Genomic DNA, 72,089 nt, shown 5'->3' with positions numbered 1-72,089 from the left:
TTGAGTAGAATTACTGTCTTCTCTGAATGTTTGGCAGAATTCCCCAGTGAAGTCATCTGGTATTTTTGTTGTTGTTGTTGGCAGTTTTTTTTTTTTTTTTAAATGACATCTTCAATCTCTTGTTTTGTAATGGTCTGTTTAGATTTTCTACCTCGGCTTGTGTTAGTTTAGGTAGGTAGTGTGTTTCTAGAAGTTTGTCCATTTCAACTAGGTATTCAAATTTGCTGAAGTACAATTTTTCATATTAATGTTATGATCCTCTTTATCTCAGTCGGATCTATTGTAATGTCTCCAGATTTATTTATTTTGGGTATTTGCCTCTTCTCACTTTTTTTTTCTTTTGTCAGTCTAGGCAGTGGTTTCTCTATTTCATTGATCCTTTCAAGAACCAACTTCTCATTTTGTTGATTCTATTCTGTTTCTGTTTATTTCTGTTCTGATCATTTTCTTTCTTCTGGTAGCTTTGGTCTTCTTTTGCTCTTTTCTATTGTTGAAGTTGTTGGGTTAAGTTACTGATTTGGGGCCTTTTTTAATGTAGGCATGTATTGCTATGAATTTCCCTCTTAGTACTGGTTTTGCCGGGTCCCAAAGATTTTGATACTCTGTGTTTCCATTTTCATTTAGTTCTGAGTATTTAATTTCACTTTTGATTTCTTCTGTGATGCAATGGCTTTTCAGTAGTGTTTTAGTTTTCCATTATTTTTTTTTATTTCTCTTGTTGATTCCTATGTTCACACCATTGTGTTTAGAGAGGTGCTTTGTATGATTTCAGCCTTTTTAAATTTGTTAAGACTTGTTCTGAGTCCTAGTATATGGTCTATTCTGGAGAATGATTCATGTGCACTGGAGAAAAATGTGTACTGTTCTGACGATGGGTGGATCATTCTGTTTTATGTTACGTGTCTATTAGGTCAAATTGGATTGTAATTTTATTTAAGTTCTCAGTGTTTTAGATGTTCTGTCTAGAACCGAAAGCGGTGCATTGAAGTCCCCAACTATTGTGGCATTGTCTATTTTTTCTTTCATATTAGTATTTGTTTCATGTATTTTGGAGTATTGATGTTAGGTGCATATATAATTGTTATGTCTTCTTAATGTATTAATCCTTTTACTATGTAATGTCCTTTTTCTCTTACACTAGATTTTGATTTAAAGTCTATTTTATCTGATATGTATGGCCACTCCTGCTCCTTTTTGGTTACTGATTGCACAGAATATTTTTTCCATCCTTTTATTTTCAGTATGTTTATGTCCTTATGTGTAAGGTGTGTTTGTTGAAGCAGCAAAAGGATGGCTCATGTTTTTTGTTTTGTTTTTATCCACTCTATCACTCTCTGCCCTTTACATGGGGAGTTTAGACCATTTACATTTAAAGTTATTACTGAAAACAGATTGTCTACCTCACTCATTTTGCTGTTTGTTTTTTGAGTTTCTTTTTTATTCTCAGTGTGTGTGTGTGTTTGGCTGCTTTCGTGCAATGAGCCTTTTTGATTTCTTCCGTGTATTTTTTCTCGCTGACTTCTTAGTGGTTACTATACTACATTACAGACCTTGCAACTGTGACAACATTTAACAAACAAGTAACACAGAACATTAACATACTAAATCTATTCCTCTTTTACTCCTATCACATTTCTGTTGGTACATCTCCATTAACATCATTGTACATCCTATACCTGACAGGTTTACTTTGTACTTATTTCCTGCACACTTTATGTTGTATTACTTGTGGAATTAAACTATCCAGTTTCCCTGAAAATATTCTGTACTTGGTCTTTACATTTGCCCATGCTGTTGTGGTTTTTAGAGACCTCTCTCTCTCTGTTATTTTGTTTGTGCAGATTCAAGTATTTGTTTAATGTTCTTTCCTTTATATTAATACTAGCAGAGCTGGTCTGGTAAGGGCAAATTCCCAGAACTTCTGTTTATTTGGGGATGTCTTGATTTCCTCCTCATTTTTGAATGACAGCTTTACTGGGTAAAGAATTCTTATCTGGCAACTGTTTTCATTCAATATTTTATGTATGTCACTCCATTGTCCTCTGGCCTCTAGAGTTTCTGGGGAGAAATTTGCACTAATTATTATAAAGAACCCTTGCTATGCTATATTGTTTTTCTCTTGCTGCTTTCAGAATCCTCTCATCTTTGGTTTTTAGGAATTTTATTAGAATGTGACATGGGTAGATGTCTGTATCTCTTCTAACTGGAGTGTTCATGCAGCCTCCTGTATTCAGGTTTGGCTCCCTGTTCATGACTCAGAAATTCTTTATGATTATATCTCAGAAAATTCTATGTATTTATTATTATCGTGGTGCTCTGGAAGCCCAATAATTATTAGATTTCTTCACTGAATTCCACATTTACATGTGGCTTTGTTCACTTTGTCACTTTGTTCTTTTTCCTTGAGACTTAATAACTTCAGTTACTCTGTCCTCTAGTTCACTTATTCTATCTTCTGTCTGTTCGGTTCTATTGTTGAATGTTTGTCTTGCTTTTTGTAATTCAGTTGCTTTATTCTCCAGTTCCAGTAATTCTCTTTGATGTTTTTATTTTTTTATGTTTTCAATTTCCATAGTTTCCTGATCTCCATTAGTTTGTGTGTGTGTGTGTGTACGTGTTTTCTTTAAACATATTTAACACCATTGTCTGGAAGTTTTCTGTTTTTTCCATTAACCTCGTCTCCTTAGAAGAAATTTCCTCTTCATGTTTTTCTTTTGATTGGTCTTTCTTCTCTTGTGACTTTGTGTGCTTTAATTTTTGTTGAACTTGGGACATATTTTTTAATATTTTTAAATTCTATGTTTTCTGATTTTCAAGAGAAAGATTATTGTGAGATTTACTTCTGCTATCTTCTCCTAAGTTCCAATAAAGGGCACTCTTGCCCCTAGGTTTTTTTTCCCCCCCCAGAACTGAATCAGGAGTTCTAAGGCTTTATTGCTGATATTTTCAACTTCTAGTTCATTGCTCCAGTTTTTAGGCATTTTGAAAGGTTTTCTCTGTGTGCTTATTCTGGCCAGTTCTCCACAACGTGGTTGACTTTGTTGATGCGTTAAAGTACCTGGGTCTTCTGAGGATTTCGCTGTATCCCAGACTGCACTCCTCGGGCTGTGTTTCTTCCCTCCCTTATGTAGACTTGGGTACAATTTCCCTCTGTGGTTCTTGCACATGTTGAGCTTTTCCACTGGCTGTGTATGCAGATGGTAGTGGTGTGCTTGACCTTCCAAGGTGCAGGTGGATAGCACCTTATGCCCTTCCCTCATGGGTGACTCTGTACAGGCTCATCCCATGGTGTCCTGTTGTGGGCAGTGTGTAGGATGGGTCCCACAGCAGTTCTTCAGTTTGTCTTAGTTCTGGAGATCATCTGCCTCGGGTCTCAGCAAGATTCAACAGTACTTGCAGTGCTTTGGTCACACTGCACTCTCCCAAGTGCATGGCTTGTGAGCTCCCACAGCCAAGCTGTGCCACCTTAATTAGACTATAGCTTCACTTTAGCTCCCGTCCTCTGTTCTGTTTAGCATGTTGCCATTCCAAAATGGTCACAGTGAGCTGACTCCACCAGATGCCAGCAGGTACAATCTCCTAGCTTCTATGCTGCCCCCACTCTCCCGTTTCTGGACTCACCTTGACATTCCTACACGTCCCCTGCTGTCTGGTGCTTTGAGATCTCAGTTTGTGCTTGTTTTCGTTGTTCAGTGGATTAATTGCAGGGAGATAAATGGGAGCAGCTACCACATTTTTATGCAAACAACCTGTATCTTTTCCATTCGTTCGCTAGCCATGCCCTCACAAGGTATCTTTGTTTAAGTGTGCTATGCTCATTTATTTTTACAGCAACATGTGGAAGAGCACTGGCACGGTGGCACTTGTGAGGGGGCCTCAAAAGGGGGATGGCATGGCCAGCACACAAATACAGAACATATGTGTCATTTGTGTAAAAATGTGGTAATTACTCCACCATCTTGCCCTGCCCCTCTTTTTATGTCTTTAAACACACTTTTTCCTAAGTTAGGGTCATAAGAAAAACCCCATATTATATTCATTTTTTTTTTAATTTTGCCTTTCATATTTAAGTTCTGATTATACCTGGCATTGATTTTTTATGTATAGTGTCATGTAAGAGCCCAATCTTATTACCATATCAAATGGCGCAAAATCTTTAGTCATAACTCTGTCCTCTTCTCACTGATCCTAATGCCCACTCTGACACAAATCAAGTATACATATTTCTGTATGGATCTGCATTTGTGTTCCCATTCTATGCCGCTAGTGTATTTGTCTCTGTGGCCATATCCTTTGTCTAAATTACTGTAATGGTATCACAAGATCATTTCTGATTCAGAAAGTATCCCACCTTGTTTTTTTTTCTTAGTGTCTTGACTATTCTTAGCCATTGGTTCTTCCATATGCTGTTTAACTCAACTACTAAAGATTTAATGTCAAACATGATAGTCTTAATTTCCAGAGTTCTATTTGGTTCTTTTTCAAAATGGCTCAGTTGATTTATTAAATTTCTTATTTTTTTCTCATATTTTAAAGCATTTTTTGTTTCTGTTCTGTAAAGCATATTCAGAGGTGTAGCACCAGATCACGGGGGCCAAAATACTGCCTTACCACAATAAATTTGCCATAATTTATTTGACCACTTACCAACTGTTGAACATCCATGTTGTTTCCAACCATTTGGTATTATACATCATGCTACAAAGATAATCATTCTAGTTTGATGCATTTCATTTCTTTACATTTTTATGATTAACTTCATTTTTGCTTTTAATGTAGGCAGAGAGAAAATAACAACATGTGTAATCAACATCTACAGAAGCTTACTCTGATTCAACATCCCCTTGCCCTGTCTAGGTCATTTTATAGGTCTGTTGCCGTCGAGTCGATTCCAACTCATAGTGACCCTGTAGGACAGAGTGGAACTGCCCCATAGAGTTTCCAAGGAGCGCCCGGCAGATTTTTCTAATAGAAGTAATTTGATGATTTGGTGTTATGATTTTATGCATCACTGGAGAATTTAATAAAAAATAAAACTACATAGGGTTAAAGCATGCTTTTTTCTTTTCTTCTTTTTTTTTTTTTTTAGCAGGGGCACTAGTATCTATTCACTTAAAGCAAGATCTATGTTTATTTTACCTAACCTTATGATTGGAAACCCTGGTGGCATAGTGGTTAAGTCCTGCGGCTGCTAACCAAAGGGTCAGCAGTTCGAATCTGCCAGACACTCCTTGGAAACTCTATGGGGCAGTTCCACTCTGTCCTATAGGGTCACTATGAGTCGGAATCGACTTGATGGCACTGGGTTTTTCTGGGTTAACCTTATGATCTGGAATCCCTGGGTGGTGCAAATGGTTAACATGCTTGGCTGCTAACTGACAGGTGGGGGTTCGAGTCCACCCAGAGGTGCCTCGAAGAAAGGCTTGGTGATCTACTTCCAAAGTAGACATTGCTGAAAACCTCCATGGAGCACAGTTCTACTCTGATGCACATGGGGTCACCATGAGTCAGAATCAACTCTGCAGTAGCTGCCAATTGAACAGTTGGAGGTTTGAGTCCACCCAGAGGCACCCTGGAAGAAAGGCCTGCTGATCTACCTCTGAAAATCAGCCACTGAAAGCCCTACGGAGCACAGTCCTACTCTGACACATATGGGATTGCCGCGAGTCACGGTTGATTTGACAGCAACTTTTTTTTTTCAACGTTATGATTACTTTTCGTAGAATTATGGAATCAGCATTTTTACTGAATTGTTATAAGGCTTAAATGTTAACAAAACAACAGCTACTTTAATGGATTAAGTTCTTAAAATGTAAATGAATTTGGGATATAAAAAAACTTTCAAAAGGCTAACATATTCCAATACACGGTTTCTGAACCTTTTGGGATTTACTGCACTGTACCTCATTAAAATTTTATGTCCTAGTTCATTAAAAGAGAGATTAAAAAAAAAAATAGTGTTTTTGGAAAAAACTTACATGGTAAATTAGGTTCTCATTTAGCAATTTATATGGAGTAACATTGGTTACACTTTTCATAATGTGTCAGCATTCTTATTATTTCTACTCTGGTTGTTGTTTCCATTAATCAGGCTTCCTTATCCCCCTTACCTTCTCATCTTTGGTCTAGGATAAATGTTGACCTCTAGGTCTCATTTAGATGTTTGGAGGAGCACAGTACTCATGGATGATACTTTATGAGCCACTCTGTCTTTTGGCTGATAAGTGATCACTGGGAGTGGTTTGAGTTCCAAGCCTAAAGGGTATCCCTGATTGACAGTCTCAGGGGTTCCTGTAGTCTCTACTGGTCCAGTAAGTCTGATCTTTTTTAGGAATTTGAGTTATGTTCTACATTATTTTCCCATTCTATCCAGGACCTGGTCAGAACAGTCAGTAGTGGTAGCTGGGCACCATCTAGTTCTTCTGGTCTCAAGCTAGTTGAGGTCATGGTTTGTGTAGACTATTAGTCCTATAGGCAAGTTTCTTCTAAGTCTTTGGTCTTTCTCTTTCCCTGCTGCTCCAGACACACAGAGACCAACAGTTGTATTTTAGATGGCTGCTCACAAGCTTTTAAGACCCCAGACGCCACTCACCAAACTAGGATGTAGAACATTATCTTAGTGCATTATGCCAAATGACCAAGATGACCCCCTAGACTATGGTCCTAAGCCTTCTGACCCAGTAAACCGATGCCATGAAGTGTTCGGTTATGTCTAGGAAGTAGCCATAACTGTGTCCCTTACGTGCTTCATTTTATACATGTGAATGGAACTCACGCCAACATTATATATATTTGCCTAAAGAAACACCTATACCTGCACTCCCGTATATTCCTATATGCTTACTTATTCATATATAAGCATAGATATCTACCTATTCAACCACTTACATATTTTTGGTTATCACTGCTGAGAGACAGATTTGAAAGAGCTTTAGAAAGGTGTGTTTTTAAATGTCCTATTTGATATCATATTTTTATAATTTCAAACATTCCAGATAATTCTTAATTTACAGAGAAATATACCTCAGATTTAAAGACCTGTTGCTATCAGATATGAATAGTGCTAGGTATTTGTCATCAACCTGACAACCTTAAGTACTTATATCTTGAATTTTAAACGCAAACAAGAATCCATATAATTTACAAACAAATGCTTAAAATTATTTTTTAAATGCAGTTGACAGACTATGAAGTGAGTAAATGCTTCATGTTACATCATTATAGGAAGTAACAACTGGCTTTTGTGCAAGAGACAAAAGGGAGGGGAAGAACGTATTAAGATCTCAGGACAGCCTTTCCCAGAACTGGCTGGCATTAGCATTCTTTGTTACGGTGTCAGCAGTAGGTAAGAACCTGAGGTGTTAATAACAGGGAAAACTATAGAAACATTCTGAATAAAGATTTAAGGGTGAGAGATAAGACACAGGGGTTCCAGGTTTGGGAATAATTTAAGATGATTTCTTCCTGGAAGAACGACAGTGTCTGTGACAGAAGTGGTAACAAGAATAAGGTAAGTGCCATATTGAACGCTTTGAGTTTGGGCTGATGGTAGACAACTATGTGGTTACGTCCCGTGAACAGATGGAAAGAGGGAACTGAGGTAGAGCTGAATGGTCATGGTTGGAGCTGGGGCTCTAGGAGTTATACATGTAAGAGTGGAAGACTTCACCAGGGATAGAGAAAAATGCAAATTTTGCTTTGGACATAGTTAGAGGAAGACAGTAGGAGACAACAGTGAGGATGAGAACCAAAGACAAACTTTATAAAAGAACAAGAAAAGGCCATTTGGGGGAAGAAGCACTGAAAGTTAGGATGAAGACTATTAGAAACGGGCATCAAATGTCCCACGACACCACTGGACAGAGGCACGTGAGAGAGATTGGGGGTTGAAGGAAGACATATGAGTGGCTAGAAGACCACGTTTGAGAGGCCAGGAATAAAAAGAAGAGGACTGAACTGTAGCCTTACTCAAATATATTCACATAATTAAAGCTACTGTTGTTTTGAGTCTTATTTTGTCATGTACTTTGAGAACCCAGTGAAACATTATTGATGAACTAAGATATATCTGATATGCTGAAAAAAGGAAAAAAATGCTTAAGCATGTGCTCTGTTCCCGTTTCGTTACAAAAAGTATGAAGTATGACTTAACAGTCAGGCTTATAGTAACTTCTTCTTTTATTATTTTGTAGTATTTATTTTAAAAGATAACTTTTTAAGGCAGAAGTGGTGAAATACATTGTGCTTGATCACAGGTACACTAATCGGTCCATGGAATGCCTAGAAACAAACTATACAACTGAGGTGAGAAAATACACACAACTTGTTTTTAAACATTGACATTTGGGCTGTTTACTTAGTAGCTACACTGGCCAGTGGCATAAAACTGAGTTGCAAAGGAACTTATTGATTTGTTTTCATTGTGATATTTTGACGTTCCAAAGTTCTAATAATTCTGAAATGATACGCTACTTATATTTGCATTGATCTGTGTAAAAATATGATTTGGTGATTTTATAGTAAATCCAAACCTTATATTAAACCAACAGCTAACTAGAGGGAGGCAGTATGATGTAACACATGGTCTTGGGCTCCAGGCAGCTGTCCAACACAGCTTTCTAAAATGACAGAAATGTTTTATTTCTCAGAAGTCCAAAACAGCAGCAACTAGGCACATATGGCTACGGAGTGCCTGAAATGCAGCTAGTGCAACTGAGTAACGGAATTTTAAATTTAATTTAATTTAAATTTAAACAGCCACATGTGGTCAGTGGCTACCATACTGGACAGTGCAGGTCCAGAGCCAAACTGTCCGGGCTCCACTCCCTGTTCTGCCACTTATTATAATCCTCTGTGCCTCAGCTTCCCTATACCTAAAATCAGGATAACAAATACCTCAGAGGTAAGGAATAAATAAGTCAGCACGTGCCAAGTACTTAGAACAATGTCTGACACAAAGTCAACACTCGATAGATGTTGGCTTCTATTATTATAGATATCTAGCACTGTCACACAGACTGCTCATTTAACAAATATTTACTGAGCCACTGGGGAGACAGCAGAGAACCAAACCTTCAAATATTTTCGTCTTCATGGAGTGTATGGCCTAGTGGATTGAGATAGATAATTCAGCAACACAATAAGTGAGCAAATTACTGCGAATGTTAGAAAGTGATAAATAAGTACCATATAAAAAGAGAAGAGACAGTCAGGTGTAAAGGATTGGGAATGCGCAGTAGGGTTAGGAAGATGCAATCTTTAAGAACATGACACTTGAGTAAAGACTTGAAGGAGAAGTGAGTCGTCAGGTATCTGGGAACGAGCTCTCCAGGTGGAGGAAGCAGTGCGAAAGCCCAACGTGAGGGAGTGAACCAGAGGTGTCAAAGGAATAGTGAGGAGGCCAGTGCAGCTGAAGCAGGGTCAGGGAGCTGGGGTTATGACCTATTGGAGGGCCAGATCATGTAGGGAAAGGAGGAGCCAATGAAGGGCCTCAACAACTGTCATAATCTGACTTACATTCTAAAATAACCACTCCAGCTGCTATGGCAGCACCAAGTGCAGAAGCAGGGAGGTTAGGTATAAGACTGTTGCAGTAATCCAAGTGGGAGGCTATGGTACACCGGACCAGGTACCACAGTAGAGACAGTGATAAACTCAGCAGGTAAATTGGAAATAGGCTGTAACCAGAGTCAAAGTTTTTAGGCTCAACAACCAGAACACCGAGATTTACATAAATCAAGATGAGGAAGACTGTGGGAGGAGCAGGTCTGAGGGACTGGAAATGAAAAGTTCAGTTTTGGACATATGTTTCATGTGAGCTTTCGGATGTGGAGATACTGAATAGGTACCTATGAATCTGGAGTTCAGGAAAGAGGCAAGGGCGAGCTTATAAATTTGAGTTCCCATTTACTGAGATGGGGAAGATTCGAGGAAAAGGGGCTTTTTAATGTTTGTTTTGTTTGTGGTGGGGTTGGGGAAATGAGTTCAATTTTAGGCAGATTCAGTTTGAGATGCCTATAAGATATCGAATAGGCAGCTGAATATCCTAGATTTTGAGGGAAAGGTCTCCAGCTGGAGATATCAACTTGTGAACTGTCAGCACAGAGACAGTATTTCAAGTATGAAAACTTATTACCAAGGGAGCTAGTAAAGCTAAGAAAAGTGATCCCAGGACTGAGCTCACACCACCCACAAATTTGAAGATGGAGATACAAAGATGAACCAAAAGGAGACTTAACAGGGCAGTTTATGATATAAGGAAAAACCTGGAGTGTGCTATCCTGGAATCCAAGTGAAGAAAGAAAGGGGGCGTTATCAACTATATTAAATGCTGCTGAAAGGTCAATTAAGAAATAAGATAAACACATTTTTCCATTGCATTTAACATATGGAAGTAATGGCGATCTTAGCAAAAACAGTTTTGGTGGGACGCTGTGGACGCTAAAGTGGGTTAAAGAGTGAATGCGGAGAGATGGAGACAGAGAAACGACTCTTTTGTGTTGTAAAAGGGCGTAGAGAAATGGTGGCTGTAACTATAGCATATTTGCCGCTGATGGAAATGGTAAGGGAAAATTGATGACAGAGGAGAGGACAAGAACTGCTTGTTCGTTGGGATTCAGTGGCGGGACTAGCCTTAGGAGTGCAGAGTTCACCTGTAGTAACTGGCAGAGTATACGACTGCAGAAGGTGCTAAGCAGGCAGATGTGGTAGTTGTAACTTATAGAAATTATTCATTTATCCAACAAACAGTTATTGGTCACTCACTCACTTTCTGTGTCAGCCATTGTTCTAGGGATACAATGGTGAATCCTGGGTCTCAGGGAGCTATCGAACCTAGGACTAAGACAGAAACATCAAATACAAGAGTTTTGTAGTAGCTTTAAGGACACGAAAGTGTGGCTGCAGTGGAGGTTTTGGGGAAGTACGATCAAATTTGTGTTTTAAATGTCTGCTTAGAAACCAGCTACTTGCTTACTGCAGAACAAAATGCTGATTATTTCCCCCAGGGATAATTTTGATAAGTAAACAACATTAATATAACATTGTCATGAATATGTAAATTCAATATTTCAACCACTGCCCATAAAATTGAAGACCAAATCAGTCTTCGTAAATTATTACAATAAAGCAATGGATTAAATTAAGGAGTTTAAATCTTCTGAATAGTGTTTTCACTCACAAAATAACCCATATGTTTAATATGGCAGTCTCTTCAGAATTAGTCCTAATAAACCACGAATCCAGAAGAATGAAACTCCAGTGAAAACTTAAGATTGCGGAAGGAAATTAATATTATCTTTATGAGTGGACTTTACTGAGTAATATTTGTCTCATGTTTTTTCCTATCATTTTTGACCTGAGAGGTTCTAGTATGAAAAAAAAAATTATAGATAACATATAACCAGGCTGTTTAACCTTGATCTAATCCAGTTTGTAAATCTGCTCCCACAGATCACTCAGAAGCCATTTCCACCTCTCCAGGGACACGGGGATGATCCTAAAGGGACACTGAAGTATCTCACAGGCTCTAAGAGTGTCCTGGAGTATTCTTCACGTTTCAGAACTCTTTTGAGCATACTAGCTCAGAAATATCTAGGTCTTTGAGGAGACAGGAAATAAACTAAAGACAAATGGCCTCCACTCAAGGTTACTTTGAAAACTCTAATAGGCAACAGAGTAGAAATATGTCAACTACACATTAAAATAAAAAGTTGCACGAGTGATTTTTTTAAGGGGTATGATGAACTATTCTTGTGGCTAAGGACTTTATCTGGGTATTTTTATCAAGGAAATTCATAGTTATATTTTGCAAAAGAATAAGAAAACATTTTAAAATGTCCGAGAATCACTACAAATCATGCCACTACTGACATGTGACACTGACCAAATACTGTGTACATAATACTTAAGATTTTGTAAATTTTCATAATACAGTTTGAATGGAAGAAAAATTATAACTCTTATCTTACTTTCGGAACTCATTTTGGGATAGCATTTCATTGGAGATCAAAATGTAGTGCTGCTGGGAAAATATTTTAGTGACAAAGTTCTAAGTGGCTTCAATCAAAAAAGTATCACAATGTGATATATTAATATATATATATATAGAAAATTATCAATCTGTTATACGGTTTTGAAATTGCCAGGTTAAAGCCTAAAATTATCTAAATGTCAACGTTCTTATAGTCAGTATGAAAAAAACCTCTATACAATTTCTCTAGCTGCCAAATAAATGGATTTCTATAGTCCTAAAATCTTTCTTTACAAATAGTAATACAAAAATCTAAAAATTCACCATATTTCAGCCTTGAGGCCATATATCGGGAAAAAAAATCACATAGATATGGGTAACAGACTTAATTCTTACAATACTGATGAAACCTCATTGTAAGAGCAGAGTTCTGGAGCAGGAAGCATGTAATTCAACCCAATCAACTATGCCTAATGCAGGGCACAGTGGCTGAGCTAAGCGGGACTGCCAGCGGGGGAAATGGGAAGAAGCAGGTGAAACGGAGTGATAGACAAGGAAGGTGATCACTCTCCTCATGGAACTTACAAACTAGGAGTGTATACTTCTCAACTAAAAGATGCTTCCGTCTAAGAAACACATTTAAGTAAAATGTAAAACGGCGGGGGGCGGGGTGTCTTAGTTATCTAGTGCTGCCATAACAGAAATACTACGAAGGAGTGGCTTTAACAAACACATTCATTTTCCCACAGTTTAGGAGGCTAGCAGTCTGAAATCTGGGTGCTGGCTCTAGCATAAGGCTCTCTCTTTCTCTCTTCAGCTTGTTTCTTGGCTCCTTGGGGATCTTCATGTGGTCCGCATCTATCCTCCCCCATCTCTGCTTCCTTGCTTAATCCGGTCTTTTCTATCTCAATACTAATACTATCATATCAACATAACAAAGAAAACCCCTTCCCAAATGAGATTATAACCATAGATCAAGGGTTAGGATTTACAACACATTTTTGGAGGAGGGGTAGGGGGAGACACAATTCAATCCATAACAGGGGGACACTAGTACAATGGGAAAGGCTGGTATAATTGAACTTAATATGGTCCTCTCTTTCCCTCCAAATCTAACATTTGTTGTGTGCTCTGGAAAGGAATATACTTCTTTTAATAAGCTGCATATTCTTTGTGGATATACAATGTAAGCCAAGAAGTACTGCTACTAGGGTTCCAGTTCATACATGCACGGTTTATGCCACACAAAACGTGCTGTGTTCAAACATGTCTCTGCAATCAGTGGATGGCTGCAGACAAGTCCTCTCAGTAATATGATACAAATAAGTGAAGACACTCATTAGGGTGCCTTCTAAAAAAGGATACTTTTTGTGCCATGGGAAAAAAAAATATAATAATAATAATTTTGAGGTCAGGGCTAGTATTAACTTTTTTAACAAATCTTAAGTGGATATCTTCCCAAATCACTGAAGCTTTGTAACAAGTTTATGGGAATGCTACCCCACATAAAACAAGTTTTTAGATGGATCAAGCATTTTAAAGAAGGTCAGGAAGACCTCAAAGATGAACCAAGAGAGGGAAGACTACTCAGAAGGTTATGGTGATGGTTTTTTGGGATTCCAAAGGGGTAATCTTGATAGATTTTCTCAAAGGACACAAGACAGTCACAGCGGCTTATTATGAAGAAGTTTAAAAAAAAAAAAAAAACTGAAAACTGCATTGGTGAGAAAAAGGCCAGGAAAGTTGCACCAAGGAATTTTTTTTTTCCATCACGACAACACACCTGCTCATCCTTCAAGGGTAGCCAGGTCTGTCCTACAAGACTTTCATTGGGAAACCTTACCCCACCCACCCTACAGTCCTGACGTTCGCCCTTCAGACTTCTTTTTGTTCCCAAAACACGAACAACTTTTAAAAGGAACACAATTTGAGTCCCTAGAGGATGCCGAAACTGCTGTTTTGACGTGGTGTAAATCGAAGAGCACAGAATTCTTCGGGGAAGGGTTAGAAAGATGGAAACACAGCTTTCAGAAGTGTACAGACCTAGACGGTGGACATGTCAAGAAACAACAGCTTCACATTTTGACATTTTTGTTTAAGGAAGGTTTCCATGATTTTGTAGCAATACTTTTTGACTTACCCTAGTATACCAAATTTTTATTACCAGAAAATAACATTCCTCGTCTATATCTTGAAAAAATTATATAATTTCCAGCTTCTGGTAACTGTTCTAAGTTAATGTTCATAAAGAATTAACTCTGCTTAATGTAAGGGTGACACCTACCCCTCAGTGCAAGCGGATGAAGATCTATGGAAGCCCCAAGGTAGTCTTAAAGACTACATTTTACCATACCACTTTCCCTAAGTTTCTAGCGCATCTTTTTTTTTTTTTTTTTTTTTAAAGAAATGTGTTTCAGCTTCTTAAGTAGTATACCCTACCAACCAGAGCTGTTTTCCCCAACCTCGTAAACCTTTAAAAATCTCATGCACACAAGGTGACAAATAGATCAATAGAGTCACAACATCCAATTTCAGTATTTTGGGCATTTTTATTTAATAAATAACTTCAGTAAACAGTATTGTAAAAAGTGAACTGTTAAAATTAAAAGGCACTTAAAACAAGAATGTGGCTAGTGTGAGACAAGACAGGCAACGCCACGCTGAGAGGTACACACACGCTGGGCTTGTATGGTGCTAACTGAAAGCACGGCTTGTTTAAGTGAGAGCCGTTGCATAAGCTACAGTACATGTCACATGTTCATTAGAAAGGCAAATGTACAGCTAAAATTTAAAAAAAAAAAAGATACTGATTTAAAAAAAAAAGTCTTACTCCTCCCCCACAACTGCAAACAAACACATTAAAGGATTAAAAGAGGTGATAAGAAGCACCAGGCTTTAAACAAAATAAAAATAAAATAAATTTAACTAAAAAGGCCCCCATTCAGCAAATACTATAAAAATTAAGGCCTTTATGTAAATAATGCTAAATCAAGGGCTTTTTTGCAGAATATTTCCCAGTACTTTTATCCAAGGCTTGAATTTATAGAGAAGGCAGAAAAGTTACCAAAATTATGTAACTCTTAAAATGGCACACAGGTTTTAAAGCTATCCGTTTTTCCTTCCTAACCCTCTGAATTCTTCCCATGGCCTTTGTAGGTCAAATATTTCAAAACAGTTTTATACCTGTAACTCCCAACATACTCAACTTTCAGATATGTCATCAGTTATGTGTGACAGGCAAACAACAAAAATAATAAACTTAAAGCAATTCTAAACTAGCTTGCAGGACATTTACTTTGGATTCTGTATAACTGAAAAAACTCAAGTCCTGACATATCTGTAAAGCTAAAAATCAAATTTAATACTTGATTAATAAAACTCTCAACATGCTGATTCCTTTATCTACTGCCCTTCCAATCACTTTAGCAATATTGCTTAAGCCAATAACAGCTTGATTTCAATAGACCAGGAGGAAAAGGTCAAAAAGGCACAATGTGACCTTTGCTGACAAGGATACCATCCTGTCTTAAGTCTCCTGTCAGTCCCTGGCATTGCTATTAACATTATTTTCAAAATAATAAAAATAAAACAATTATACATATTATACATTTTGAAACCTGCACATGAGTGAAACTATGGCAATATTACCCTAAAGCTACCTTTACTGTGACTGTGAAAGGCTACTTGGCATTCAGTGTTGCGAAATTTGCACAATCAGTGCTCATTTCCCCTCATACTTCGGATTGACAACAGTTGTCACGGCACTCTTATAAATAGGATTTTCACCCTAAAAGAAAGCGAGAAAAATGATCAGTTACTCTACTCCAATCATATTAGTTTGTAAATCACTATGTGAAAGTTACACTGATTATAAGAAGTGGTTTCCATTTCATCTGTTCAAATACCACACTCAATTAAAAAAAGCATTGACAAAAGCTTACACTAAAATGAGAAATGAAGCTTTCCTCTATAAATGTAATGAAAAGGTGCCTGGCAAACTGGAAGTGCGTTATACAGTCTTATACAGTCTTCCCACACCCAGGGGTTGATTTAAGAATGGCCTCCACAGCAGGGAACATGCTGCTGTCCTGCAGTCCCTCCTGTGAAGTACTTCTACTGCCAGGCTTAAGGAAGCAAGAACTCCCCACAGTAACTGCCTGGTTCCCATCCCTCTGTTGCGCACAGAAGGTGCTGGATAATGAACAGAAATCCCTGGCTTCCTTCTCTGTAAGGGACAAGTTCTCCTGGGAGCTCTTCCACAAAAGATGGGCATTCAAACCCACCAGCTGCTCTGCAGGAGAGAGATGTGACAGTCAGCTTCCGTAAAGATTACGGCTTGGAAACCCTACAGGGCAGTTCTGCTCTGTCCTATGGGGTTGCTGTGAGTCGAAATCGACTCAACGGCAATGGGTTTATGGGGTAAGCTTGTCTTCATGTCACCAGGGGTACTGCTCCTGCACTAACAAATCACACTGTGACATCTGCTTGGCGTGTTAAGTAAAATAATTCCCATTCTTACAATACCTTGCTGGTGAGATGTTTTATTTTTATTATAATACTATACTTTTTTTTTTTTTTTAAACTTTAGTAAAGAGTACACAAATCAAGCCCAGTAAATGACTATAAGCTATGAACACGAGAGAGGTCTCAGGATCCAAAAACATACTCCGACAGCAATATTTTAGTAACAGGAAAACAACTACCCAACACCACCATTTCCTTCAAATGTTCCCTTATGCTAAGTGCTACACTTAAATATCAGCTATAGCATTCTTTGTTCTCCTTCTTACCAACTGAAAGCAGGGCCGGAAGCCCAGTGACAAGCATGGCCTTATCACCTTTTACCACAGAAAACTACAGTAAGTTGCAATGTAATAAAATATTTAACTATCAGGGCATTAAGAGATGATTCTGAAACGCTGTTTAGTTTTATATCTCACTATAAAGTCATTTGCAGGTGATTCAAAACAACGTTTATAACTAGAAAGTAATTCTGAAGTTTTATTTACCCTTCACTATAGATTTATTTGAATCTGGCTTTTGTGGCCATAATTTCTGCACTCAAGGTGGATGCAGTTTTGCGGATGACAAACATGAAAATAAAGGTACTCTTAAATTGTAAAAAAATACAATTATGTATATAACATGGGAATGGTATAACAAAAAAGTCACTGACTTTGAGAAGCTTAAGGATGTTTTCACAAGCAAAATTGACTTATAAATTATTGAAAGGTGAATAGGAACATACCCAAAGTCAAGGTATAGGGAAACTTACCTTCAGAGCAAAGTTTACCTTTTTGTATACACAAACACTTGTATTTATTATTTCAAAGTCAATCCAAACAAATAACATGCAAGGTTAGAGGTAAAATTAAGCTCACTATCTGCATTAGGCATCATTTTAAATGGAAGAAAACTAAAATAATTCAGATTAGTTTCCATCATTCACAGTGCAAATTCTCTCACCCCCCCCCCCCCCAAAACACAAAGCTTATTTAAATTAAGAGAACAGGGTGATCCTCTGCAAGGAAGCCCTTTGTGCTCAGGAAGAGGTCATCCTTGTCCACTCTGAACTGCGCTAACAGTGGTGGCTACGGAATCATCCCGAGGCATTATGGAGAGAACACACAACTGTGGGAGCAGAGCCCACGTTTAAGTGTGCGTAACAGCAGAGGAGAGATCAGACCATTTGTCACACCACTTGAAGAGTTTAAGTTGATGATCAGATGTGCTTGATTAAGTGGACCTACACGGTAGTCCTAGGTGCTGAAATTACTGCAGTGTCCGCCCGTTCTTCCCAATCTGTTGCTGACATCATTAATTGACTGGCAAACCTTTGCCAAGATCAGAAAAGTGCTCTACAATCCATGATTTAGCTTTAGTTTCTCGATGCTTGTTAATTTCTACTATTAATTTCTACTTTAATTTTTCTCGGGAAAAATCTCTTGGAATAATCTGTAGCTGTGAATTTACCTGTATTTTACTAATGAATAAAGAAACTTTTACCACACTTTCGCTTCTTGAATTACATAAAATGCTTATTTTGGCTAAAGCAGTCATATTTTAGCCAAAATTTAACAGTATAAACATTAAGTTTTCAATACTAATTATTTATTGCTAATTTCCTTCAAAATGCAATTGAATGTACAGGCAAGAGTGAAAACTTCACCTTTCATCAGGACAAGTAAATCAAAATCAAAATTTTTCTCATATGAGAAAGAATCATATGAAATTGCCAATACTTGGCTGTTTATGAAACGACCTGAAAAAACAAACAAAAATGCCAGCAATTTCACTGGCTAATTAGTTTCCCCCACAAAATGAGTCATAAGTGAGAAAGAAAAGAGTGTGTCAAATCTCAGACTAATATAAAAATGTACCAATCTGCCCATATCTGAATCTGACTACCTTTCCGCCATCAAATTTAACTTCGGTGTTTAAAAAGTCTCAAAATCTGCTCAGAAATAACAGGAAAATCTGACCAGTAATGTTTTTCAAATGTTATCAGTACTTCCTATATCCCTTTCAAAATATTAAACATTCCTTTTATTTAGGCTCTTATTCACTTATCATTTTATAACTACACTCCCAATAAAGTAAGCTTGGCTCTAGTGCCAGGTTCCATGTAATAAACTTACTTCCTCATTATAATGTTTGCCCATAACAGTAATGTTACTCTGACCAAGTTTCAGCAAATGCCAAAAAGCTGTAACTTTCTCTATAAAGAGTAATCTACCTATTCCTAACCGAGCAATAGAAAGTCTCTTAAAGATACATGTTTGCTACCAATACAACGCAGTGGATAAGAACACGGACTCTGGAGCCTGGGCTTGAATCTCAGCCCTCCTACAAACTAGCTATGGGAATCTGGTCAAGCTACCCGAACTTCCTGGGCCCCAGTTCTCTCCTATGTGAACTAGGAATAAAAACAGTTCCTACTATTATCACTATCATGAAGAATAATTAAATACTGGCCCAGTGTTTGGAGCTGTGCCTGAGACACAGTATCATGGATCTTAGCTATTAGCGTAATTATAATCACTACCACCACCATCACTATCTGCACAGTAAGGTGAGAAGTGAGAAAAACTGCATGGTTACAGACTCAATCACATCCAATCAGCTGCCAAAGAAAGGACAAGTTCTGGATCACCAGTCAGGAGAATTTGGTTCTAATCGCCAATTGATTTTTTTTTTTTTATCAGAGTTTTGGTGCTTACATGATTTACATGAAAATACACTGGAATCATTTCACGTCACCCAGGTATTGCATACATTCACCAAAGTAACACCCTAGTTTAAAGAATAGAATAGGCAAGCCTTATTACAACTGTAAAATTATCAACTAGGTTTTTAAAACTGTAAACTGTTTGTAATAGGACTTTTTCCTTTAGTTTTTGCTATCTTAAAAAAAAAGTTCAACCTTAAACTTGAAAATTAGAATAATTCAATAACTAACAAGAAATATGACACAAAGAAAGCTCTTCTGGCTTTTAACTGAATGTCAAGTTACAGTCAAGAACTGCAGGATCCCAAAACCTTTCTAAACCAGTAACAATGATATCGTAGTTGTGTATTAATTATCCAAAATGCTATAGTGGGCTTTATTCCCCTATTTTGCGGTTTGGATTTCATGTTCAATTTTCACTTTTCAACCCTAAAATTTACATTTAGTATAACACGGATAATACCACCTAGAGCATAGCTGACGATTAGAGCTGACAGACTGATTTCACAGACCGTCGTTCCTGTGCCAAAGCAGCTACCCCATACAATAGAAGTTACTAACTCCATGGTTTTCACGGATGTGAAAAACTAAAGCTCATGGAAGAAACGTGACTCCATGCATTCTACTTACTAAGTGCAAGAGCTGGGATGTGGCCCTGGGCCTGTCTGACACCAACACACGCTTTCCTTTCACTACACTACAGCTGTGCTTCCATACCATGTAACTTAATTTAAACCCTGCCTAAAGACTAAAAAAAAAAAAAAAATTTTTTTTTTTTAAAGACTAAAGACTAACTCTAAATTAACACACAATAAGAAAAGCCACAATATTGCCATATAAATAAAGCCACATTTTCAAAAAAATCGTAACAGTGATAAAGGACACACAGTGCGGTAAAAAAGGGTCAAAGTTCACATGCAAAGACAGAAAGTGAAAGAAAATACGAACGGCGACTTAGAGACCAGCTTTACGTCCATAGTTTGGATTCTTGAAATTATTAATAGGACTCTTGTAAATCGGATTTTCTTGCTAAAGTAAAAGAAATAGTTTCTAATGATTTCATCAGAAAGAAAATTGACATTTATAGTGTTTAAGCACTAGAAAAGTGTTTCTACTATTTCTACATTCCTGAAATTCATAATTAAAAACAAAGAAAAAAGCCCAAGCTAACTGTAGTGAAATGCAAATAACTAAAATTCATTTAGGATAGAAAATACTGATGGCTGTCACTACTTTCTGGTATCAAAGGACAGGCACACAAGGGCCAACATTTAGCCACCTACCTTCTGACATTGTATTTCAAAGTATTATTTAAGCCAGCACAAAGTGCTAGCACAAACCTTCAGTCACTTAAGGCTCGTTTTAAAATTTTTATAAAGCTTTATTGAGAAACAATTTATATAGGGTAAAATATACCCTTTTAAAACAGAGTTCTCAAATGAACAAATACTCCCACAATCAAGACTATCCCGGAAAGACCCCTCCTGACCCTCTGGAGTTGACCCTCACCCCACTCCACCTCCTGACAACCACTGGTCTGGTTTCTGCCGCTACAGTTTTGCCTTTTCAAGAATGTCATACAAATGGAATGATACAGTATGTACCCTTTTGAGCCTGGCTGCTTTCCACTTCAGTTCTTCATTAATAATAGAGCTTTCCATTGAGTATCTTGCTACATGGATAATATTATTTAGGGTCCTATTTTACATTAGATGAAAAGGCAGAAGAGCAGATTTAGGACCAAAACTATTAAGGCAATAAAAATACTTGCCACAGTAACCAGAAGATACATTCTTATAATGTGCACAATGTCTTATAATGTGTATAAAACTTACGATATTTTATTTCAATGGGATATATTTATGATCTATTTTTCACTAAACGTAAATTCTCTAAATTTTTGTGGAATACAGTATTTAAAGAGGACTTTAACTTTTTTAATAATCAGTTTTAGAGTTACTGAACAGTTACATTTACTTTATGAATCTTACTTTTTAGATGTTCTACAACTCACCGTGTCCCATTTGGCATTCATTTTCTCCTTTTCAAATTTAGCGAATTCCCTCCTGTCATGAATGATCATTAAAAGCTTCCAAATCAGCAGCAACGCAAGGCCAATAAGAACAATCCCAGCAACAACACCAGCTACGATTGGAATTATGTCTGGACCAGTGGGACACTCTGGAGAGTAAGAAGGGAAGAATGAGCACCAAAACCCAAACCAAACCCACTGCCGACGAGTCGATTCCGACTCATAGCGATCCTATAAGGACAGAGTAGAACTGCCCCATAGAGTTTCCAAGGAGCGCCTGGCAGATTCGAACTGCTGACCCTTTGGTTAGCAGCTGTAGCACTTAACCACTATGCCACCAGGGTTTCCAGAATGAGCACACAAGGGGTTAAATGAGAAAAGTCCGGCCATAACCCAAAGAGATAGGCAATACCTCATAAGAAATCTCCAGGAATAAAAACCCAAGTTACATGAATGCAGACGGTCCCAAAAAATCTATAAAAAACTACTAGAGCAAAAAGTGAGTTTGTAAGTTCCGTAAACAAAAATCAACTATTTCTATATAGAAGAAATTGAAATTTGTATGTATTTCTACACATTGGAAAATGAAATTTAAAAAACAGTAGCTTTTATAATAGCATCAAAAATCATGAAATAATTACGTATAAATCTAACAAGATATGCATGCTAAAAATCACTAAACACTGATGAAAGAAATCAAAGAACTGAGTAAATGGAGAGATATACCATATTTATGGATTAGAAAACTCAGTATCATAAAGATGTCAATTCTCCCCAGCTGGATCCATAAAATCAATGCAATTCCAATCAAAATACTGATTTATGTAGAAACTGACAGGTTAATTCTAAACTCACATGGAAAGGCAAAGGAATTAGAAAAATGTTTCAAAAACACTTTTGAGAAAAAATGAAGTTGGAGTGCTCACATTACCTGATTTCAAGACTTCCTACAAAGCTACAGTAATCAAGACAATGGGGCAGGGGCTAAGGTGGGGCTAAGGGGGACACACATACATAGATCAATGGAACAGGATAAAGTCAGCAATATACCTAACACGTATAAGGTCGCCTGATTCTCAACAAAGGTAGAGAAAGGATAGTCATTTCAAAAAATGACGCCAGAACATCTATAAGGGAAAAAAAAGAACCTCCACCTATACTTTATTCACGTCATGTACAAAGATTAACTCAAAATGGATTACAGGCTTGAATTTAAAATCAAACTATAAGACATCGAGAATAAACCACAGGTGAAAAATGCTTATGATCTTAGGTTAGACAAAGGTTTCTTAGACACAATACTAAAAGCAAAATCCATAACAAAAAAAAATAATAAACTAGACTGTCAAAATTTAAAACTTCTGGTCTTCAAAAGGTACTGTTAAGAAAACGAAAAGACAAGGAGGCACAGAATGACAATATTGGTAGAACATGTATCTGATAATGAAAAACAGTACAGAGACATTAAAAATCAGTTTGGTAGTTTATTATGCAGTTACCATATGCTTACCATATGCCTCCAAATCCCACTCCTAGTATCTACCAGGTGGAATGAAGACGTGTGTTCACATAAAAACCTATATGTAAATGTAGAAAATCCCAAAGAAGCTGAACAAATTCAGTGCTTTTTAAAATAGCCTTTAACAAATGTCTTTCCCAGTATCCAAGTCTAAATCAAGCTCAAATTTTAATATTATGAATAACGACAGAACTCTTATCGAGCACCTACTAAGTACCAGGCATTGTGTTAAGTTTCTTTCCTGGATTATCTCATTTAATCTTTAGATTGTGTACTCAGGATATTGAAAACTTGCTTTCTTTTTCATATAGTTAATTAAATACTATTTTCAAGCTTTGTAAGATAAAATTTTCCCAAATTGAACTTAAATCCAACTGGACACTGTTTCTGGATATGAGGGAACAAGAAAGACATGAAAGAAAACGAAAAGGATATCTGAAATGCTCGGGTTTATACCTGGAGTCTCCACAACATGAACAATGGCCTCATTGTTCCCATTCACTGAGTATGTGAAATAGAACCAGCAGTCGTCCACGTCCTTCTCCTTACAATGGGACAGGGGATCGACCTGGCCCGGCTGGGGTAACTTGTCCCGGTTTTCCACCTTGGTAAGGTTGAAATGTGAACATTCATCTGCACACTTTTCTTTCTTCTCTCCTTTATTGAAGGCTCTGCACTGAACACATTCTCTGTTAAAAAACAAATTATTTGCATGTAAAATAGGCTCGGATTCTTAAATATTTTAAAGTATTTGCTTAAAGATTATTTCATGTGCTAGAGCTAGATCCATATGACCAAAGTGAACCAAGAAGCAGGAAAGAAAATTAAAATAAATGGAGAGGCATACTACATTTCTGGATGAGAAAACTAAGTATAAAGATGCTAGCCTCCAAATGAAATTATAAATTTATTGCAGTTCAAATTAAAATCCCACTAAAGAAACAAGAATAGGTAAAGTTTTTTTTTTTTTTTCCTTTAAACGTGAGTGCCGAAGCCCAAGCCCAGTGCCATTGAGTCCCTACAGGACAGAGCAGAACTGCCCCACAGAGTTTCCAAGGAGCACCTGGAGGATTCGAACTGTCGACCCTTTGGTTAGCAGCTGTAGCACTTAACCACTACGCCACCAGGGTTTAGTAAACTGAAAATAGCCCTATCAGATATCAAACACATAATAAAGTAATAACAATTAAAACAGTATGGTACTAGTACAGAAATAATTCTTCAAAGGCAAAAACCTCCAATTTTGTTTAGTTTGGTCAAAAGATAGTAATTAAGCAATTGGTAATGCTAATTTAACAAAGGTTACAATGTAAATTACATAGCAAATTCAGAACAAAATAATGGTGCTACTCTCATATAATACTTTCGTATCACGTAACACATACTAGCTATTGAGAAAGAATTTTTAAGAGTTGAAGAGTGGGTTTCAGAGGGGCAGGAATTTAGCTACAGTGTAACCTAATAAATACTGCACTGTTCTGGTTTTAGTGGTAATACATATTCAGCTCAGAAGAGAGTAAAAATCAATTATTTAAAAAATGCAGAAATACTTACTTATGTTCAGCACAGACGCCAAGGCAGGTCTGACACATCTCGCACGTTGGCCCCTGAAATTTGGGGTCTGTGCATTTACAGGTGCCACACTCGCAGACCCCTCGTCCGTTGCAGATCTGCCCGTTTTTGGCCATGCACGAAGAAGTATCCAAAGAGCACTCGCAAGCACTGCCAGTGTAGTTGGGGTTGCATTCACACACACGACACTTGCAAACACCATTTCCTGCAATTAAAAGTATCATTTCTCACAAAAATGGCAAAAATATAAAACCACAGCATTGATTTAAAAGTAAAAATAACAACATGGAAGAAAATGTATCTAAGGGATGACTGACCTATAATGCTGCGTTCCCCTTTTCTATTTATTCATCAAGTAAACTCTTAACATTTTTCATATTAGGTGGGATCACATTTTTACTAGAGTTTTCACTCTTTTCTCACCTCCACAAACTTCGCCATTGGATCTGTCACAGTTGAAATTATCACACTCGCAGAATTTGCCAGAATAAATTTCATTTGTATTATCCCTCTTTCTACAGACACACTGTCCACAGACACACTCTCCATTGTTACTACAGATTTCTGAGCTGTTTTCCTTCCTGCAGTGAGCATCCATGTCTTCACTGTTCACTTCATCTGTGCTACATTCACAATGCCTACCAACACGTCCCTCGTTGCACCTAAAGAAACATTCCAAAATTTCACTCACATAAAATAAAAACAATTTAAAAGAATAAGTCATATTGTCAGAAAGACTGGGAAAGGAATACACTCTATGAACAATCTCTTCAAACTACACATATATTACATTCACCCACCACAGGTACAGAAATGTACACGTGCACACAAACATGGCAACCTAGCTCGCATGGAATATATATATGCAAAGGCCTAGAAAAACAAATCTTTCTTCTGCAGAGTAATCACTTTGATCAAGATGAAAATATACTCTAGCAACAGACAGTGAACAGAGCATTTGGGAACACAAGATAATTTTAAACAGTATGTTGTATTCTCAAATGACATGCTAAAACATTTTACTTTAACCTCTTTATACACAGGTAAAGTACACCTAAATTTAGAGCAATGGTTCAATTGTTAATCTGAAAAACTACAATAAACACACCTAAAAAAGTGTATAGAGGTATTTTAGGAACACCTAATGCTTGTGGACACTCACTAGATACACTGGTTCGCTGTATCTCTGGTAAATAAATGAAGAGAAGAAATGCAAAACATTTTCAAGACAGTCTTTTTGGTTAAATGACATTTTATTAAAAGTGGATCTACATGACTCAGAAGTGTATGTATAACATGGAAAATAAAAATAACATTTATTATTTAAGATATTTAACAACTGATGGTGAAATATAGCCATTTATTTTCTTCATAAAAAATAATCCTTCTAAACCTAGTGATTCGGGGCTGACATTTAGATCAAATACTCTTCCTCCTCCTATTCTTTTAAGGAAAGTAGAGTATATTGTTTTATTTTTAATAAAAAGTAAACACAGTGTGGAAATCAAATTTAAAATAACTTGATTAAAGTTTTGTTAGTAGATTCTACATTCTGAAAATAATTAATTTTACAAAGCATATTTAAAAAAAAAATCATTCCAACACAGAAGTACATGAAGTAGAAGGTGAACATCCTTTATTGCTTTCCAATTCCATTTCCCAGATAAAATCTCCTTAATCAGTTTGATACATTTTTCTATAAATGTATTTCATATAAATGTATTTATCTCTAGAAAATTCAGATTGTTATAAGAGGGAACAATCCAAATGTTACCTTAACAGTTTGTTAAATACACTCCTGCATGGCTGTAAAAGCTTTCATTTTTAGAATAAAGAGCAGTCTTCTGAAGAAAAAAAGGAAGAGATGGACTTTCCATAAAGATCACATAAAGAACATCGGACTAATCTTGGGTGAGCAATAGTCGTTGGAATGACTAATTTATGTGCTCCAAATAGACAGATATTCTCTGGATGTACCAAAACAGAGCCTGCCTACGATTTCCAAGCCAGCATACCTGTCTTCCGTCACTCTCTAGCGTTCCCGGCTTACCTGCAAGCGCCACACTCAAACGTCCCGTTTCCTTCATGGCACTGTGGACTTTCAGGGATGCCTTTACTTTGGCATTCGCATTCACAGATGAACTGAAGGATAATCTCTACGTCTTCCGTGAAGCCCTGAGGCTTAATTTTAATGGTTTCAGAATTCTTATTTGGACATTTATTTGAAGTTATGCTAATTTCAAATTGAACCTCAAAAAAAAGAAAGAGATTAACAATTAGGCAGTTTAAATTTACTAAGAAATACTTCAAAAAAAACAGTCATTTTTAAAATGTTTCACAAATTATAAACCAGCATTTTCTTCCTTTAATTCAGAAAATGTTTATACGACATACCTCATCTCCAATGGAAATATTGGAACATTTTCTTCCATTTTCCCCTGTTCCATTCACCCCATTTTTGCAGTAAGATTTATAATTTATTGTTACTCCTTCTGGCAATTTGCTGTTTTCCAAAATGACTTCTGAGGAAAGGGACTAAAAGAAAGACTAATTATACACAGGGAAGTCGAGCTAAATCCTACCGCAGAAAAAAGTGATTGCATAAAGCCAATGCGTAAAATGAGCTGTTAAGTATAATTTAAATATTTTCAAGCCAAATCCAAAATACAGAACCCAAAAAAACAGGCTCTAATTAATAAGGACCAAATCTTAAAATTAATGTACACAATTGAAAAAGTAAGACTATTTCTATTCTGTTTTCTATTAAAAAAAAGAAAGAAAGAAAACCCTGTGGGGCACAGTTCTTCTCTGATACAGACGGAATCGCCCTGAGTCGGAATCGGCTTGACAGCAGCTGGTTTTAGGAAGGAATTAAGCCAAAGTGCTTATTTAGGATATCGGGTCTCACAGGAAAAAGGAGGAGGTTACAGCGGCAATCTATCTTACGTCCACACCCCTGTAAGGATAGGAGTTAGGATAATATTCTGACAAGTGCAAGAAGAACTACGGGAAGACACAGAACAATTATAATGTGAAAAGTCTTTGTAAAAGCCTCTCTCTCTCTGAGTCAGGCCATTCCAAGACATTTTGGCACTCCCATTGCAAAAAGTAAAAAATACCTAAAATTGAACCTGCCAGAGCTGGAAGTGGTGGGGGTGGTGTGTGCAGCACATAATAATTACCATATTACAAAAATGCCTTCAGAATATTGAAAATGAGTATTAACCAGTGTTTAATAAGTATCACCAAAGGTGCTCTGACAAACCCTAGGAGAAACAATTTCTCTTTAATTTCAAGTCAACTTCCACATCTATGGGGAAAAAAAAAAATTAAAAATCTTTTTTAAAATAAATGAGTCATATATATAAATATATGGTGTATGTGTGTACATATATCTCCTTAGAATAGAAAAATCATTAACTGAATATATACCAAGGGGAGAATTGACAAAAAAGCTTTTCTAGCACAATTCATCAAAATAAGCGAGTTTCTAAAAGATACTCGGGGAGAAAAAAGAAGACTGGGGAATCCTCTAAATCTTAAGTTATGTTTCACATTTGCTTTACAAGGAAGCCTATCACTTCATGGCATAAAAACCGTATTTAGAAATTGTCTGCACACGTCTTTAACATATTTTTGTTGTGTTTAGACTATGCAAATAATGATGGCTTTGTAACACTTTTCTAAGTTGTGCATGAACGGCTGTGCTAAACTATGCGTAAAACGAGTTTTACTTTCTTAGACCCAAGTATTCCCAACAGGATATTGTCCAAAACTGATCTTAATTAAGAATGTGCTCACATTATATGCATCTATGATCAGATGAATTACATTGCTCGAATTTGCAGATAATGTTCCTACCGCTGACTTTGGAATCAAATTTTTCAGTTCCTGCAATTAAAAGAGAAAACATGTAAAATACAAATACTATTCATTCACTTATTTAATCAATTAGCATCTACTGAGCACTCGATATTTATTTTTAAATACTCGTTCCCATGTATTTCCTAAATAAGGAGTCAGACCTGAAAAAAACTACTTTTATGTGATTAAAAATTAATATAAGCACAAACCCTTAGCAAGACTGATGAAAAGAAAAAAAGAGAAAAGCAGCAAATAACCAAAATAAGAAATGAAGGAGGAAACACTACAACTGACCCAATAAAGAGAATTACGACAGAATATTACGAACAACTGTATGGCAACTGGATAACCTAGTTGAAACGGACCAATTCTTCCAGGCACAGAACCCACCCAAGCTGACTCAAGAGGGGACAGAAAGTCTCAACAGGCACACAGCGAGTGAGAGACTGATTCGGTGATCAAAAAACCTTCCACCAAAAAGTCCTGGACCAGGTGGCTGCACTGGGGAATTCTAGTGAACATTTAGAGAAGAACTGACATCAATACTGTTTAAATGCTTCCAAAATATAGAGAAGAACACTCCCTAATTCATTCTATGAAGCAAACATAACCCTGATACCGAAAATTGACAAAGATATCACAAGAAAACCATAGGCCGATATCTCTTATGAATACAAACACAAAAATTCTCAACAAAATTGCTAGCAAATAGAGTCCAGGAATGCAGGGATGGCTCAACATTAGAAAAATCAATCAACCGACACAATACACCACATCAACAGAACAAAGGAAAGGAACTGCAAGATCATCTCTATGGGTGCGAGAAAGCATTTGATAAAAGCTAACAGCCTTCCTTGATGAAAACCCTAAAGAAGCAGGAATAGAATGGAAATTCCTCAGTATGATTCAGGGCATATATGAAAAGCCAAAAGCCAATATTATACTTAATGGAAAAATTTCTCCTTGGAATCTGGAATAAGACAAGGGTGCTCACTGTCACTACTTCCATACAACATTGTATTAGTGGTCCTAGCCAGAGCGATAAACTGCCGACCTTCTGGTTAGCAGCCATAGCTCCTAACCACTATGCCACCAGAGTTTCTACATGTTCACCGACCAGAAGACTTACTATTGCTAAGATGTCAGTACTACCCAAAGCAATCGATAGCTTCAATGCAATCTTGATCAAAATTCTAACAGTCTTCCCTACAGAAATAGAAAAACAAATCCTCAATTTCATATGGAATGGCAAGAGGCCCCGACTAGCTAAAGTAATGTTGAAAGAGAAGAAACAAGGTTGGGAGGGCTCACATTTCCTGATTTTAAAACATACTATACAGCTACAGTAATCAAAACAACCTGGTACCAGTATTAACAATAAACACATAAACCAAGCCAAACAAAACCCACTGCCATCAAGTTGATTCTGACTCATAGTGACCCTATAGGATAGAGTAGAGCTGCCCTGTAGGATTTCCAAGGAGCAGTTGGTGCATTCAAACTGCCAACCTTCTGGTTAGCAGCCACAGCTCTTAACCACTGCACCACCAGGACCAAAGGAATAGAACTGAGAGTCCAGAAATAAAACCACACATATATGATCAACTGATTTTTGAGAAGAGTGCTAAATCTATCTGAAGGGTGCTGAGAAAACTGGATTTCCACATGCAGAAAAATGAAACAGGGCCCATGCCTCACACCATACGCAAAAACAAATTCAAAATAGATTAAGGACCTAAATGTGCAAACAAAAACAAAAAATTCTTACAAGAAAATACAGGAGCAACGCTATCAGGCCTAGCTTTTAACAATGGATTATCTAATATAATAGCAAAAGCACAAAGAACAAAAAACAAAATACATAAATTGGACCTCATAAAAACAAAAAACTTTTGTTCATCAAAAGATCTTAGCAAAAAGTAAAAAGACAAGCTACCAACTGAGAGAATATCTTTGGAAACCATACATCCAGTAAGAATCTAATAACCAAAATACATACAAAACTTCAACAACTTAACAACAAAAAGACAACCCAATCCTAAAATGGGCAAAGGACTTGAATAGACATTTTACCAAAGAAGACATTCAAATAGCCACCGAACACATGAAAAGATACTCAAGCATCATTAGTCATCAGAGACATGAAAATCAAAACCACAATGAGATACCATTTCACTTGTACTAGGATGGCTAAGATAATAGAAAGCCACATAAAGAGCAAAATAACAGATGTTGTCGAGAATGTGAGGAAACTGGAACCCTTACCCATTGCTGATGGGAATGCAAAATGGTACAGCCATCTGTAAAGCAATGTGGCAGCTCCTCGATAAACTAAAAACAGAACTACCATATGACCCAGCAATTCCACTCCTAGGAATATACTCAAAAAGCTTGAAAGCAGAGGCTCAAACAGAGACTTGTACATCAATATATTCATTGCGGCACTATTCTCAGTGGTCAAAAAGTGGAAATAAACTAAATGCCCAGTAAGGAATGAATGAATAAACAAAACGTGGTACATACAATGATATACTACTCAGCCAGGAGGAGAAATGATTTCTTGCTACACTCTACAATATGGACGGAGCCTGAAGACATTATGTTGAGTGAAATAAATCAATCACAAAAGGACAAATATTATACAACCTCACTTACATAAAAAGACAAGAAAAGGCAAATGTACAGAGACTAAAGGAGGAGAAAAGTGGGGGGGTTAAAAATGATGGGAAAATCGCACTGATTAAAGCAGATTATTGTAATTGCTGGCAACAAGCTGTACACCAGTAAAAAGCTAAACTGGCAGAAGTTGTGTGATAGATATATTTACAACAATGACAAATAAAAGAGTAGCTGCTGAGGCTGCGTAAGTACAATCAAACACCTCATGGGATCTGGTTCCTTGGTTTGGAGGTTTAGGGTCATGGTTTCATGGGACATCCAGTTAACTGGCCTAATAACATGTTTAGTGGTTCTGTTCTATTTCTTAGTTCGCTGCGTAGCGTCTTGGGTCTTAAAAGCTTGCAAGCAGCCATCCAAGGTACAACAATTGGTCCCTATTCATTTAGAGCAACAGAGGAAGAAGGAGAGTCAGGAACAGGAGGAGGATATGGAATGTGTGGCTAATGGCCTCCTCCCTTGGCATGAGACCAGAGGAATGGGATGGTGCCTGGCTACCATTACTGAACATTTTGATTAAAGATTCCACAGAAAATTCCTGATCAAAAGGTGAAAATGCAAAACAGAATTTCAAATTCCCATGGACTCCAGTCCTTCTGGAGCCATAGAGGGTGGATGAACCCCTGAAAATACTGCCCTGAGATAAAAACCAAGAATGTCCCCTGAAGTCTTCTTAAAACCAAACAATAGTTTAGCTAACTAGCAAGAACTGTCTGCCTTGAGCATTATGCTCTTGTAAGAACTATCTACATGGGATCCAAATGACAAGAGCAACTTGAAAGATTAGATAGGAACCTCAGGGGGCAGTGAGTTTATGTTAACGAGGGAGGAACAACTTAGAAACGGAAGGTGAGGATGGCTGCATAACTCGAGGAATGTCATCAGTGTCACTGAATTGTACATACAGAAGCTGTCGGATTGGTGTATGCTTTGCTTTGTATATTCTCAACAACAAAATAACTAAAATTCAAAAGAAAAAATTAATATAAGCAGCTTTTATAAAATTCAGTTGATCTACCTACTAGCATTTCCCCACATTTCAATTCAGACATATGATATGGCTTCTAATAACTAAACAAAAAAGATCTAGAAACATGTTCCTCTTTTTCTGTCACACATATTTACCTTGTAAACAGGCTGAAATTCTTCAGTCACTGCAAAAATCGTCTGAATGTTATTTTCACTGAGTTTCTGGACCAGGTGAGCAATAGAAGGATAATCCTAAGAAATCAAAGTTTAATCTGTAAATACATTTTCCAATCTATTCAGTTTTTTCGATGCTTTCTGAAGACAATGATTTACATACGTAAGTGGTTTGCTTGTGCAAGGCCGCTCTGAAAAAAGAGCATCAGAGTGAGTAATTGAAGTGAGCAGCCGGTACACGTGGGCTACTGATCAGCTGGTCTGTATTCTCATGTTTGTGTGAAAATTTCCACAATAAAAGGTTTTTAAATAACAAAATTACTCACGTATATTAAATATAAGAACAATAAAACTAAAGAACTGCCAGCAATTAAAGATTGTACTGCCTATCACTTAAGAAACAGATCAAGGTTCACCAAAGTTTGGATTTCTTCAAGAGCTGGAATAACTTGCCAATTTTTATTTTCAATAAAGGCAGAGTCATAAAATAAGATAAAAAGTCTAAGACCAGAGAGATTATTTGTTTAGAAATAATATCAAATTTTCTGCCAAATGGTGTATACAAGTGAGAAGAGACACAGCCTCGGGTTGAGGCACACAGTAAAATGCTGCCCAAGGCAGCGCCTTTCACCCCAGCGGGGCCCTTGTGCAAGTGGAAAGAAGTAGACATAAAGGCACATCTTTAGAAACAGCAGTACTGGCTTTCCTGCACACTGGGTTAGTGCCACACTTGTTAACATAAGAAAACCGGAAACCCTGAAAAACCCACAAGCCAGTTCCACAATACCCTAAAATTCAACATAAACCCATTCCATATGTAAAGAATTAAGTACGTACGTAATAATGGCTCATTGTGTATACATTATTCTCCAGGTGACACTGCCCGTCGTTCGGTAAAACAATGCCACCAAGTTTCCCATCTCCAGCAAAGTGAAACCCGGCATCCGTGGAAAACACCAGCAGCCGTGTAACGTTTCTCCAGCCAATCAATGACTTGGGAAGAAAAAGATATAAATTTTAAAACACTACTCACAATAATTCAACATAAATCCTTCAATCTTCTTACAGGCTACTGTCCCGCTTTTAACCTAATCCTGTGAACGCCAACTTTATCTTCTCTTTTCATGATGTTGATCATCTTGCTGGTAAAAGAACCGAGTCCACTGAATGAAGCTCCTCCATGACACTGTACAACAACTGTATCTTACCTGGTTGTCCATTTCTCTCAGCTCTTTTTTAAAATGGCAACTTTTAAAGATCAATGTGCACCTCCCTCATTAGGCTGTAAGCTACCCACGTGAGCACGGCTGATGTCTGCTGCTACTCACCACTGCACGGCCAGTACTGGGCACCACACTGGTGTCCCAGCCCATTCCTCACCTTTACCTGCCACTGACACCTTGCTCCTCTCCACTCTGCCATCCATCTGTTTTACCCTCCACGCCGTAAGTCTCTTTTATTCAACTCCATAGGAGACCTTCTTTCAATTACGGAAAAATTATTTTCTCCAAGAACTTGCCCTGCTTAATCCCAACTATTGTAACTTACCAGTATGATTTGTTTATTTATTTTACCCTCTACTTTATTCTACAAAGAATTTAAGGTAGCAGTAAAACCCCCGATACCCCTCTTCTCTGTAGTAATTGTGTAGCTGTTTTTGTCTCAATCTGGTCACTACATCTGTCCATACCCAACTCCCTGAAGCCAGGAACGAGGTTTATTAACGCAGGCAATCTTTCAAAAGTGCAATGTCTGTCTTCTGTGCATTTAGAAGACTAGGTAGAGGAACCACTCTCAGGCAGCATAATAAACACAGAAAGGCAGCAGCGATAATGGGTGTTATGGCTTGCTTTGGTCCCACAGGCTGAGTCAGTGAACTGATCTCATCAGTGAGCTGCTAGCAGGATCACAAAGAATGGCTAGAAAGAAAAAGAGGTGTCAACCTAGGTGCTCCCTGGAATACTACTCTTTCTTCAGCTTTAAAAGCAGAGGCAAACCTTAAATTGCAACTACCCTAGGGAAGATAAAGTAATGATGATATAGCAGTCAATATGTGCTGAGTGATTTCTGGTACTTTATCTGGGTCACCGCATTTAAACTCCACAATAGCCCTCTGAGAACATTCCTTGTTACAGATGAGGAAACATTCCTAGAGGGGCTAAGCAAACAGCCTAGCCTCAGTGGAGGATGTGAGTCCACATCTTAACAGTCTAAACTGTTCACTTAACTAGTACCCATACTGATCGGATTATTATCCTGGATATCAGTTAGCATCTTGGCAAAAACCACTTAACAACCCTTAAGAGGCATGTGGAATCAAGGAAGGTCATCTTGGGGTAGGAGTGCCATAAGGGAAAAAAAGTGGGAGGCAACAGGGATGAAAGTAACCGAGTAAAGTTTATTGACCTCACAATATTTTTGGTGTCAGTCTCAGCTATATCATTAAAAAATCATCTCAAAATCCTCAGCTTGTTAATGGGTAATAAAATGCTAATTGCTGGTCCAATACAGATGCATTGGCTACTACTGAAAACTTGCAATCAGAACTATACATATATTGACTTCTCAAAATACATGTTCTCATACAGTTTACAAACTAGGATTTAAAGTTCTTTCATTTGTATCTGACAAGGGTCTAATCTCTAAAAATTTATAGAAAACTTCAACAGTCAACAACAAAACGACCAACAATCCAATTAAAAAATGGGCAAAGAACATGAACAGACACTTCACCAAAGAAGACATTCAGGCAGCCAACAAACACACGAAGAGATGTTCACAACCATTAGCCATTAAAAAAAAAAACAAAGATGCAAATCAAAACGACAATGAGATACCATCTCACCCAGCGATAACAGCACTGACCAAAAAAACAGAGAACAACAAATGCTGGCAAGGTTGTGGGAAGACTGGAACTCTTATACACTGCTGGCAGGACTGTCAAAGAGTACAACCACTATAACAAACTATGGTGCTGCCTCAAAAAGCTAGAAAGAGAAATACCACAAAATCCAGCAATCCCACTCCTACATACAGATCCTAGAGACATAAGAGCTATAACACGAATGGACATATGCGCACCCACGTTCAATGCAGCATTACTCACAATGCGAGAAACATGGAAACAACCCAAATATCTATCAACAGACGAACGGATAAAAAAATTGTGATACATACCTACAATGGAACACTATGCAATAATAAAGAACAATGGTAAATCCACAAAACATCTTACAACGTGGATGAACCTGCAGGACATTATGCTGAATGAAATAAGATAATCACAAAAGGACAGATATTATATGAGAGCACTAATTATAAAAAGTCAAGAACAGGTTTGTACACAGAAAGAAACACTCTTTGATAGTTACCAGGGATGGGAGGGGGGAGAGAGGGAAAATCAATAAATAGTTGTCACTGAGTTGATTTTGACTCAGTGACCTTATAGGATGGAGCAGAACTGCCCCATGGGGTTTCCAAGGAGCGGCTGGTGGATTTGAACTGCTGACCTTTTGGTTAACAGCCACAGCTCTTAACCATTACACCACCAGGGTTTCCAAGATAGAGAGCAAAAAAAAAAAAAAAAAAAAAAACCTGTTGGCATCAAGTTGATTTCAACTCATAATGATTCTGTAAGACAGAGTAGAACTGCCCCATAGAGTTTCCAAGGAGCACGTGGTGGATTTGAACTGCCGACCTTTTGGTTGGCAGCAGTAAGTCTTAACTAGTACACCACCAGGGTTTCCAAAAATAGATAGTAGGCATGTGTTAATTCTGGTGAAGGGAAAGGTAATACACAATACAGAAGAAGTCAGCACAACGTGACCAAGGCAGACACTGAGAGATAAGCAAGGGTAAAGGGCAACTACAATCAATATTATGACATATACAACCCTGCAACAACATTAATAACAAGCAATAATTTGTGAGTGGATACACAGGTAGATATGTATGCTGAACAGGTATGAGAGGTCACACATGCATATATAGGAATGGTTGTGGATGTTTCTACGTACATTATTTATATGTGGTGCAAGTATACTGATATACATAACAGAGCACACAGGGGTGCACAAGTAGAGAAGCATTTTATACATAACCAAACACCTCATGGGACTGAGCTACTGGGCGTGAGGGCTAAGGACCATAGTCTCAAGGGACCAAAACAAAAACCAAACCCATTGCCATCGAGTTGATTCCGACTCATAGTGACCCTATAGAACAGAGTAGAACCGCTGCATAGGGTTTCCACGGAGCAGCTGGTGGATTTGAACTGCCAACCTCTTGGTTAGCAGTCAAGCTCTTAACAACGCACCACCAGGGCTCCATCTCAAGGAACACCTGGGTCAACTGATACAACATGGTTCATAATGTTCTACATCCTAGTTTGACCAATAGCATCTGGGGTCTTAAAAGCTTCTGGACGGCCATCTAAGATACAACTATTGATCTCTTCCCATCAGGAGCAAAGGAGAGTGAAGAAAACCAAAGATACAAGGAAGCAATTAGTCCAAAGGACTAACAGCCCATAACAACCACAGCCTCCTCTAACCTGAGACCAGAAAGACTAGATGGTGCGCAGCTACCGCTACAGATCTCTCTGACCGAGAACACAACAGAAGGCCCTGGTTAGAATGAGTGAAAAATGTAGAACAAAACTCAAATTCTTAAAAAAGGCTAGATTTACTGGTCTGATAAGAGACTGAAAGAACCCCCTGACTATTACCTTAAGACACCCTTCTAACTTGGAACTGAAGCCACTTCTGGAGGCCACCTTTAAGCCAAGTAATAGACTGGCCTACAAAATAAACAGTAACACCCAGGAAAAAATGTGTTCCTTAGAACAAACAATTATAGGCAACCAAAAGGACAGTATTTGCCCAAAAACAAAAATGAGAAGGCAGGGAGGGGCAGGGAAACTGGACAAATGGAAATGGGGAACCCAGGGTGGAAATGGGGAGAGTGCTGACACATTGTAGGGATTGCAACCAATGTCACATAACAATTCGCGTGTGAATTCTTGAATGGAAAACTAATTATCTGGGTAAATTTTCACCTACAACATAATAAAAAGCTTTAAAAAGAAAAAGTTCTTTCATTTTGAATTACTAAGAGACAATGGGAAGTTTTATCCCCTTTTCAAAGGCTAAGAGCCAACAAAAACGAGCAAAAGAAAATGGTCTCTGAGCCACTATTCCACAGAAGCACTTTCCAGCTCCTGGTGATGCCTCAGAGAACATCAGTTTCATCTCTGGTACAAAGCCAGAAAGTTAGGACACCAAGCTGTCCCACTGTTTCAAATGATGACCAGTCTGGCTTTTAAAACTCTGTATAAATGAATTAACCGCCTGGTTTAAACACAGACATAACAATTAAATATGCTTTTATAAAGTCCCTGCAGTTGGAGGAAATTTAATGGATTAAAATCTGTACACCTCTGGGATAATCAAGTTGTTGTTGTTGTTAGGTGTCATCGAGTCGGTTCCAACTCACAGCGACCCTATGCACAACAGAACCAAACACTGCCCAGTCCTGCACCATCCTTACAATTGTTATGCTTGAGCTCATGGTCGCAGCTACTGTGTCAATCCACCTCGTTGAGGGTCTTCCTCTTTTCCGCTGACCCTGTACTTTGCCACACATGATGTCCTTCTCCAGGGACTGATGCCTCCTGACGACATGTCCAAAGTATGTAAGATGCAGTCTCGCCATCCTTGCTTCTAAGGAGCATTCTGGTTGTGCTTCTTCTAAGACAGATTTCTTGGTTCTTTTGGCAGTCCACATTCTTTGCCAACACCACAATTCAAAGGCACTGATTCTTCTTCAGTCTTCCATATTCACTGTCCAGCTTTCACATGCATATGATGCAACTAAAAAATACCATGGTTTGGGTCAGGGGCACCTTAGTCTTCAGGGTGACATCTTTGCTCTTCAACACTTTAAAGAGGTCCTTTGCAGCAGATCTGCCCAATGCAATGTGTCTTTTGATGTCTTGACTGCTACTTCCATGGCTGTTGATTGTGGATCCAAGTAAAATGAAATCCTTGACAACTTCAATCTTTTCTCCGTTTATCATGATGTTGCTCACTGGTCCAGTTGTGAGGATTTTTGCTTTCTTTATGTGGAGGTGCAATCCATACTGAAGGCTGTGGGTCTCTGATCTTCATTAGTAAGTGCTTCAAGTCTTTTTCAGTTTCAGCAATCAAGGTTGTGTCATCTGCATAAAGCAAGTTGTGAACGAGTCTTTCTCCAATCCTGATGCCTTGTTCTTCTTCATATACTACAGGTTCTTGGATTATCTGCAGAGCATACAGATTGAATAGGTATGGCAAAAAGACACAACCCTGACGCACACCTTTCCTGACTTTAAACTACTCAGTATCTCCTTGTTCTGTCTGAACAACTGCCTCTTGATCTATGTAAAGGTTCCTCATGAGCACAATTAAGTGTTCTGGAATTCCCATTCTTCAAAATGTTATCCATAATTTGTTATGATCCACACAGTCGAATGCCTTTGCATAGTCAATAAAACACAGGTAAACATCCTTCTGGTATTCTCTGCTTTCAGCCAGGATCCATCTGACATCAGCAACCATATTGCTGGTTCCACATCCTCTTCTGAAACCTGCCTGAATTTCTGGCAGTTCCCTGTCAATATACTGCTGCAGCTGTTTTTGAATGATCTTCAGCAAAATTTTGCTTGTGTGTGATATTAATGATTGTTCCATAATTTCCGCATTCGGTTGGATCACCTTTCTTGGGAATAGGCATCAATATGGATCTCTTCCAGTCAGTTGACCAGGAAGCTGTCTTCCATATTTCTTGGCATAGATGAGTGAGCACCTCTAGTGCTGCATCCGTTTGTTGAAACATTTCAACTGATATTCCATCAATTCCTGGAGCTTTGTTTTTCGCCAATGACTTCAGAGCAGCTAGGACTTCTTCCTTCAGAGTCATCGGTTCCTGATCATATGCTACCTCTTGAAATGGTTGAAATGTCGACTAATTCTTTTTGGTATAATGACTCTGAGTGTTCCTTCCATCTTCTTTTAATGCTCCCTGCATCGTTTAATATTTTCCCCATAGAATCCTTCACTATTGCAACTCAAGGCTTGAATTTTTTCTTCAGTTCTTTCAGCTTGAGAAACACCGAGCGTGTTCTTGCCTTTTGGTTTTCTATCTCCAGCTCTTTGTACATGTCATTAAAATACGTTACTTTGATTTCTCAAGCCACACTGTGAAATCTTCTGTTCAGTTCTTTTACTTCATCATTTCTTCCTTTTGCTTTAGCTGCTCGATGTTCGTGAGCAAGTTTCAAAGTCTCCTCTTAAACCCATCTTGGTCTTTTCTTTCTTTCCTGTCTTTTCAGTGACCTCTTGCTTTCTTCATAAATGACGTCCTCGATGTTATTCCACAACTCGTCTGGTCTGAGGTCACTAGTGTTCAATGCGTCAAACCTATTCTTGAGATGGTCTCTAAATTCAGGTAGGTATACTCAAGGTCGTACTTTGGCTCTTCTGGACTTGCTCTGATTTTCTTCAGTTTCAACTTGAACTTGCACATAAGCAATTAATGGTCTGTTCCACAGTCGGCGCCCGGCCTTATTCTGACTGATGATATTTAGCTATTCCATCATCTCCACAGATTTAGTGGATTTGATTCCTGTGTGTTACATCTGGCAAGGTCCACGTGTATAGTCGCCGTTTATGCTGGTGAAAGAAGGTATTTGCAATGAAGAAGTCGTTGGTCTTGCAAAATTCTATCATTTGATCTCGCCATTGTTTCTATCACCAACACCATATTTTCCAACTACTGATCGATCCTTCTTTGTTTCCAACTTTCGCGTTCCAATCACCAGTAATTATCAACGCATCCTGATTGCATGTTGGATCAATTTCAGACTGCAGCAGCTGGTAAAAATCTTCTATTTCTTCATATCAAGTAGGATATGATAATTAGTCTTTTTTTTTTTTCCTACTATTTGTTGTTAGCTGCTGTTTGGTTGGCCCAGGCTCATGGCAACCCTATGTGCTATGGGATCAGACTACTGTGACCCACAGTGGTGGCTCAGCGGCAGGATTCTCACCTTCCATGCCAATGCACCTCATGCCCAGCCACTAGCCGTCTGTCGGTGCTGCTGTCCTGCTGATAGATTTCTGCGGAGCTTCCAATCTAAGATGGACTAGGAAGAAAATCTTAAAGATCTACTTCTGAGAAATTAGCCAACAATAACTCTATATTCTCTTTTTTTCTAATAATAGTAAAATTACACTAAGATTCACACACACAATACCTCCTTGTAGAAAATGAATGTACTTACTCCACAAACTGCAACTTGCATGATTGCATCAAAGCCACCCTCTGGAGAATCCAAATTTCCAGATATCCGCTGTTTACCAACAAGTTCATTGAATACTTCCCCTTTATCAGTAAGACTAAGCACATTTTTATAGCTAAAGGGGCTGGTGCAGTTCTGTTCACTTGTGCAAGGGTTCCTGAGTTTAGCCGGTGTTGTACTAATGTAAGGCATTACAGTCTTCTCCACAAACGAGCCAAACCCTGTGAGGGGAAAAATGCGTGTATTTATATAGACATATACAACTTTATACAGACACATATAAATATAAATTTGCAGTTTAAAAAAATCAAGTATGTTACACACGTAAGTCAATCTTTTACTTTCATCTATCCACTTTAAAAATAACTCACATTCCTTTCCTACTATACTAGCTCTCAATAACTGCCTGTTAAACAAATGAGTGAATGAATGTATATTCTGGGATTCTGAGCACTTCAAAAGCACTAACTTAGTAAGAGCTTCTTATTTCCATTGTGCTTTATTCCACTGAATAAAAAAGCATTTTAAACAAGTGAGATTCTGTTTGTTAATGTTCCCACTGAAATAGAACGAATTTTTGAAATGCAGTTTTTGGTCCTCAAAAAGTACGTCAAATTTTTCTAGTAGTCTGTTTTTGAACCTCTGTTGGCCCAGGAATGGAAAAGAAGTCAGAAAAGAGGTTAAGTTAAAGATGCATAAAATGTGGAAAATAAGGTTTGAAAAGAAGATCATATAAAATGAAAGATCGAGCTCTAGAGTGAGATCAGGTTGTACAGGTAGTGTGATCCTGTCAATGAGCAGTGAAATAGAACGCTGTTGCTTAACATGCGTTTATAAAATAAACCAACAAACGCATAAATAAATTCCCAGGAAAACAAGCATGCATTTCATTATCTCTATGGTATAACCTGTCTCAAGTACGACAGTATGACAGATGGAACAAATGACCAGGAGGCAGAATGATTCAAGCTGTGTGACGGAAATATCAACTTCCTCACAGAAAGAAAAGGCTAAACACTGGCCTAGTTACCTCACAAGTATGTTGTGAAGAACCAAGGGGAAAAAACATCAAAAGGTTTTGAGAACTACCAAGCCTTAAACATATGCAAATTATTAATTTTCCCAACATTCCTACCAATTCTGAAGTCTGAAGTAATCCTCTTCATTTCATTCATCAGATCTGTCCCCAGACTTTTCACGTTCTCCAAATCATCCTTCATGGAGTAGGAGAGGTCCATGAGGTAGTAGAGATCAATGGGGTAGTCTTCAGCTCGCTTGAATTTTAATGTAAATGTCTGTGGCTCACCTAATTTAAACAGAGATACCTTGTCAACAATCAAAAACAAATGAGAAAAACCAAATGACTAGATTTACATGGTAAACACAAACACATGTATTGAATGCCATATTTTTAACAAAAAACTGGGAACTCCATTCATAACTCTAATAGGCCCATTCAACTTCATTTAACAAGTACTTGTCATGCTAGACTCTGGGGATACAAGGTGAAAAAGACAGCATCCCCAGTCCACAGCAGGCAGGACAATAAACAATGTGAACACGAGAGAGGAACACAAACAGACTGAACCCCATAAATCAGAGTGGGGGAGAGTGGGGGCAAAGCCGGGTACATATCAGGTACACCTGTAATGTGGAGTCACTTTATGTAAGCAAATTAACATGACATTTTTTTACTTTAGAAAACTGGGCAAAAAGTTCTGGAAACGTATTACAGATACAGAAACAGCTACGAAACTACAGCAACAATTCCAGAGGAAGATGTAGATGTGAACTGAAACAATGAGGAAGGAGAGGAGAGAAAAGACACGGAGATGTTAGGGATAACTCAGGAAGTAACAAGAGAAAGAGAAGTTTTGGGTAGAAAATGACTAAATTTCAACCTGTCGTTTTTCTCTTTACAGATTTCTGGTAGGCAGCTGATAAACAGGTTTGGTGCTTAGGAGCAAAGTCTGTGCTACTGATAAAGATCTGTGAGTCATCAATACAAAAACTGTTTTTAAAGCCATGTAGAAAAACCAACATTAAAATGGACTACAGAAATGAGGGAATAAAAAACGACACACAAAGGAGGCCGGAAAGCAAAGGTGAGATAAGAAGAAAAACTGAAAGTGGTATCATGGAAGCCAAGAGAAAAGCATTTCAAAAAGTTCCGAGAGTCACTTGGTACACCAAGGTTAGGAGAAAAAGACCTTAATAAGGGTCTACTAGATTGGTGGTCCCAAAGTGATGGCAGAGCTTTGCCAGGACAGGTTTAGAAGAATGTGATGGTTAATTTTGCGTGTCAGCTTGGCCAGGTTATGCTGCTCAGTTGTTTGGTCAAACACTCGTCATGGGATTAAATCAGCTGGCCACAAGTAAAGTTGACGGCCCTTATAATGGTGGTGGACTTCATCCAATCAGACGAAGGCCTCAGGAGCAAAACAGGACATCTCCCCAGGGTGTATTCTGCCTCCAGGCTATAAAGAGACATAGTGCCAGAGCTCTTCCACTCTTTACTCTTCCCATCCCCTGACCGATGGATTTTGGAAAAGAAGACTGGAGTAACCTCCAGCCTGCTGCCGCCTGACTATAGGTTTGGGCTGCTAGCCCTCCTACCACCATAATCACATGAGCTAATTCCTTTATATATATATAGGTATACATATAAATATAGATATATCTATCTACCCATACATCTATATGTGTCACTGGTTCTATTTCTCTAGAGAACCCTAAAACAGAGCGAAGCATGACTACACCAGGCTGAAGAATGGATGGGAAGTGATGACATGAAGACAAAGAGAGCACACCATTCTCCTGAGGAGCTGGAACACAAAGAGAAAGGGAGACGGTGGCAAAGGACAGAAAGAATTTTTTTTTTTTCTCTTTTTATAAAGATGAGAGACTGCCACAGATACTTATAAAAACCTTAATATTTTAACAATACTAAGCAAATATAAAGTAGAAGACTTTATTAAAACATTGTCTTCATTTTATATTAAGTGAATATAAAATACCAGAGGATGGACACTTTCAAGTTATTTTTAAAAGTCATTAAATCTAATTAATTACTTTCTGAACCTGTGACAGAATTGATTTTGGACAACTAAAAACCAAATTTGCTGCTGGCAAGTCAATTCCAACTCACAGTGACCTACAGCACCACCAGGGTTCCCTCTGGACATCACCAAAAAAAAAAAAAAAAAAACCATCGCCATGGAGCCGATTCCAGCTCATAGCAACCCTACAGGATACAGAAGAACTGCCCCATAGAGTTTCCAAGGAACAGCTAGTGGATTTGAATGGTCAACCTTTTGGTTAGCAGCCAAGCTCTTAAGCACTGTACCACCAGGGTGCCCTCTGGACATTAGGCAATATTTAATATTATTCCAAACAGACACAACACACATTGTTGTATCTGCAAAAAATGTCTAAAATGTAACCTGCTCGATGTTTTAGGGTGCCAGCACACATATGAAAATGAGAAGAGGCTAACATAAAGTTCGGATGAAAAAACTCAAGGAGAAATGAAAGTATTCATAGGGCTAGACTTCTGTACCTGATCGTAGCTGCAAAACCAACTGCTGTGGCTGGATCTGAGTAATATCTTCTGGCTGGAGCTTCTCTGCTGTTCCTTTGCTACGATTTGTTACATTTTTATTTTTCTTTATATTTTTGGAGCCTCTGGGATTTTCTATGTCATCTGGATGGCAACCCTTCTTTTTTAAGGCTTCTAAATCATCACATCGGGCAGAGGTAGGCATTCCCTCTTGTAAAAACGTCTAAATGACATAAAAAATACAGGTATAAATTAAAAAAGTGTAACGGTCAAAGATTTACATAACCATAATTTCAAAACAGAACAACACCGGGTGCATCTAATGTACCTCATTTCTTGTTATTAAACAAATACCCCAACATCCAAACCATAACGAGTACTCTTGTTTAAAAACAAACAAAATTCTTTCCTAGAAAGTAACAGCATTCCAGGACTGACCTAAGTGTACATTTTAACTGTCCACCTTCTAATTAAAAATATCTATCAAATGAAATTCTCCAGTGAAATCACTTATTCAACATAGTCAATGGCCACTAATTATATGCCCAAATATTAATATTTTTCCCAAAATGTCCCTTTGAAAAATCCTTATAAAGTCTCTCATATTGCACTCTTTATTTACAATATTATGAACAAGCCAATGTGTACGGAAAACACTTTAGCCTGAAAGCACATTACTAATGATGGTATTTTTGAAAGGAAACCAAAAAATGTAATACAGATTTTATTTTAGTAAGTATTCTTCTGGAATAGCATTGCCTATTACCATAAACAAGCATTTTAAGATTTATTTTGAAAAGCAATAGAGCCAAATAATTATAAGGCAAGGGTCGTGAACATATTTCCACAGGGTGATTTAAAAAAAAAAAAGTCTTAATGGTATACAAGTGAATGGATACTTATGGCTTGGAGGCAGAATTTCAGTAATGACAGGAATTCAAAACGTGCTATACTTCAAACTGAGATAAAAGCAAAAATGTTATCAGATGACTCAAAAAGTACCTTCATGAAAACAAAAGCACAGATGTAAAAGACATACGTAAAGGTTTTAAATAAAATGTTATCATGAAATTCGAAGAGTGGGAAAAAAATGACATTAGTATTTATGTGTGTATACATGTATGTCATTTTAAAATATGTAAATATAAATCATAAAAGTATTATCAATAAATTATTATAAGTAGACATTTGACAACTATGTCACATATACCCCTAAAAATTATTTATTTAGTAGGCCAAAAACTTTTTCTAATGTTGACTTGGGGGAAATGGAGGATTGCCATTTATTTGGGATCACATTGTGTTCAGTCAAACATGGTGTTTATTACCTATCAGTTTCACAGTGCTGTATAAAGTAAGTATACTTAAATTAAAAAAAAAATTTTTTTTTAAGGGAAACAAACACTGATAACAGCACATATGAAATCAGAGAAATAAATGGAAAGGAAAACCAAGGGCCAGATGGTTCAAACCCACGCTATCATCAAACCTAAGATACTACACCAAAGGACGCTAGTAAATTACACATTCCCAAATATGTGCCAATACAGGAAACTTTAAGATTATAATCAACACCTAAATAAAATTCCACTAAACATACTCCAAAATAGCATGCAATAATTTAAAAATTATGCCTCAAAGCATCAAAGGCTTAGTTATTTAGAGAATAACAGTGAATAAAATTCAAACCCTACCGTCACTGAGTTTATATTAGGATACAATCGATTCTGTGTTAGTTTACATCAAATATAATTGTGCAAGTTCATTTGTACCTTCCCCCCTCAAAAAAGGAGAAAAATCTATAGCAGTCTAAACCTAAAGGCCTAGTGTTTTACGGGAAGCAGTCCAATAAAAATATAATGCCAACCAAATGGACAAGCCACAGAAGTTAATGTAAAATTTTCTAGTAGTCACACTAAAAAGAAACAAGGGAAATTCATTTTAATAATGGATCTAAAGTATTATCATTTCAACACGTAATCACCTTAACAAAATTTAGTGAGCATTTTTATACTAAGTCTTCGAAATCTGGTATGTATTTGAGCCTTACAACATTCTTAGTGTAGACCATCCACACTTCAAGTGCTCACTAGACACGTGACTGGTGGCTGCCAGGCTCAACACACAGCTCTAGACCACCACAGTCTTTCACACGTTAAAAAAACCCACTGCTGTCGAGTTGACCCCGACTCATGGTGACCCTATAGGACACAGCAGAACTGCCCACAGGGCTTCCAAAGCTGTCATCTTTACGGAAGCCGCCTACCACATCTTTCTCCTGCAGAGTAGCTGGTAGGTTTGAACCACCAACTTCTCAGCAGCTAAGGGCTTAATCACTGTACCACCAGGGCCTTATACTTTACACACAGATAACACTTATTCATTACAGATTGTTTTAAATGAAAATTCCTATCTGCTACGTCCCGAGGACGTACTAAATTACTAGAGAAAACATAGTAAAGACTCAAACAATCTTACTTACTAAATTTGTACACCATCCACAATTTGGCCCTGCTTGTATACATTCTCCACATGATTTTGCATTTGCTTTTAAACATCTATTTTCATCTGTCAGGAAAAGAAATAACAGACACCTTTACTTGAAGCTTCAAGAGAGAAAATAATGAAAAATCAGGATCGCAAGGACAAACAATGCACCATATATGATTATCGAGTATGAAGCCTACAAGCCTAGTTACCAAGCTGATCCAGACCTACTCCCCAGAATGGGTGGGTCAGAGCAACTTTAAAGGGGTGATGATCACTGTCTGGGGACACTGGTAGAATCCTTCTTTCACTCAACACATATTTATTTGAAGCCTTTTTATGTGCCAGACATTATTCCAAGCACTGAGGATACAGCAGTAAAGAAAACTAACAGAAGTCTCTACCCTCGTGGAGCTTACAGTCTAGCAGGGGAGACAGACAAATAAACAAGATAAATAAGACACATTGCATGTTAGAAAGAGATAAATGGTAAGGAGAAAAAACAAAGCAGGGAAAGGGAAGTATGGGGAGGGGCAATCGACTATAAATACGATCGCCAGGGAAGGCCTGATTGAGAAGTTAACATTTGAGTCATGAGCTGAAGGAGGGACAGAATCATACAGATATCTGAGAGATCACCGCTTCAGGCTGAAGAGACACCCAAGGCCAAGGCTCTAAGCAAAAGGATGCCTGGTGCCTCTGAGTGAAAGCAAGGAAAGCCCAGGAGAAAATAAGAAAAGCCCAGGAGAGAATGAGAAATAAGGTGAGAGACCGGGTGGCAGCAGTTGCTGGCGGAGCCAGGCCGTGCAGGACCTTGTATGCCATTTTAAGGACTCTGCGTTTTACTCTGAGTGCGATGGGGCCAGTGTAGGGCTTTCAGAAGGAGCAGCATGATCTGACCTAGGTTTTCCCTGGAATATACTTGGTCAAAGAATGAGACAGGATACTGAAAACACAGCTATGAAACATTTTTTTTTTTTTTTTTTTTACCTGTTTGGCTAAACACATAGCAAATTGAGCTAATCAGTCCAATCCAGAAAATCAGTTGTAAATTCATCTGAAATACAAAATGCACATCGTTAATAAAACAAGATACATTAAATACAAAATGTTTCCAGCCACCCTTCCTGTTGATTTTATAAATATAATCTCTCTCAATACCTTCTTCTCCAGCACCCCTCCACAACCTCATCACCCACCTCCCCCGCCCAGCCCACTACCCTACCTGTTACCTACACAACTAAAATAACTTCCATAATAAGTCTCTGGGCTCCGTTCCTGCCTCTCTCCAGTCAAATATGTTTTAACATTTTTATTAGCCACACTCCGAAAGAATAATAGTGTCAAGTATTCCCTAACACCATAAACGCCATCCAAGGTCTCGTCCCAGATAATCTCTATTATCTCCTGCAGCTCCCAGGGAGCCAGACGGGCATATCCAGACGCCTCAGTCGCTCGTGCCAGCTTGAGTGAACTTTTCAAAAACTCCATCATGTCATCCTCCTGCTTGTAACAACGGGGTTTATCAGTGTTTATAGTGTGCACTACACTATACATATATACACACATATACACACACACACATAGGTACACATATGTGTGTGTGTGTGTGTGTGTGTGTGTATATGGGTCATATATATGGTACAACGTATAGCGTTCAGCAGCGTTAAGACCAACATCCTACACAAGGCCCTGACTCAATTTTTGAATTTGATGGCTTTCTTTAAGAAAAACCAACTTCTGTGCATGGAACTAATTAGTCAAAGATTCGGTTCAAGTCCCTACATTTTCTAGATCCACAAACTAGACCCACGAAAAGTTCCTGAAAGGACCCTGAATGTATCGAGTCCCTTTCAGAATCTCTAAAGAAAAATTAATAAGTCTATATAGTTTTGATTTAGTGATTTACATTTGATTCTGAATATTTGAAAATGGTGTAATCTATAATAGTAATAATCAGAATATTCTATCAAGCGAGAATGCCCAACCATTACGTATACAACTATTTTCTGTGAATTCAAGAGTTCACAATGTCAATAAGCTATGCTTTAGGAGATTTGGTCAGAGACGGCTCTAGCCCCTGGTTGCTGAAACTGTGGCTATCATCTGACTACTGCACTGGGACTAGCAGCCAGCCTGAGAATTTGTCATAAATATCTGTCCCTCCCACAAGAAAAAAACACAAGAAAGAAGCATATATATATATATAGGTATATGTGTATGTGTGGGATAGCAAAGGGTAAAATTTTAGCTTTACTAGTTACCAAAGAAATATAAAACAAAGCAATAAAAGATAAACTGCTGGAAAAAATGTTTTTTTACCCATTAAAACCATCACTGCAGAGAAGGCTGAGAAAAATCAATATGCATGGCTGGCAGCTTTGTAAACATATAATTTGGAGGGAAATAATTCAACAACCTATATCAAAAACTATAAAAAATGTTTCTACCCCATGACTTAGCAATCCAGCTACTGAGGAAATAATTTAAAATACAAAAGATAATTAAAAAACAAAAAACAGGCTTTTTAGACTGGTCGAGACTGGAGGACTCCTTGAGACTACTGCCCAGAGATACTCTTCAAACCCTGAACCGAAACTAACCCCTGAGGTCACCTTGTAGCTAAGCAACAGATTGGCTCAAAAAATAGTGAATATCACCCGTAAGTAATATGCTCCTTTAAAAAACTCACCTGTATGAGACCAAACGGTCAACAACTACTTTAAAACAAAGATGAGAGTGTAAAAGGGCAGGGAAACTAGACTAATGGAAACAGAACCACCAGAATGGAAATATAATGAGAATGTTCACGCACTGTGAAGAATGTAACCAATGTCACTGAACAACGTGTAGAAATTGTTGGATGGGAACCCAAACTGCTGTGTAAACCTTCACAAAAACACAATAAAATACGATTTATAAAAATACAAAAGGAGATATACACATACACCCACAGACACACGAATGTTCAATGTAGTACTATATGGTATATTTACAACAGGCAGAAATGGAAACATCCTATACCCAGTAACAGGGGAACAGCTAAGTGTATCAGCCTGATGAACTATTAGGCAATCATAAAAGTAATAAAACGCAGCATCATTAAAATAATAATTCTGGATGTAAAGTACACATTATGATGACAGCTATGTAAAAACAAAAGTATACAAACATATACTGCAACCACGGAGACCTGAGAATGACAAAGAATTATAAAACAAAAAAAAAAAAAACCAAACCCACTGCCATCCAGTCAATACTAACTCACAGCAACCCTATAGGACAGAGTAGAGCTGCCCCATATAGTGTCCAAGGAGTGGATAGTTGATTCAAACTGTGGACGTTCTGGTTAGCAGCCAAACTCTTAACCACTGTGCCACCAGAGTTTCCTATATACATAAAATGTATACGCAAAGTGTTTTTCTTGTTTTTAATTTTCTTTTTTTCTTCTCTTTGCTTTCTCAATGTAAACAATTATGGCCTGTGTGGTACTCTTTTTTTCTTGGTAAACTTCCCTTAGCAAGAAGAAGTTAACTGAATTCCACCTTAATTTAAAAAGTGAGTATTTCTTTTAAAGGCCTCCGTCTCAGGGGCACAAATACCAGGATGCTAGTTCCACAGCCACAGTCCTTTAAGTTGTGCTTCAGGGCACCCCTGGGGTACTTGCTTTCCTCTGTTAAATGCTGGTTTCCAGGGCACAAGAATGACTCGCATAGTCATCCACTTTGCAATCCTGAGCAGATCAGCCAGTCCTGTTAAGCCACAAGCTGACAATTTTGCTACATTTCAGTGGTGACTCCATCCAAGAGACCAACAAAAGCTGAGTGTCACAAAAGTGAGAAATACCTAGCTATTAACCTTTTAAGGCCTGCCTAAAAGGTTTAAGGTGCAATAAATCCATGTGGACTATAATTCTAGGCAATTCAGATGTTTTCAATTCCAAAGCTCTGACTGAAAGGACTAAAAAGACATGGAACGCTGAGGAAAGGCATCACCGTGATGAATGCAGCATCTGAACAGCTTCCACACAAAGTGAACAGAACAAACATCTGCTCCATGTATGGGCTGATGCATGCTTCTTTAGGATACTATTCAGGCTACTTTAATGAAACTAACCTGCCTTAAAAAACCCTTCACAATGTCATACAATTTAGAGAATTACCACTAAAATAAAGTTTTCAAATACTCTGAAGCTATCTAGCTTTAAAACGTTCCTTTAAATGCCATTGCCCTTTTCCTTCTATAAGCTTTGGCAAGTTGAAGATGGGCTCTGTGAAATGCTCATGCCTCTGGAAGAGCTCCAAACCCGGAAGCAGCAAGAAAAGGCCTTCGTGGTGAAGAACAGCTGAGAGTAACAAGGAAAACAGCTGGGAACAGCTTAAGAGTTCAACTCTCTACTTTGGTCAGCTCACTGGCCAGAAACAGAGAGGCATTGTCATTGGCTGGTGTTGTCTATAAAAGGCCGGACTTTCTCTCAGGGAAATGGAGAAGCCACAGAAGATGGTAATTAGGAACAAAGAAGAACCATGGGACAATGAGGCTTGGAGGACACCACAGAAGTGGCCATGAGGGAAGCAAGCAGCAGACAGCCGGATGGTAAAAAAGAAATGACTAAGACGACAAAACAGCCTCCCCTAACGGATCCTGGTAATCTGCGAAGATACTGAATATTCCTCCTGCACCTGCGTGAGGAAGTGGAAGAAGAAGCAGGCGGTAACAGCCTCCTTATTTCGAAAGCGCCTAAGGAGGCATTTCTGGAAGTGTGGTCTGAGGAATAACTACATCAGATTTACCCGGGAAGAAAGCCCACCTCAGACCTAAAAAATCACAATCCCTGCAGGTGCGGCCTGGAGTCCTGCACTTCTAGCACTCCCGGCAGTTCCTACGCTGAGAAACTATGCCCTAAGGAGTTCCCACAAATGGCACTTCTCAACAACAGCTCATCTTGAGGGGCAAGAGGGAGAGACGCCTTTCCTGCTATTGTCCTAGTCCTATCTTTCCTCTCCTCTTTATAACCAAAGGTCTGGAAATAGTTGCCTACATTGGTTGTCTCCACTTCCTAACCTCCTACTCACTCCTTCACCATCTATAATTGGTGTCCAATCTCTACCATGCATGTGAACCTGCTCTTGCAAATGAACATTTTCCAGGCTTTATCTCAAGCTCTGCATTTATTCACTTCTTCAAAAGTTTCTTGACTGCCTACAATATACTTGGAATACATCCACCCACAGGATTTACACAAGACATTTAATACTATTCATCATTCTTTCTTCACATACTCTATTCCCTTAGGTTCTACCCGTCCCTCCCTCCCCGGCCCCCCATCTCTCTGGAAGTTCTTCCTCAGTCTACTTTGTCAGGTTTTGTGCCAGATCTGGAAACACAAAGATCCCTGCTTCAAGAACTTTCAGTTCAGTTCAAAGACAAACATACAAGTAATTACAATAGGATGTGACAGCTTCCGAGATGAAGGTATGGACAAAGTGCACTGAGGACACCTAAACCTGCTTGGGAGTCTTCAAAGGCTTGATGGAAATGGTGGTGTTTCAACTAGAAGCGAAGAGAAGTAGGACACGCCTGGCAGGAAGCCAAGTGGTGAGAAGCTACTCCAGGCAAAAGGTGTGCATATTCAAAGCCAAGGAATCCTGAGAAGAACTATAGGAACTTCTTTCTAATCTTATTCCTAAACAGGTATGTCTGGGTGCTGCCACCCCAAATCGGAATTCTCTCTCTTGCCTTCTTTTTTTGCAGAAGAAAAAGAGTAGAAAAAAAAAATTTTTTAATATTATTTGTAGTTATACCTGATTGGTGGGATTGTAAATAGGAGTATTTCACCCTGATAATTTTCTAGCATAACAGAGTATTTTAGAATACTAAAAGACTAAAGAATCTTAAAAGTACTTGAATTGAAAATCACAAGAACTGAGATTAGCAGGGAGAGGGGTTAGGTTACAGAGAGCCTTAAATGCCATCCATGCTGAAGAGTTAAGACTTTGAAAAACTTCAGGCAGGGTAATCACATGAATGCATATACAGGGCAGAATACCTACTGGTGTAGAGGAAGGGAACAGGTACAGAACTTACTGCAAAGGTTCAAGTAAGAGGTGACAAGCACCGGAATTCACATACTGGCAATGGACAAGAAGACAAGTATTTAAGAGACAGAAATGTGGGTTACAATAATTTACAAATTAAAATACTATGACAAAATATGTAAAGGCTTGGTTGGACAACCAAAAGGCAAGAACGAAATCGGCATTTTTCAAGTTGAAAAAATTGAAGAGAAAATCCAAGGCTCGAGTTGCAATACTGAGGGAGTCTACAGGTATAAACTGAACGATGCAGGAAGCACCAAAAGAAGATGGAAGGAACACAGAGTCACTGTACCAAAAAGAAATGGTACATATTCAACCATTTCAGGAGGTAGCATATGATCAAGAACCACCGGTCCTGAAGGAAGAAGTTTAAGCTGCACTGACGGCAAGAGCAAAAAACAAAGCTCCAGGAATTGACGGAATACCAGTTGAGATGCTTCAACAAACAAATGCAACACTGGAGGTGCTTAGTTGTCTATGTCAAGAAATCTGAAAGACACCTACCCTGGCCTACGGACTGGAAGAGATTCAAAGAAAGGCAATCAAACGAAATGCAGAAATTATTAGACAATATTATTAACAGCACACGCTAGAAAATTTGGCTGACGATAATTCATAAACAACTGTAGCTGTACACTGACAGGCAACTGGCAAAAGTTCAAGCCAGATTCAGAAGAGGACATGAAAAGAGAGATATCACTGCCGATGTTCAATGGATCTTGGCCGAAAGCAGAGAATATGAGAAAGATGTTTAACTGTGTTTTATTGACTACATGATGACATTCAACTGTGTGGATCATAACAAATTATGGATAACATTGAAAGAATAGGAATTTCAGAACACTTGTGCTCATGCAAAATTTGTACATGGATCAAGAAGCAGTCAAACAGAACAAGGGGATACTGTGTGGTTCAAAATTAGAAAAGGTATGCGGCAGACATGTATCCTTTCATCATACTTATTCTGTGCTCTAGACAAAGAATCCACAAAGCCAAACTATATGAAAAACGGTACAGTTATCAGGGTTGGAGGAAGACTCGTTAACAATCTGCGATATGCGGATGACAAAACTACGCCTGCCAAAAATGAAGACGACTTGAAGCACTTACTGATGAGGATCAAAGACTACATACAGCCTTCAGTACTGAACGTGAAGAAAATGAAAAATTCTCATGAGGGGACCAATAAAGAGCATCATGATCAACGGAGAAGAAACTGAAGTTGTCATGATTTCATGCTACTTGGATCAACAGTCAACATCCATGGAGGTAAAAGTCAAGAAATGAAATGACATATTGCATTGGGCAAATCTGCTGCAAAAAATTTCTTTAAAGTATTAAAAAGCAAAGACGTCACTGTGATGACTGATCTACAGCTAACCCAAGCCGTGGGCTTTTCAATCGCCTTAAATGCATGTGGGTGTCGACAATGAAAACAGAGAAGAAAAATCTGTTTGAGTTGTAGTGTTGGTCAAGAATACGGAACATACCGTGGAATGCCAAAAGAACAAACAAATCAGTCTTAGAAGAAATACAACCAGAATGTTCCTTAGAAGCGAGGTTGGCAAGATTTTGGCTTTGGACACGTCATCAGGAAAAACCAATTGCTAGGAAAAGGATGGCATTTGTGATGAAGCGGAGGGCCAAAAAAAATGAAGGAAACCTCCAATGAGATAGGCCCAGCAGCCACCATAATGGAATCAAACATACCAAAGACCGTGACGATGACACAGGCCCAGGCAGTGTTTTGTTCTGATGTACACAGTCACCGTGAGTCAGAGCTGACTCAACAGCAACCAACAAGGAATGTGGGATCTGATGGTCGCTTTGGATAGGGAGGGTGAGAGAAAGAAAGGAACCTAGACCAACCATCACTGTCAAATAGGGAACACACAGGGAGGAGAGTGATGAGTTTCATTTTAGAAATGTCGAGTATAAAATGTCTGTGTGATATCTAGGGAAGATACCTACTGGGAAGTTAAGACCTATGGGTCTGGATCTCAAGGGACAGGCCACGGTTAGAATTACAGACACGCAGGGAGGTTTTCATTACATAGGTGGTAATGAATTTATGAAAATGGATGAGGTTGTGAGGAAAAGAACATTTTGTAAGAGAAGGCAAGAGAGCTAAGGACAGACTTGAAGAGGTAAAGACACAGGGAAGACAGAATGTAACTGATAAAGCCAGGCCTCCTCAGAGCAAACAGGGAATTGGCATTCAGAGTAAAAGGGAGTGTGCAGCCTGAATAGGAGGTGAGCATCTTTTCCCTAAGGCGGGGGCGTCTGCAAAAACCTTAGAGTCCACGCGTGAGATGCGACAGGATTATAGAACAATGACGACCCCCAGGCAGGTACTGGATCCTTAACAGAGGCACTGCTGTAACACTCACCTCACTTGTAACTATGTTTATTATCTTCCCTGATGGGTTCTAGGCTCCAAGAGGACAAACCTGGCTACAGTACCTAGAAGTTCTTGACACAAAGAAGATGTTCAAAAGTTTTTGCTGAACTATATTAAATTATGTTTTCTCTTACATTATTCAGAACTCCAAAGAAGTTTTCAGAATTAATGTGCAAATGCTCTTTAAGACAGAAGTTACTGTAGATAACTTATCTAGTGATAATTTCAAATTATATTAAGCATATACAAAGCCAACTTAAGGCTAGACATAAAATGCCTTGTGCTCATGGCTCTTGAAGATCAAAAAACCAAAATTAAATTACAAATTAGGTACAAACACAGGCGTTAAAACTCTAACTACTCGCGTATGTGACCAACAACCAGATAATACACGTTTCTTTACATTTCATCATCAACATGAAGGCGCAAATTAAAAAAGAAAAATCTTGCAGAAATGCTCCAATAGTTGAGAGTGCCTCAGGCTCCACTTTGAAATCAGGGCAGGAATCTACTGCTTTGCAGGGCAGGTGCAGGAGGAAGAAAGGGAGGGCAAAGACATGGTGCTAAAAAAAGTAACCAAAAAGAGGAAATTTCAAAGGACTAGTGGTCACGATGGGCAGGTGAGAGAAGAGGAGATGCTGTAAACAAAAGAGTGAAAGGAGTTGGAGACTAAGACCTTCTAGAGTTTAGAATTTCAGAGACATGCAGTCCTGGATGAAAAAAAGGTCCAGGCGAGGATACGGCAATAGGTTGTTGTTTTAGTCTGGGTTCTTTCCCAAAGCAGAACCTCAGACGAGGACTTGTGTGCAGGCAGCTTATTTGGAAGACGACCCCAGGCAAAGAGAGGGACTAAAGAGACTGGACCACAAAGAGAAGACGAAAACACAAGGATACTTATTCACTATAGCAGGTGCCTGGGGACTTATCTTGCTAGGGACTTTGAGTGTGCAGGAAATATGTCCGTGGGTAGAAGTACGTGTCCAAGGAGAAGTATATTCATCAACTCCAGTCCTTCACAGGCAAAGGCTGCCCAAGGGACATTAACCACGCCCACACTTTTGAGGTCTACAGTACATTTATTTGCCCAGAAGACTACTGTCAGCTTCTCACACCATGGACAGATTGGAGGGCTTATTGGAAAAGCCCCAGGAAAGAAAGCAAAAGACTGAGGCACTTGAGACAAGATGCAGTCAGCTGGAGTAAGTCAGAGAAATGTCTCATCAGTGGTGACTGGAATCAGAGGGCAGGCCAAGAAAATGTGAGGAGGACAGGAGAGGTTTCTGGGACCCGTGATCACGGGCGACTGGAATAAACTGCTGGACCAGGGTGAGAAGCCTCATCTGCATGAACTCTCGAGGCCCCTAATTATGGTCAGATTTGGGGAAGAAAGACTACACTACACATACAGACACAAATATATATATTAAAGTGAATATAATTAACCTTATTTAAAAGATTTGGCATTTAAGACACAGTAGCTCTTGCCTATCTACTTAGACTTTTTTTTTTTTTTTTAGCTCTTGCCTATCTACTTAGACATATGTGGCTAACTTGCTTTTTAACTGTCATCTCCTTGAAGTAACTTCTTTGTATGCTCTGTATCAAGCACAGTGTCGTAGCGTTTAATAAATGAAGAAACTAATGATAAAGATAACTGGAAATATTCTGACACAGTAAGCTTCACAAGGGCAGGAAATCTGTTGCGCCCACCACTGTACACCAATGCACAGCACAGAATTAAGAGCACGGACTGTGGGGCCAGAATGCCTGAATTCAAATCCCCACTCAACCACTAACTAGGTGGGTGACACTGACAAGTTATCTAATCTGAGTCTCAGTTTACTCATCTGTAAAATGGAGACAGTAGTATTTACCTTATAGAGCTTTTGTGGCTTTGTGTACTTACCTTCTGAGGTTTTGTGAAGTTTAAATAAATTGATGTGCATAAAGCATTTAGAACGTCTCACACACTGAAAGCACTACCTGAGTGTTGCCTGTTGTTATCATTATCATTATTAACACTACAGTTGGAGCTCAATAAGAACTGATTAAATGAAGAGGTAACTACGCTTACGGGTTTTGCTTTTTGTTGTCATAATAATAACCAGACTTTGGGTGGATCCACGTTAGGGGAGGCATGAGATATGGAAGCAAAGATAAAGGTAAGGGTTAGGAATAACGCAACTGCAAAAACCAGATTAATGTAGATGAATGCAGTCATTCAGAAAAGTACTCAGAACTTGACATCCTCAATATCAAGGCTGCCTTATACTGTTTTTAGATTACCGTCTCAACAGAGCTACACTATACGTGCTTTCTAACAATTAGATTCCTAACAACTTGTTTGTAAAATACCAGCAGTAAAACCTTACAGTGCTTTTTGTACCATCATGTTAGACAAAACAGATATTTATAAACGTTAATATCACAAACTACCTTTAAAAAAAAAAAAAAAAGATCAGGATAACAAAGTCAAATAGAAACAAGGAAAAAGGACCTGAGACTTCTGTTATGAGGAAGCAAACCTAAGAGAGGCTAAAAGAAAGACACCTCAGTATTACACAGACTTGAATCAGGCTTGTTATACTACTCAAATAAAATTACTAGATTAATTTCATTCAGGGACTGCTGCCCACTGAGGACTGCTTAAAAAAGAAAAAAAAAGGGAGGATTTGTTATTTTAAAGGACCAGACATCTTATTCCAGGAACCGGCCAGGCACAGACAAGAACAGTACCGTCTGTTAAGATTATTTTAAGATAATCTGTGACAAATAGTTACTCTCACTTGTTGTTGTTAGGTGCTCTTCAGTCAGTTCCAACTCACAGCATGCCTCTGTACAACAGAACGAAACGCTGCCTGCTCCTGCACCATCCTCACAATCGTTGTCATGCCTGAGTCCATCACTGCAGCCACTGTGTCAATCTACCACGCTGAGGGTCTTCCACTTTTTCACTGACCTTCTACTTGACCAAGCATGATGTCCTTTTCCAGAGACTGGTCCCTTCTGATAACACGTCCAAAGTAAGTGAGACAAAGTCTCATCACCCTAGCTTCTAAGGAGCATTCCGGCTGCACTTCTTCCAAGACAGATTTGTTCATTCTTCCTGCAGTCCATGGTATAGTCAATATTCTCCACCAACACCATAACTTGAAGCCATCAATTCTTTTACAACTTAAAAAAATTAGACTTTTATTTCAACACCTTCTAATCACTATAATAATGGCAACACTGACAAAAATAATAACAGCTAACTGTCTGTCAGGTGTTACTCTAGGTACTTAACTTTCCACATAACTCATGAGGGCTGCAAATAAAGTTATCTCTGTTTCACAGATGAGGAATCTAAAGGGAGGTTAAATGACTTCTCCAAAGTCACAAAGGTGGAACTGAAACCAGACAATCTGAATCCTGAGGGTGTGACTTAACCTTGCACTTTACTAAAATGTTTTGAAGGTCTACTTAATCACTATTTTAAAAGAAAGAGCATTCCTCTAGCGTTAGAACTGACTCAGAGCACAGAAATGGAAAGGTCTTCTAACGCTACGTGGGTTTACTTCTTAGTTCTTCAGACTGAATGGAGGCCAACACAAGTTGTTTTAATGTCGTATTTCATGAGTATAGACGTAGGTTTTGTCTCTTGTTCCTACGAAAGCACTTCACCATCAGGTCTTTTTTTTTTTTTTTTTTACCATATTCAAGTTTAACTCAGGGGTCATAATTTCATTCCCTTAAAAACTTCCCCCAAACGATCTCATTTTAGTGGTTAATAATCCCAAATATGTGCAGTTATTGTCACTGTCAAAAACTGAGCTTTATTCATCAAGGTTAAATGTGGTTTATGTTCTGTCAAACCTTTACACACACATTCATTATTTAATAATGTTTTAACAATGCTACAAGTAACTCCTTTGACATTTCCTTTCACATTTATAAATGAAATCTTTAGAAATTTTGTTGTTGTGTGCTGCCCAGTCCATTTCTACTTACAGCAACCCTATACATGTAGAAATTGGTAGTAATTAAGCAATTATACTTTAGAGAAAAATCACTTTTTAAAAGCAATGCAGTGAGTTGTGAGTTCAGATTTTTTAAGTCTCCAAAAACCACTGATACCAAAAGAAATAATCCACACAAAAAAAATATTTCTATGAAATCTTTGCAAAGAGGCACATTTCCATTAACACTATTAATTAAATTCAAGTCAACAAATATTTATTGCATACCAACCATGTCCCAGACATCTAAGTGACAGAGCTGGGATATGAAAGCATGCCTGACTCCAAAGCCCAAAGTTTCAATCACAATATAATCTTAATAAATAAGTTTCTAATAAGAAAGATAAAAAGTTCTCACCATTCAAATACTTCCTTCCAGAAAACAAAATATACTTCCTTTTCTGTGTTATAACAGTTTAAATCTTTTTACTTTGATGGTGGAAAAGATTCTGATATCTATACTGAAGTATATTATAAATCTTTCCTAAAACTATAATAAAGTTGATTCATCCCAAGTCCCTTCCACCATCTTTTTCTGTATCTGCTTTTAAAAGGGAAAATAAATAGGCCAATGACAGAGGTAAATGTTTTAAAAGTCCACTTAGCCCAGAAAAAGAACACACAGCCAAACTGCGGGACTCGAGGAATTAACACGGGGTTCCTCACTTCTCCCCATATTATCAGCTAACTTCCAACTCACAGAGGACTTCCGTATAACAGAAGAAGACATTGCCTGATCCCGCGCCACTGGCACGATCACCAGCCTGTTCATGTCCATCATGACGGCTACTGTGCCAACCCATCTCACACTCTCGCCGGCCCCTACCCCACCAAACACGATGTCCTCTCTAGCGACTGATCCCTCCTGATGCGGTGTCCAAAGCAAGCAAGTGGGACAATGTCCGGCTGTGATCCACACTGTTTTCATTGGCCAATTTTCAAAAACAGATCTCCAGGTCTTTGTTTCTAGTTTGTCGTAGTCTGGAAGCTCCCCTGAAACCAATCCACCATGGAGGACCCTGCTGGTATCTACAATACTGGTGGCACGGCTTCCAGCATCACAGCAATATGCAAGCCACTACAGTACAGACAAACTGACAGATGGGTTGTGAGCTCTCCACATAGAGTAGGAAAATGGGAAGAGCCTGAATGAAAGTAACTAAGAGGAATCCTACTGACCTTTCTACCTTAAATCCGAAGGTGAGTCTCAGAGACAATTTCGACCCTGGACGAGAGCACTTTCCCCTACAGACGGAACAATTAAAACTCTTCATTTTTTCCCTCAGTCTGGCAGAAAGAAATGTGGTGGTGACTACAGAGGTGTCTGTGGTCCAAATAACAAGCAGCTTATAAGCTAGAATTATTATGATTAACAAAAATTTAGCAAAAAGGATAGAGAAAAAATATAGAGAGAGGATTAGGGGAAGAGACTAAGCATTCCTGGGCAAAGATGCAAATAACACCCCATTTGAAGTCTTTTTCTCCACTGTGGATAAATGGGAAACCCTGGTGGTGTTGGCTGTTAACCAAAGGTTAGCAGTTCAAATCCAGCAGGTGCTCCCTGGAAACCCTATGGAGCAGCTCTACTCTGTCCTACAGGGTCACTAAGAGTCAGAATCAACTTGACAACAACCAGTTTGGTTTTTGGTTTGGATGGATAAATAGGACAGTAGTCTGAACTAGAAGCCCTCTTAAAATTCACTACTCCCACCCACAAAGAAAAAGTCTTCTTGTGGAGCACTGATTCCATTCATGGAGTCCCTGCGTGGCGCAAAACAGTTAAGTACTTGACTACCATCTGGAAGGCTGGCAGTTCAAACCCACCCAGAGGTACCTCAGAAGCTGGCCTGGCAATCTGCTTCAGAGGGTCACAGCCTTGAAAATTCTATGAGCACACTACTCTGCACACATGGGGTCACCATAAATCTGAATAGACTCAAAGGCAATTGGTTTCTTTTTTTTGGTTTGGATCCTTCTCATACCCGATAACTATAATATCAGCCTAGGGTTATTTCGCTCCAAGGTAGTTCTGGTGGCACAGTAGCTACAGTGCTCAGCTGCTAAATGAAAGGTTGGCGGTTTGAACCCACCAGCTGCTCCGCAAGAGAAAGACACAGCATTCTGCTTCCATAAAGATTTACAGCCTTAGAAACCCTATGGGAGTTCTACTCTGTCCTAAAGGGTCACCATGAGTCAGAATCGACTTCATGGCAATGTGTTGGTTTATCTAGACCTAAAAATAAAGTCTTAGCTGCTCCAAAGCTATAATATATAGGCTTATAATGAAATAGTGACATAATTTAAAACCTGAGAACAGCTCACGATGGGCTAAATACTTGAAGGAAAACTACAGAATAACAGATTAGAGCTAAAATTCACCACCAGTGACTACTCTGATGAGAATAACCATCACCAACACCCTGCAAGGGAAAGATAAAGGATAGACATACTGCTTGTGAACAAATAAAAACCCCAAAGATAAGTATGAAGGGGTAATGGAGATAAGGGTATGGAACTCAACTAGGAAAAACCATAGGACAAAAAGTGAAGAATCTTCTCTGGAAATAGGAGAAAACTGAGATGAATTCATTACACTCATTAAGCAATTTAGAAAAAATCAAATAAATCTTCTTATAGTGATCAAGAACAGAAAGATTGCAAAACTACAAGAAATGCATACAGAGATAAGGAAAAGAAATTTAAGACAGAAGTCTTTACAGAACAAATAAGCACAAGGAACAAAATCAACATGACAGGAAGTAGAGGCTTGAAAAAAAATCACACAACTCAGAATAATAATTCAAGGCAATCAGAAAGGTGATAATGGTGCTGGTCAATGGTAACTCAATAAACAGGTAAGTGGCATTATCCCCCACTCCTGCAAGAAAAGATAGCTTACATGAGAATAAAAAAAAAAGGTCATTAAAAAAGCCAGACAGGCAGGCAGAAAATAAACTCAAAGACCACAGAAGGGTTTACAATAAAAGCAAAACAAATCCTTTCAACAAAGCTTTAAGCCATTAAGATGACAGGCTGATCCAAAACGAAGCACTGCCTGAACTTAATTCTTCCCAGCTCCTCTCGCCTCATTCCACTCAAACTTTAACACATTACCTAGCAATCGATTTTTCAAACCAGCCTAGTGAGCTGTTCCTTCTCCACACTTGCTGTGTTTGTAGATTTTGTCTTTCCCTCTGAGAGGACGAGAAGAATGCGTTAGCAACCATTTTGTTTGAGAAAGCTAACTTTTCGGAAAGTTTACAAAGGTAATTGTGAATGGAGGTAGCAAGTTAATCATTCTGATTAATGGCGTCAACAAACACTATGAAAAGCAAGGTTTGTTCTAATTCCAATTAAAGTGAACTGTGAGTTACGTTTCCATACTGCATAATTTTATCCACTTTTTAGAAAGATAACTCCAAAATTTCTACCCAACCGAGCTGTAATACATCTTGACTGTGGAATATCTTTTGTGCTATCTCCTCACTGCCCAGTAGTGCAGTGGAAAAAGCATACTGCTGGGTGTTTTAAAATACATAATAAATGTTTCAAACCAAACTAAATAGAGGGGGAAATCACTTAATCTTTCATTTTATCAACAGTAAGCTGGGAATTGTTGGGAGGATAAAACATGGCGAAGAATGTGAAAGCACTTAGCAACAAACATGTTTACAGCGCTCCACAGCTTGCAGTTTACTTGACTATGGAATTTTCTTCTTGTTTCAACTCATTCATTGGTCAGAGGCTTCTAAATAATATTCCAAGGGGCTATTTCATAAGTATTTCTCAATCTTTTTTACTCCATGCTTCTTTAATAAGCATGAATCTCATCCCTTACTGTGTTTTTGTTGTTTTCCAAACACAAAAACACTGAATGTGCCAGCCTCTTCCTCCAATAATCTGACTCCCTCCCTCCTCTTTGAAAAGCAGTAAAATCATAATATGAAATAAATCATTCATAAACCATAAAACAGTGAATGTAGGATAGAGAATAAATTACCATTCCTAATTTCAAAACAAGTATGAAAGGTTAAGTATTCATTCAATAAACACTCAGACACTGAAATGTGACTTCTATGGTAGCAAACAACACACACCCATTAAATGGTGCACGTAAGTACTTTCCTCACCACTCCACTGAAACTACCCTCCTTCGGATGTAGTTGGCCATGAAATAGAATACTCATTTATTCTCCTACCTTTCAGACTTTCTACCTTGTCCTCCATCTCTTCACCAACCACAATCACAGAATTAACTACTTCTTTCTTTGTGGTCCCAAGAGGTATTCTTGATAGTGCCTAGCACAGTATATGACCAACTTTCAGTGATGCTCAACAACAGTGTTGCTTTTATTTAAACTTCTGTTTAGAATTAATTGTGTCTGTCTCTGACCAGACTAGAGTTTGAAGATATGAAACCAAGCCTTGATTTTATATACCCTTCACGCATAGTGCTTAACTGGTTACAAAGTAGTCACATGATACTTGCTAAATTAGACTAGATTCTCATTTTGCCTTCTACCTATACCCATTGCCATGGAGTCGATTCTGACTCACAGAGACCCTATAAGGACAGAGTAGAACTGACTCCTCCACAGGGTTTCCAAGGCTATAAATCTTCACAGAAGCAGACTGCCACATCTTTCACCTGTGGAGCGGCTGGTGGGTTCAAACTGCCAACCTTTCAGTTAGCAGCCGAGTGCTTAACCAGTGTGCCACCAGGGCTCCTCGCCTTCTACTATGCTGTTCTTTAAATATGTCAACCACCTGTCATACATATCTTTACTCTTATCATTCGAGCTCAGGTCCCTTTCCTTTCACAAAGCCTTCCAAAACCACTTAAGCCGACACTGATCTTCTTCTCAAAAACCATTAGTGTATATTACCTGGTACAGTACATGATGCAACATATTCCGAGGTATTTGTTACATGGTTCTCTGAAATGAACACAACTTGTCCCAACTAGAATACCCTCAGCAGCAGGAATCATGTCAACTTCCTGACCTACCCACCCTGCACAGCATTTTCAGGGAGCTAGCGCTTGCTCATACACTGATGGACTAAAACTTCATGTACAACAGTTAGCGCTTGCTCATACACTGATGGACTAAAACTTCATGTACAACAGAGCTGCATCCCGACAAAGAAAGGACAGGGATAGACTGGGCTGGTCGGCATTGGCAAGTCTTCTTCAAGGGAAGAAAGAGAAAGAGAAGAGCTGTACTCTACAGTGCTTCGATGAGGCAAGAGCTATTCTTAATTCACAGAATGTCAGAATGAAGGGAACTTAGAAAAAACTGTATAGTGTATATGCAAAAACCAAAGCATGAGAAGATGAAATATTCTGATGAAAGTGACACAGATACTCAGCGGCATTCACTGAACCCTTGCTTCCCCCTCCCGGTGGACACGCCTTTATTGTACCAAACTGCTGCTCTAGTAATGCGCCTAAAGATAAATTACCCCAGGGGGAGGTGAACGATTCGTCTTTTCTGTCCTTACTTCAAACATGCAAATCATGGGAAAAATCCACAAGTCACCCATTAAAATGTCAAATGGAATCGCAAATTAACATGAAAATGTCAAAGGAATTAGAAGTTCAGAGAAGAAACTGGCGAAAGGAAATGCTTTTTCAGACTTCCCTTCCTCCATCCACTCCCTTGGACTGACACTTTCCCAAGTTCTTTTCCTGGCCCCATTTTCACACTCTCTCTATCTTCACCTACAGCCCATAGCTTCAAAATGCCCGAATCTAAATCTGAAAACCAGGCTTTGTTTTTTCCCCCGCTCCCAATCTGTGTGCCCAACTGCACTCTAGACATCTTATGTCCCATTGTCACCTTAAAAAAAAAAAAAAACACCTCTGCAGCTGAATTCATCATTTCCTTTCCCTCCAATTCCAAGGAGCACCAACCCTGCGGCCATATTGCCTATCTTGGTAAATGGCACCACCTAGGGGCCTAACCCAAAAACCTGTGTCACGCTGGAATCCTTCATCTCTCTTACTTCAGACACCAGGGCTTATCAACTCTCCCCCCTAAATACAGTAGTTCTTGTACCTCCACCAAAATCATCCTCTATACCAGGGATCTCCAAAGCTTTTCAATCACTCAGCATACATCTCCCCAAAATATATATACGTTTATTTATAAATTAAAATACATATACTTCTACAGCAATACAGTAAGATGTTGTGTCAAAGTAAAAATTTTAAGCTTTAAAAATGAGATTAAAAATAATATAAAGTCTAAGATTTTCTTCCTGCACTCTAGTGCACCACTTTACATATCTGGGATATGCAGGGACCACCTGCTTTGAAGACTTTGTATAATGATATTGGTCCCATAAATATGTATGTGTGTGTGTTTGGTCCCATAAATGTGTGTGTATTTGTGTGTATGTGTGTTATATATACCTTATACACACATACATATGTGTGTATGTGTGTGTGTGTAAACGTATATACACACAAATATATACGTATACATTATTACTTCCAGTTGCCACCAAGCTGGCGCTAACTCACGGCGACCTTTCGAGTAACAGAATGAAATGTTGTTGTTCAGCTCTCCACCATCTTCACGCTGGTTGGTATGTTTGAGTCCATTGTTGTGGCTACTATGTCAATCCATCTCATTGAGGGTTCCTTTTTTTTTTTTTTTTTGCTAACCCTGTACTTTACCAGACATTATGTCCTTTTCTAGTGATTGGTCTTTCCTATGACATGTCTTATAGGGTCGCTATGAGTCGGAATCGACTCGAAGGCACTGGGTTTTGGGTCTAAAGTAAGTGGGCTAAAGTCTCACTGCCCTTGCTTCTAAGGATCGTTCCGGTTGTAATTCTTCTAAGACTGATTTGTTTGTTCTTCTGGCAATCCACTGTATGTTCAAAATTCTTTGCCCGTAATACAACCAAATGTATCACACAACTTCCTTTTTCATTGTCCAGCTTTCGCATGCATATGTATGTGTATTTAAGTTTCTCTTCACACACACATACAATTACATATTGAAATTATATATACATGCTTTAGAATATTGCCAAATATCAAACCAAACCAAACCCAATGCCATCAAATTGATTCCAACTCACAGCGACCCTATAGGACAGAGGAGAACTGCCCCATAGAGTTTCTAAGTGCTTGGTGGATATGAACTGCCAACGTTTTGGATAACAGCCGTAGCTCTTAACCACTATGCCACCAGCGCTTTATATTCTAAAGCAACAGACCAAAAATAAAGCTTAAAAGTAGTCGACTCTAAAATCCCACATTATATTATAATTAAAACAACCCTGTAAAAGTCTTACAATTAACTATCTTTGAAAAGATGAGAAATATACAGTTCCTGAAAAAGAGACAGTACATTTTTTTCAGCTACCTACTAAAATATTCAAGGGCTGCTAATATTCTTAGTTTTACGGACTGCAGCTCCTTTAATCTAGGTACACACTGTACTTTTCTTTTGGTTTTCTACAACTACAGTTACTGCTACCATTTCCGGACCCAGAAGACTACCTTACTCTTCCCAACCTCCCAACCTCATGACTGCTACCCCTGGGAGAAAAAAAAATGTATCCCACAAAATCAGAACAGACACTGCTGATAAAACAAGAGATATTTATGTATTTGCACAATACAATCCTCTAGGATTCCATTACAACATTTTTATATTACATACATCACATTCAATAGCCTCTGAATTTAAAAATGACCTTGGTAAGTTGAGTTATTCAGCTTAAAAACAAAACAAAACAAAACCATTGCTGTCCAGTGGATCCCAACTCATAGCTGCCCTACAGGACAGAGCAGAACCGCCCCATAGAGTTTCCAAGAAGCACCTGGTGGATTTGAACTGCTGACCTTTTGGTTAGCAGCCATAGCACTTAACCACTACGCCACCAGGGTTTCCATATTCAGCTTTCTGGGGTTACTTAACCATGAGGTTCTGATCTGTCTATAGGAAGAAAACACAAACGCAGTTAAGAGAAAACCAGATTCAAAATTTTAAAGGCAGCTTCTGCTTTCTTTTTCTAAATCAGTAAAAATACTTTTTAAATGGCCCCTAAGTAGGGGCTAGGGGAGTGTAAGGTAAAGATACACAGTACACCCTTTAAAGCCGAGCAGCATAATAAAAGTTTCAAATACTTACACTATGAACACCAGAAATCAAAGACAAGCAGATCTGTCACTCATCTGCTGAGTTAAGAAGTCATTTTAATTTTTTTCCTTTGAACGAACATTTAAAAAAATTTCATCATAATGAGAAGCAGTGAGTTTAATCATCTTAAAGTCTGCTCCATTCAACTGAACAGCACATTCTAAAATATGCTGATATTAAGTATTTTAGGGGTTTTCATTTTGCGTTTTTCAAATTGGAAGGATGCCACTTAGTGCCCAGAAGCAAGGCTGATTCAAGTAAGAGTTAATAGTGTGCCAGGACGTGCCCAGAGTTGCTCACAAACTTCGTCGATTCTAACTCTCCATGATGAGTAGGGAAATCCTCTAAAATTAAAGACAGTCCATAAGAATCCTCTCTCAGATAAAATTTAGCTTGTTACACATTTAGAAATGTAAATTCTCAGAACTCAAAAGTTCTCTGAAACTTTCATCAGTTACAAGATATGTTTCATCTCATCACTCCGGCAGTAGTTATACAGAGCAAACCAGTTAACAGAATTGTAAAGAAAAACATCGGGTAGAATAGTCGTCTACTCTGATTCCATGATGTAGGCCACAATTTACTTGGCAAGAAGCCAAACTAAAGATATTACATTAGGTGGTAAGCATTCTTACAAAAACTAGCATTCACGCTAAACTGTTTAATTAATTTTCATTATTATAAAGTGACCAGATGTCCCCAGGGTAGCTCCTGGCATTAGGAATTTATCAGCACCAATGCAGAACTACATGCTCACTCAGTGATAGCAATTTTAGAGCAGATTTCAATCATACTGGCCAGAAAACTACAAAGAAAGCCAACTGATCGTTAAAATTACTATAATAGGGTGATTTTGAAAATTGTTAATTCCATACTTTTCATGTGCAAAATGTTAAGGGGATTAGAAAATAACCTTATTATAGAACTTAACATTCTGTTTAAAAAAAAAAATCAACATCACAAATACTTATAATTCTAAGTCTGTGAAGTCAACATAGATGACTTAATTTGGAGTTTGCTTTCTGTTTACAGAAGTAAATAATTAACCACATCCCCTGTATTTTTAACTAGTATTCTAATAACATCTTCCATTTTATACTGGATTTTTGGGTGAGTGAAATGGCTTTCTCCCCAAATGCTCGTTACCAAGATACTAATACATCTGATCTGTTTTCTATCATTTTCATCCATTTCATACTGATTAAAAAATTAGTTGAACTAAAATTATTTAAAAATATGAGCAATAGAGTAGGAGTCTTAAGACCTGTCCTTTGTTCTGGGCTTGATGTGTACAAATGTAGGATAGCTAATTTCTAACCAAAATCCTTAATCATTTCTAAAAGTGACCTATTATACAATGTATAATAGGCGCTATATGCAAAGAACGATGCTCAATCAAAATTCATTTAAAAAAAAACAAAACCAAACCCAGTGCTGTTGAGTCGATTCTGACTCATAGGGACCCTACGGGACAGAGCAGAACTGCCCAACAGAGTTTCCAAGGAGCGCCTGGTGGATTTGAACTGCAGACCCTTTGGTTAGCAGCTGTAGCACTTAACCACTACGTCACCAGGGTTTCCTTTTAGCAATTGTTATTTGTGTACTATCAAAACAATAATAAGAAAATAACTAACAACCCAGTAATTCTACCCACTTAAATATGTATGTAGAATGCAGGCCCTAAGAAACCTTACTAATGAAGTTGTCAACTAGATTTCACCGTTTTTTTAAAAAAAGTATTCTAATATACTAAGATGGGATGAAAAAGCGTCAATATTAAGTATCTACTCTATGCCAGATGTTTTACACATTATATTTGATTTGCACAAGGACTGTAATCATAAAGATCACTTGGGGTTCAAACAAGGGCTTTGGAGCTACATCCACTTACTTAAAAGCTGGGTGACCGACCACAGGCAAATTATTTATGTACCCTGTGCCTCAGCTTTTTCATTTGTAAGCTGGGGATAAGAAGAGTTTCTACCTCATAGCATTGTTTCCAAGATTAAACAAAGCAATATAAAGAAAGCACCTAGAGCTGAGCATGGCACCATCATTAAAACAATTATCACTTTTATTATTACTGTAGGTATTCTCGCTTCTACAATACAGACAAGGAAATGGCAGCCGATAATCATAAAAACTCGTGCTAGGTTCTGACTCAAAAGCAGAAATTTGCTGAAACAAATATTGTTTAGGCATTAACTAGTGAGGTGCTCATACGTCCTACTTTGGAAGTAATCCAGAGCATAAGGAATGACACGTAACGACACGGGCTGAGGCACAGGTCGGCACCGAATCTAGCTGAGACACGGGGTGGGGGGGGCGCTTCCAGGCAGCCCCCTGCGGGCACCAGCGACCGTCGGCGGGCACCAGCTCTGCGTATACAAACACCCTCATGGGAACCACGCGTGCCAGTCAGTACCGCGCCTTCTTTTCCTAACGGCTCCGCAATGCCAACTCTTGTTGGGGGCCCACCCCACGATCCATCCCACGTCACGTGCACTGAAGGCTAGGGCTCTCCTGCCAAGGGGGAACCCACTGCCCTAGAGTCAATTCCGACTCCCAGCGATCCTACAGGACAGAGCAGAGCTGCCCCACAGGTTTCCAAGGAGCGGCTGGTGGATTCGAACTGCAAACCTTTTGGGAAGCAGTCATAGCTCTAAGCCGCCGCGCCACCAGGGGTCCACTACGCTGTAACAATTCCCCTCCACGTTGATACTCATTACCAAGCTTAACGCTGCTCAAAGGAAAAGCGGCCAGCGGTGGAAACAGAGACCATTAAAAAACAAAACAAAAACCAGACGCACTGCCGTCCGGTCGGATCGTTCAACGTCCTCGGGCTCCGAGAGACAAACGTCCAGCCCTCCAGGAGCCTCGATCCCGCCTCACCGGCACTCCCCGAGCGCGGCGCGGGCGCCAGCATATTGGCCACCGGGAAGCCCAGGGCCGCCCCACGGCAGGTGTTGGAAAGGCCACCTGCGGCCCTGGTCCCCGCACGCGACGGAGTCCAGACCCGCGACCCTCCCACGGGGAAGCAGCGCAGCGGGGCCGGCTGCCGGCACCCGGGCCGCCCAGGCCGAGGACGGGGGCGGCCGGGCAGGGCCAGGAAAGGGGACGGCGGGGGGAGGGGACGGAAGGTCCGCGAGGCGAGCGCGAGGCGGCGGCGCCGGCCGGCCGGCCAGGGCTTCCCTTCCGGCCTAAAGCAAGAAGCCCGCGCGCGCCCCGCGGGGAGGCCCGCACCGGCCCACCGCGCCCGCCCCCAGCGCCCCGCACAAAGGTCCCGGCCTGGAGCGCGGCCGCTGACCCGAGTCCCGAACCCAGAGGAGCCGCCGAGGCCGCGACGCCCGCCCCGCCCCGCCCTGCCCCGCACCCGCCAGGCCCTACCTTCTCCGCGCGGCGTCCGGCCCCGGGCGCGCTCGGCTCGGGCCTGCAGCTCCCCGGTCCCGCTCTGCTCCTCCCGCAGCCTGGCGCGGCCTCCCGGGTCTCGGGCGGCGGCGGGCGGCGGCTCCTCCTCCTCAGGGCGGGAGGAGGAGACACGGCGGGCCGGAGCCGCCTCCCGGCAGGAAACGACCCCCGCGGCACCGCCTCCTCTGCCAGGCCAGGCCGATCCTTCTCCTCTGGCGGCCGCGCCCGCCCTTTCCCTCCGGAAACGCATTCCTCCCGGGCCGCGTCAGCCGCGCCGCGGCGGGGACGAGAAGGAGGAAGGGAGGACGCGGCCCGGGACAAAGGAGCCGGCGTGCGCGGGGGCGGGCCCTGGGGAGGCCGCCGCGGCGCGGAAGGCGGGGAAACGGACTCCAGCGAGGCCTTCGCCGTGCCTCAGTTTCCTCTTCTGCTAAGAAGGGAGGCGTTTGGGTGTGCGCCGATGCCCCGCCGGCTTCCGGCCAGTTATGTCCTCTTGCGAGAAAATACTGGACTCTCCTGTTAGGCCTGTCTTAGGCTCTGCTCCCCCAAAAGCCGGTTTGCTTAGGACTGCCCCGTTTTGAACCGTGGTAGCCGTGCATCGTGGGAACCTTTAGTCCCGGGCAAATCGGAACGGCTGGCCACCCACCCAACGGGGCTTTGTGGGGCGAAAAACACCGTTTTCCTTCTGGAGGGGAATTAGCTAAAACCCATCCGGGCATAAAGTTTGCTTATTTTGTGTCTGGAAACCTTGGTAGTGGTTAAGTACTCCGGCTGCTAACCAAAAGGCCAGCAGTTCAAATCCACCAGGCGCTGCTTAGAAACCTGATGGGGCAGTTCTACTCTCTCTGTCCTGTAGGGTCTCTATGAGTCAGAATTGATTCGACAGCAGTGGGTTTGGTTTGGTTTAACTTGTGTCTGTGAGAAAGAGGAAGACTTGGGAAGAAGATGAGGAATGAGGGGAAGTTCTAGATAAGAATTGATGGGTGAAAGTTGGGGAGTTGCTTTTGATAGATTTATTCTTGAAGGTTTATGTCTGGGGAACAGGAGTGAGAAAGAAAAATTTCATCCTTAAGGATGCATTTTTGTTTCTCCTCACTTTTTTTAGTAGGTGAAAATGGAGGCTGGAGGAGGACTATTTAAAAGAGAAGGGAAACATTCTTCATGAGAATGGCAGGGCACACTTTGGTAGGAGGACTGAAATCTGTACCAGCCAACATCATACTGAAACCCGGTAGCCGAACACGCTGCTGGCAGGCTGCCATCCTGTTTGCAGAAAATGGGGGTTGCCACCTTGTGAGCTACAGCACCCTGTTGGGAATGGAGCTCAAATTACCAGATTTATGAAATTGAGAAGGAGTGTTTCCCTTGCGGGAGATCAGAGGCTGAGACGTCCATTTGACCTCCAGTCTTAAGCAAGTGTAAGATAAAGTAATCCCCACATGGAAAATCGCCACATTGCTCATTTGCAAAATCAAACCTATTGGCTAGCAAATCTGAAGACTTTAATATGAGCATTATTTTTACTGTTTAATAAGTGACCATGTTTAAGAGGCTGAGTGGTTTTCCTATATCAATATCTGATTGGTAAAACTACCGCTAGACCTCAACATCCTTGAAATAAAGGGTGATGGTTTTACCA

The 72,089-nt window shown here is 39.1% G+C and overlaps 1 protein-coding gene across 1 annotated transcript; it reads right to left on the bottom strand.

Moving 5' to 3' along the window:
* Window positions 1-14,500: 14,500 nt before the first annotated feature.
* Window positions 14,501-70,539, bottom strand: ITGB1 (integrin subunit beta 1). The gene is made up of 16 exons (XM_064285107.1): window positions 70,433-70,539; window positions 47,380-47,446; window positions 46,385-46,470; window positions 43,903-44,125; window positions 41,479-41,649; window positions 40,326-40,564; window positions 32,843-32,998; window positions 31,988-32,083; window positions 28,124-28,213; window positions 26,717-26,857; window positions 26,373-26,572; window positions 24,746-24,984; window positions 24,305-24,527; window positions 23,207-23,439; window positions 21,214-21,380; window positions 14,501-15,758 (listed from the first exon to the last, which is right to left on the bottom strand). Exons 2-16 carry the CDS (start codon window positions 47,444-47,446, stop codon window positions 15,693-15,695), a joined length of 2,397 nt encoding a protein of 798 aa, XP_064141177.1. The 5' UTR covers window positions 70,433-70,539; the 3' UTR covers window positions 14,501-15,692.
* Window positions 70,540-72,089: the final 1,550 nt, after the last annotated feature.

The sequence above is a fragment of the Loxodonta africana genome, chromosome 4 (assembly GCF_030014295.1).
Source record: "Loxodonta africana isolate mLoxAfr1 chromosome 4, mLoxAfr1.hap2, whole genome shotgun sequence".
In the NCBI taxonomy this organism is placed as follows: domain Eukaryota; kingdom Metazoa; phylum Chordata; class Mammalia; order Proboscidea; family Elephantidae; genus Loxodonta; species Loxodonta africana.
This window is presented reverse-complemented; position numbering and strand designations above follow the sequence as displayed.

What these genes read in the sequence shown, in the direction of transcription:
- ITGB1 (XM_064285107.1), bottom strand. Translation starts at nt 47,446, where the DNA reads ATGAATTTACAACTGATTTTCTGGATTGGACTGATTAGCTCAATTTGC. An exon ending in GGCGTCTGTGCTGAACATAA is followed by an intron (nt 23,440 to 24,304) that starts GTAAGTATTTCT and finishes GTTTTTTAACAG; the next exon opens with AGAATGTGTTCAGTGCAGAG. An exon ending in TCATGTTGTGGAGACTCCAG is followed by an intron (nt 21,381 to 23,206) that starts GTATAAACCCGA and finishes CTTACTCTCCAG; the next exon opens with AGTGTCCCACTGGTCCAGAC.